Here is a 72,089-nt window from a genome sequence, read left to right as displayed (position 1 = left end):
ATTACCAAGTGATTGTCTTTTACTAAGTAATTATCTTCTTCCTGTGTATTTTTCCCCCTCACTCATTACCTTTACCACTGAAGGTAATAGGATCCTAAGTATTGTATTAATCATTCTTGGGATCCCCATACCTTTATTGTATTTATATGCATACTAAAATACAACATCATTTTTTTTCTGATCTTTATTAAAATGTATATTACTATATGTAGTTTTGGGCAATTGCTTTGCTCACTCACTGCTACTTTATCGCTTATATGCATTGTTTTGAATAGATACAGCTTTTTCATGTCTTTTTATTTCAGTAAAATATCCTATTTGTTTATACCACCATTTACCTGTCCACTCTTTGTGAATGTTTGTTCTGGTTGTTTTCAGATTTTTGGTATCACAAAAATTGCTATAGTGAACACTGAACATTATTTTATATATCTCCTGGATAAAACATGGAAAAAAGTTTAAGCAGATATTTGGTAATAAAAGTGCTTAAGCTAGGGATATGCAAACGTTCAGGTAATTGCAACTATTTTCCTAAAGTGGATGCATCAATTCACATTCTCTTAGAATGTATTAAAAATTTATTTAGTTTATATTTTCTCTACTATTTGATAATACTAGTTGATAATCTAGAGAAAATAAAATAATATATACTGTGGTTTAAACTTGCATTTCCCATTAAATTACATTGAGAATTTTTCCATACATTTATTGAGTATGTTTTCTTCTATGTAGCATCTATTCCTGTGATTTCCCCTATTTTTATGCTGCATTGTATTCTTGTATATGAACATTGTATCCTTTCCTAGTTTGTTGCCTTACGGAGAATGCTCTATCAGAATTTAGTTACATTTCAGCAAGAAGATCTCTCAGAACACCACGCTGGAAGCCAGTAGAAATAGTTTTGACTATTTATAAAGAACAATTGCCAAAGATATGCAAGCAGCCCAGGTGGATAAAACAACTATGAGAAATTTACATAATGGAATACTACTTAGCCATAGAAGAAGGAGAAGGAGAAGGAGAAGAAGGAGAAGGAGAAGGAGAAGGAGAAGGAGAAGGAGGAGAAGAAGAAGAAGAAGGAGAAAATTATACCCTTTGCAGCAGTATGGATGGACCTGGAGAACACTATGCAAAGTGAAATAAGCCAGTCAGAGAAAGACAAAAACCATGTGATTTCACTCATATGTGGAATCTAATGAACAGACTGAACTAACAAGGATAATGGGGACAGACTCATAGATGGAGAGCAGGATGACAGCTTGGGGGGATAGGGGATGGAGGGGCTTAGCAAAAATGAAAAAAGACTCGTGGACATGGACAACAGTGTGGCAGACTTTGGGAGAAGGGAGTATAAGGGGACTAAATGGTAATGGAAAAATACAATAAAGATTTAAAAATAGATTATAAATTCAGAATTATAGAGATTTTTCTACTTTAATGCCCAAACTTCACATAAAATATGTCAAATGCCAAGAAGGACAAAAAAATAATAGGACTGAAGGGTTAGTCGGGGCTGCTAAGAGATTTTACTTAAGAGGGGGATTATCATGACAAATAGCAAAAAACACCAAAAGTAGAAAATCAAGCTGAGTCAAATGCAAAAAGGGAATCCAAATTTCAGAAATTTGAAAGGGCTTCTAAAAATTATCAAATGGGAGAATCTAAGCAAATGTAAAAGTCAGTATACAGAACCTGTTAACAAGGACTAGTGCAAGGACACAAATATAAGTGTGAAGCAATCTCTGAGTAAATGGTAAGGTGCAGGGAAATTTCCTAGAAATCAATTTTCTTATCAGATATTTGCTCTTATGCTACTGCCAGAATAAGGTGGACAAATTGGACAGCTGAAGTTAAAGGGCCCAAGAAATGATCAGTATCACATTGTTATCTAAGTTTCCATGGCTTATTCAGAGCCAAGAGTGGAATCAAATCAACTCATTATAAATTCACCATTCTCTGGTTCACAAGGAAGACACAATGCAAATTTGGGGGAAAGGTGTGCCAGTTCCCAGGGGATTCAGCAAAAGCTTAAGTAGAGGTAAGGCAGGGACGTAAATGAAGTTTTCAGAACTCTTATCCAACACAAAGATGGCAATGACACTCAGGGAGAGAATCTGGGAAATTGAAGATAAGTGGAGAGAACATAGTTAAAAAGGAAATGAAGGTGGAAGCACAGAGGCAGCTGCTATCTCCACTGAAAAACAAGACATGACTCCAAGTCTGATCCACTTGGTGATATCACAAAAGGCAATTCATTTTAAATAATCTGTAATATTTAATCACATTGATATAAATAAGGAGAAATCCCTAGGTGCTCTATGATAACCATACTTGTCCTAGAAAAGAGCAAGCAAACTTGAGGTGCACCTTTTTCTATTTAGTGTGAATAAATAGAAAAGTGACCCTGGAAGCAAAGAGGCCAGGTTGGAAGCATGGTTTGTGCCCACAGAGTCCAGCTGGCCAAGAAAAGTAGAAGGCTGCATTGCCAAGGGATTTCGAGGCCCTACCTAGCATGGCTGGTGAGCAGAGAGCTGCACACAGAATAGAGGGTTTAGGTCTGAGCCTCCTAAAAGAGCAGTGAGCTAGGAGCTGGACAGGCAAGAACTGAGTGCCTGAGATTCTTGGCAGCCAGATAGAACCACTCATACCACAGACTACAAATGTCTGAGAAGGGGAAGGCATGCCCAACCCTCACCTGCAGGATTGCAAACTCCACAGAACAGTAAGGCCAGACTAAAAAACCTTCTGCCAAAGGATCCCTTTATGAACTTTTATCAGATGTTATGCTGGCTCTTCCTTAGGCCCTATTCCACTGAAAATAGCAGAGCAGAGAGACTAGAAATTGGCACAGCAAGAGGTACTCAGGGCCCCGCCCAGCCTTGGCTCTCACACAGAGCTGCCAACGGCACCAAGCGGGAAAGAGCTGGCCCTTTTACACAGATTGGCCACTCACATGAAACAGACAGCTAATCCATCAAAAACTACACGTTATTAGAAACAATCTGGGGCAGACCAAGACTTGTGGTGCAGGGGCAGGGGAATACACCCACCATCTTCCCTGAAGACAGAACAGCACCTCCCAGAAGACAACTAGAAATCACACCAAGCTGATAACAACCAAAACCCTCTCTAGAGTCAGGCAGAGGTGGTACATGCAGTGCTGTAGGACATTAGATGAACCACCCTGGGTGTTATGCTGATAAAAAGCCAGCAGGGTAGAATAGCAAGGAACAGCCAAGCCTGAAGGAGACAGCCACAGACTGTGGATCACTTATAGCCTTGAACAGGGGGCCTCAAGCTACACTGGGACACCAGCTGACGTCAGGGACCCTGAAGAAGACAGTAGGCAAACACTACACTCTGCTGAGACAAATTCTACCTTGTTCTTTTCCATTATTTGTGTCATTTTTTCTCCTGCATAGTTTTTTAACATTGTTTCTTTGATTTTGTTCCTATTATTTTAATACATTTTATTTATATATATTATTTTTTATTTTAGCTTTATTTCACATCTCACATTTTACTTTTCCCTTCTTTTACTCCATTCTGCCTTTATCCTTCTCTTTCTTATTTTTGATTTAAATCTTATTTTTCACATTCTACATCTTACTTCTATTCCTCACTCTTACTATTTCTGCTCCATCCATCCTCTCAAAACCATCTTCCTTTTCATGAGTCACCGCACATTCTTTTTCCTTTTCTTATAAAATCCTTATTCTCTTTCAACCTTTATTAATAGTTGCCTGGTTGTCATTGATATTGAGGTTGTTGTTGAATTTCTTCAATTTTACTCCTAGTTATTCAGTATTTTTTCTTAATTTAAGCCTCATATATTACTGTTCCTTTGTCCTCCTCCATTTCACCTTCCTCCTGTCCTGCCTTATTTTCCTTTTAAATTGTATTTTTCCCCTTCTTATCCTGGTTTCTAACCCTTAGGCTGATTATTTCTCCTCTCTTTTTCCTCTCAAAATCATTTTTCTTTCCTTTAGTCATCTCCTATTCTTTTTTCATTTCATATAATATTTTTATTCTTTTTCAAATAGAGAATCTTAAAGGCAGCAAGGGAGAAATAGCTAGTAACATACAAGGGAGCTCTGATAAGGCTATCACTGATTCCTCAACAGAAACACCAGAAGTCAGAAGGAAATGGCACAAAATGTTTCAAGTAATAAAAAGCAAAGGTCTGCAACCAAGACTATTCTACCCAGAAAGGCAAAATAAGGAGCTTTACAGGCAAACAAAATGTTAAAATAGTACATCTTCACCAAACCAGCATTGCAAGAGATGCTAAAGGGACTGCATTAAGAAGATGAAAAGAGGGGCAGGAAGAACACAGGCACAAATGGAAAAAAATGGCAATGAATAAATACCTATTAATAACAACTTTAAACATAAAAGGATTAAATGCTCCAATAAAAAGGCAGGACAGCTGAATAGATAAGAAAATATGATCTACATATATGCTGTCTACAAGAGACACACCTCAGAACAAAACATCTAAACAGGATGAAAGTGAAGGGATGAAAAAAAAAATGTTCCAAGCAAATGGACATGAAAAAAAAACTGGGGTAGTGATACTTATATCATACAAAATAGACTTCAGAATGAAGGCCAAAACAACAGACAAAGAAGGTCACTACATAAAACTTAAGGGAGTTTTCTGACAAGAGGATATAACCCTTGTAAACATATATTCACCAAACATAGGAGCATGTGAATATATAAGGAAAAGTTTGGAGGACTTTAAGAAGGAGATCTACAGCAATACAGTAATTATGGGGGATTTTAACATCCACTGTCAACAACCAATAGATCATCCAAGCAAAAAATCAACAATACATTGTGGCATTGAACGACACCCTAGATCAAATGGACTCAACTGATATTTACAGAGCTTTCAACTGCAAAGAAGCAAAATGTACATTCTTTTCCATATCCAAAGACAGACCACATGGTAGGAAACAAAACAATCTTCAACAAAACCAAGAAAATTGAAATCATCCCTGGCTGGTGTGGCTCAGTGGATTTAGCACTGACCTGTGAACCAAAGGGTCACTGATTTGATTCCCAGTCAGAGCACATGCCTGGGTTGCTGGCCAGTTCAGGTCTCCAGTAGGGAGCATGTGAGAGACAACCAGACATTGATGTCTCTCTCCCTCTCCTTCTCCCTCCCTTTTCCTCTTTCTGAAATAAGTAAATAAAATCTTTATAAAAATAAAGAAAATTCAAATCATATCAAGCATCTTCTAAGATCATAATGGCTTGAAACTAGAAACCAACCTCAAGGAAAAAAATCAAAATCTTTCAAATACATGGCAACTGAATAACATGTTATTAAATCATGAATGGGTTAATAAAAGATCAAGGAAGAAAGCAAAAAGTATATGGAAAGAAATGAAAATGAACACACAACAACCTAAAAGCTATGGGACACAGTGAAGGCAGTCCTGAGAGGGAATTTCATACCAATACAGGCCTACCTAAAGAAGATAGAAAAATCTCAAAAAATCAACCTAACACTACATCTAAAAGAACTAGATGAACAACAATAATCAAATCCCAGAGTGAAGAGAAGGAAGAAAATAATCAAGATCAGAGAAGAATTAAATGACATAGAGACAAAAACAAAAACAAAAAATATTCAAAGGATCAATGAATCCAGGAGCTGATTTTTCAAAAAGATAAATACAATTGACAAACCTTTAATCAGACTCATCAAGAGAAAAAGAAAGAGGACCCAGATAAACAAAATCAGAAATGAAAGAGAAATAACAACCATTACCACAAAAATACAAAGGATTATAAGAAATAACTGTGATCAACTATATGCCAAGAAACTGAACAACCAGAGAGAAATGAAAACATTTCTAGAAACATGCAATCTTCCAAAACAGAACAAAAAAGAAGCAGCAAGGCTGAATAAACCAATAACAACTAGTGAAAAAAAAATGCCATGCATGCAAAAGCCCTGGACTGATTGACTTCACAGGTTAATATTAACAAACATTCAAAGAAGGACTAATTCCTATTCTCAAGCCATTCCAAAAAAATTCAAGAAGAGGGTCAACTCCCAAACTCTATTCACGAGGTCAGTATTATCCTAATTACAAAACCAGGTAAATACACAACAAAGAATGTTACAGGCCAATATCTGATTAACATAGATTCTGAAATCCTCAACAAAATATTGGCAATCCAGATCCAGCAATACATTAAAAAGATCATACATCATGATCAAGTGGGATTCATCCCAGGGATGCAAGGATGGCACAATATTCACAAAGCAATAAACATAATACACCTCATAAACAAAATGAAGGACAAAAACCACATGATCATATCATTAGATGCTGAAAAAGCATCTGAAAAAATCCAGCACCCATTTATGGTAAAATATTCAGCAAAGTGGGAATAGAGGGAGCATATCTCAAAATAAAAAAGGCCGTATATGAGAAAACTACTGGCAACATCATACTCAATGATCAACAACTCAAAGCTTTCCCTTCCAATCAGGAACAAGGCAAGGATGTCCACTTTCATCATTCTTGTTCAATGTAGTACTGAAAGTTCTAGTCACAGTGACCAGACCACAAAAAGATATAAAAGGCATCCAAATTGAAAAGGAAGAAGTAAAACTGTCATCATTTACAGATGATGTGATGGTATATAGAAAACTCCATAGCCTCCACCAAAAAACTACTGACCTAATAAGTGAATTTGGTAAAGTAGTGGGATACAGTCAATATTCAGAAATCAATGACATTTTGGTACACCAACAATGAACTATCAGAAAGAGAACTAGAAAAAAACAACAACAACTCCTGTTTAGTGAAAAGAAAAATAAAGATCCCAGGATAAGTTTAACCAAGGAAGTGAAAGAGCTATGTAAAAAAAACAAACAAACAAACAAACAAACAAACAAAACTATAGAATTCTGAATAAAGAAATTGAGGAAGATACAAATAAATGGAAACATCTACTGTGTTCATTGATTGGAAGAATTAACATATTTAAAATGTCCATAATATCCAAAGCAATTCTTATTAAAATACCAAAGGCATATTTCACTGATATAGAACAAGTAATGGAAAAATTTATATGGAACCAAAAAAGACCCTGAATAGCCTCAGCAATCTTGAGAAAGAAAGATCAAGTTGGAGGGATCACAATACCTGACATAAAGCTATACTACTAGTCCACCATGATTAAAACAGCCCGGTACTGGCATAAGTACAGACACATAGACCAATGGAACAGAACAGAGAGTCCAGAAATAAGCCCATCTCTCTATTATCAATTAATATTTGACAAAGGGAGCACAAGCATACAATGGAGAAAATACAGTCTCTTTAATAAAGGGTATTGGGTGAATTGGACTGGTACATGCAAAAACAAAAAAAAAGAAGAAGAAAAAAAGAGACCACCAACTTACCATACACCAGAATAAACTCAAAATGGATGAAAGACCTAAATATAAGTTGTGACACCATAAAAGTCCTAGCAGAAAAGTTAGGCAATAAAATTTGAGATGTCCCACATAGTAATATTTTTATAGATATATCTTCTAAGGCAAGGGAAATAAAGGAAAAATGAACAAATGGGACTACATCAAATTAAAAAGCTTGTACACAGCGACTGTATGAGAGAACATATTTGCCAATGATACATCAGACAAGGGTTTAATGTCCAACACATATAAAGAACTCACATGACTCAACACCAGGAAGACAAAAAAATCCAATTAAAAAATGGGCAAAGGATGTGAATAGACACTTCTTGAAGGAGGACATATAGATGCCCCACAAACATGTGAAAAGATGGTCAGCATCACTAGCCATCAGAGAGATGCAAATTAAAACCACAATGATATATCACTTCACACTGGTCAGAATGGCCATCATAAACAAATTAGCAAACAACAAGTGTTGGAGAGGTTGTGGATACAAGTGTTGGAGAAGTTGGAGAGGGAGCTCTAGTGCACTGTTGGTGGGAATGCAGACTGGTGCAGCCACTATGGAAAACAGTATGGAAAGTCCTCAAAACATTAGAAATTGAACTAACTGCCTTTTGACCCAGCAGTTCCCCTGCTGGAAATATACCCTAAGAATCCTGAAATGACAATTCAAAAGAACTTGTGCACCCCTATGTTCATAGGAGTGCTAGTTACAGTAGTCAAGTGCTGGAAACAGCCTAAGTGCCCATCAGTAAATGAGTAGACCAAAACACAGTGGTATACTTACACAATGGAATGCTATGTAGCAGAAAGAAAGAAGGAACTCTAACCCTTCGTGACAGCAAGGATAGAAGTGGAGAATATTATGCTAAGTGAAATAAGCTAGGTGGTTAAAGACAAATACCATATGATCTCACTTATACCATATGATCTACCATAAGAGGAATCTAAAGAACAAAATAAATTGGAGCAAAATAGAACCAGAGACATGGAAACATAGAACAGACTGACAGCAGCCAGAGAAAAGGGAGGAGGGGAACGATGGAATGAAGGGGAAGGGACTAGTCAAAGAACATGTATGAATGATCCATGGACATGGACAATAGGGCAGGTATTGACTGTGGAAGCAGGGGATCAGTTGAAAGAAGGAGGGCAAAGGGAGGAAATTGTAACAAATAGAATAGAATAATAAAACTAAAATTAATTTCAATAAAAGCAAACAGTAAGAATGAACAAGAGATAAATTTACAGTAAAAAATGATGCTTATTATTATTGGCTATCAACCTTATATTTATGTTCAAATTTCTGAAACAATAAAAAGTGTTAAATAACAAATCTTTCTCTAAGGTTATCTTCATAATCTCACATTAGGTAATCATGCAAAATATAACATATATTTCTTCTTTACTAGACCACAACTTATTTCAGAATGTATTTTGAAACTATGAATATACGAGGTCTGTCCAGAAAAAGTACAACCAGTGTTAATATATTGAGAATGGTTTGTGCAACATGGATGTAACCTGGCAGCCAAGGAGAGTGGACTGGAATGTGCATGTGTGAACAATGATGACTTCACTGTACAAGTCAGTGGGGGTGATAGATGCAACTGAGTGAGTATGTGTACTGTGTGGTCACCTATTCAAAATGACTCAGCAAGTAGAACAATGAATCTGCATCGGATTTTGTGCTAAGCTTGAACATTCCCCTATGGAAACTATTTGGATGATTCAGAAGGCCACAGCCATGGGCAAATGGTGATTGGCAGCTTCATCAAGACAGCACTTGACTCATGTATCACCTCACATGTGAAATATCAAATTGCCCAGGTGACTCAGCCCTGCTACAGACAAGATTTGGTGCCCTGCAACTTCTGGCTTTTCTCAAAAATAAAATCACCTTTGAAAGGGCAGAGACTTCAGACCATCAGTGAGATTCAGGAAAATACGACGGCATTTGCCTGAAAAAATACGATGAGATAAAATGAGCTGATGGCAGTTGAGAGAACTGTGTGAGGTCCCAAGGCCAATACTTTCAAGGGAACTGAGAGGTCTTGTATCTTCTTCAGTAAATGTTTCCAGTTTCCATATTGCATGGCTGTATACCTTGTGGACCGACCTCTTATACATGCAACATAGTTTCTTGTTGAGGTAAAAATTCCATTTTAACCTTGCTGAGAGGGTCTGGATTGTTTTTCCATGTCTCTTTGCAACTCTACTTAACTTTTCAACTACTTTGAATTGACAACATATCCTGCACAGCAAAAACACTTATTTCTTCATTCTTGCCATTTATCTTCCCATAGAAATATCTACTAAAGTTGGACTCCTTTCTAGGATCTTTGCCTCTATTTCACCTTAGTATATTTAGAACCACAGTTCATTTTTGTTTGTTTGTTTGCATCATCCCCTTGCTTTGAAAAAGAAGAAAAAAAGGAAACAAAATAGTGGCAATAATCAATAAGAACTAGTATCTCCCTGAGAGCAAATGCAATTGCATTTACTACCACAGAAGGTAAACACATAATTATTTTTAATTATCAATGAACATTTTAAATGTTCTATTAGAATAAATTTTAACTAATTAGTTACAAAATGTTTATACAATGCACTTAAACATTTTCAATCACTTTTTACTAAGTAGTTGTATTTCAAATTTTAGTTATTTATTATAATCCAATTACACCAAATTATCAAGAATACATGTAAATACTTCAGTTACATCAAAGACTAATTTTTATTTCTATACAAAAATGTACATATCACTGTTTCCCTCATCTTAAAATGTCCATATACCCTTGTATAAAACAGAATTTGGAAAACCAAATACTCAGTTTCCAATTAACAACAACACCCATGCACACACTGAAAATATCAGTCTGAAAACAAAGCATTAAACTTCTAAAAATGACTGACAATCTAAGAACAGGGATTATGTTATACAATGAAATATAATATAAAGCAAAAATCTGTAATCAGAGCAGATACAGAATGAAAATACAAATCTTGAAAGCAAGGTTAGCAGATCCATTCTGGGTAAGGCAGATAACATTAATTATAGAGTATTTTGGTTAATGAATGAATTTGCAGTGTTTTTACTTTACATGAAGTTTATAAGTGTGTTAGAAAATGTGCAACATGGATTTTCAAAGCGTAATCTGTTCTTTGCAATCCATTCTCAGCAACTTTTACTTGTTTTTAACACTTATTTGCCATATCAGTGCTATTGTGGACAGCAGAAATATTTGTGAAAATTTAAAGTTAATTCTATTAAAATATTTTCAGATAAATAGTAAAAGTTCTTCTAATAGGATTAAATTAATGCTTTGTTTTTGAGGCTGTATATATAGTTTTTTAATTTTACATGCATTTTTTCCTGAACAAATTGATAAAGTTTTTATCAGTCCAATAAATGAAGCTTTACTGCAATGTATTGTTCTTTCCATATGAAGATTATACTACTGACTTGCTGAAAGGGTGATGGATTTGGACTGAGTCAGACATTTTAGCAAATATACCTCAGTGATATATATGGGCACAAGTATTTCATAGGGATGGATCACAAGGTAATTAGAAAATTACTCTAAACATTGAGTCAGACTTTTACCAGATAAACCTATGATCCTCAAGTTAGAGCCAAAAGTTATAGGAGAAAGCTCTCATGATTAAAAAGTAGCATTTGAAGATCTGATAAGATAACTTAGTTATCCAGAGATACCCAAGAATTACTGAATCAAATCTAATTAGTGCTGAAAATCACGTTGCTGACTCATTTCTTTACACTGAATTATGTTTGATATACCATGTAAATGTATTTATGAGCATGATTTTATTCCAACAGCATGCAGAGTAAGTACTGCTTTATTATCTACCATATGAGGTAACAGTGTTATATAAAACTGCGTATTTTTTATTAATACTCAGTTGAAGGTTTCCCCCTAATTTTATATTTTGCATGATATACAAGGATTGTGCCTACCTCCTCAGCCTCCTTGCCACTCCTCTATATTATACACACCTCCATTATGTTTTTCTCAGTGCTGTGTTCTGCTTTCTACTTCCACAAATTTCAATCGCATTCTTTATGGATGAGTTTCTAGTTTCTACTGGTGAGTGGCTCTATCATTGTTTCTCCTAAAGCTCCTTTCCTGGTGCTCAGTCATAACAGGTTACTTCTCTGTGGCATGGATTACCACCTAGTATTACAGTCTGTGTGTGCTCTGTTCCCACTGCCCCACAGTTGACTGAGCGTCTTGAAGGCTGGTACTGTGCCATTAACACTTATCCCAATGACTAGTATAATTTTAACTCAATAAAGATTTGAATGAATCATTAAATGAATGAACCCTGTTCATCTGTCTATAACTATACTATGAGTGCAGCACCTATCTCAAAGCAGTGAAAATATTATGGCATATTTAGATTTCAATAGCACATAGTATTCATGAGATAAAATCATTTTAACATAATCTATTCAGAATAGTGGTTTATAAATATAAAAGATTTTATATTAATACCTATTTAGATGTAGTTGGAAAGAATGAGATTGAATTTATGTCAAAGGGGCTTGTACATTAACAGCTCTGTTGCTTCGAAACATTGGAAAAGTTCATGAAGATCAGTGCAAAATTTCCTTCATATTTTACTTAATATATTGATTGTTATATTTTTAAGAAAGAGTCAACATCAAGAATAAGAGATAGTATTAACCCCAAGTGCTGCTCAAAATAAGGGCAAATTAAAATAAACATCAACAACAACAAAAAGATAGACAAAAATAAGAAAGCTTCTAAAAAGTAATTGGGTTACTAGAGTAGACCATCCATCAACATGAACTGCAAGTTAATGAAATGGCATTTTTAAAGTTTGGGGAAAATATTTTTAAAGGCTATTATGAAATTAATAGCAATTAAGGTGTGGATTTTGAAAGTATATTCCTTAATATGAAAGCATATTTTGACAACATAAGTTTAATTCCATTTCTACTCAAGCTTATTTAATTTTAGGCTGTATTTGTAAAAATGTGGTTAGAATCCTGGTTCTATCCTATATTAACTGTATTAAAGTCTTTATGCTACCTCTTTTTCATTTGTAATATATGGAAAGTAATAACATACAGAATATAATGTAAAATTAAGTGAGATAATCTAGGTGAACAACTAAGCACAGTGTCTAGCATATAGTAAGCATGTTACATGTGTTAATTATATGTTTAATTATAAATGTAAAACCTGGGCAATTCTTGCATCTATGACTTAAAATTTAAAATTAAAAAAAATCACTTTTTAAAACTGACCCACATTAGTTTAAGTACACATTGATATCACATAGGCCCACTTTTTCAACACTTTGAAGCAACTACTTCTTTAGTATTCTTCCCTTTCTTTTTTTTCTTAAAGATTTTATTTATTTATTTTTAGAGAAGGAAGGGTGTGTGGGGGCGGGGAGAGAGAGAGAGAGAGAGAGACATCAGTGTGTGGTTGCTGGGGGCCATGGCCTGCAACCTAGGCATATGCCCTGACTGGGAATTGAACCTGCAATGCCTGGTTTGCAGCCCAAGCTCAATCCACTGAGCTACTCCAGCCAGGGCATAGTATTCTTCCCTTTCTAACATTTGTTTGGCTTTATGCAGCCCTGACCCTACATCACTTTCTAAAATTGCACAGGGCTTATTTTCAGCAATTTTTCAAAGGAAAATTTTTAAGTGTTCTTTGTTGTGTTCAATCACATATTTACTAGAATATCTAATAAGAAAATAACTACATGACTTTCAAATACTATATGGATAATTAACATTTTTAGAAACAAATGTGGTTTTTTCAAAGTTCTACCATTTGTATTTACCATTTATAAAGTTACATAGCCATATATATATAGATATAAAGATATAGATAGATATAGACATGTATAGTCACAGAGATTTCTTATAAACTACTATTTTATAATGAAACCATTATAATGAAAGATAGAAGAATAAATTAAAGTCAGACCATAAAATTTTTAAATTCAGATTTAGCTATTCTTAAAGAGATATTGTTGAATATCACTATTTCTAAAGCCATCTCTAAGTTTCAGAATTAAATAGGTTCACATTAATTTTTAAATATACAATTATTGTATGCATTCCATTTCAAGTCTTGACAATTATTTCCCTGTTGATTCTGAATCAGGAAATAGATACCAGGAAGCTGAACTATTGTTATGCTTACAGCTGCAGCTGCACCATCTCAAAAATAGCTTTGAAAAAGGGGAAAAGAAAACACTATAGATGGTTTGAAAAAGGTATGGAAGTCATCTCAGATTTCTGAAAAAAAAACTCAGCCAAACCACTTGCACCTGGGTTCCCAAGAGGTACATTTTCTTCTAGATGACAACAGTGTAGGTGGAGATTTTTTTCCATGGGCACATAAGAACGTGTATAGCTATTTGATTTTTTTGTTGTTATTTCTATCTATTTTTACCCTTGGAGATAGTAAAACAATCACATATGCCTTTTATTTGTTTCTTTTTGGTTCAAAGTTTAAATGCATGTGTGTGTATTTTATAAAAACCATGGTTATTACAAAATCCATACCTTAATTGCTAGTAAATGAAATATCAATGCTTAAGCATGGTAGAAGGGAAAAAAAAGATAAGTTTTGCATATGCATTTAGAATTATGAGTCAATCGATCAAATAACTAACCATCTTATTTCAGATCAATGAAATACTTGCAATGCAATATCTTTTATATTCTGTTAGCAACAACAGTAGTGGTCATACAATTTCATGGCCAATACTATGGCTACTACACTGGTATTTCAGATTTAAGAAACAAGATCATTCGACATTAAGAAAATAATTAACCCATTTAAAAAAATGAACCACAGACCTTAACATATACCTCACTAAAGATGATATAGATAGCAAGAAGCCTATTAAAAAGATGTTCTATGTTGCATGTCATCAGGGAAATGCAAATTAAAACAGCAATTAGATACCACTAAAAACATAATAGAATGGCCAAAATCCAGACCACTGATATCACCATATGCTAATGAGGTTGTAGGGCAACAAGAATTCTGACACATTGCTGGTGGGAAAACAAAATAGACAATTTGGAAGATAGTTTGACAGCTTCTTATAAAACTTAGCATACTCGTACCACATAATCCAGCAATCACACTATTTGGTATCTACCCAAAGGAATTGAAAACTTAATATCTACACAAAAAGTTGCACACAAATGTCTATAGCCACTTCATTTGTTAACATCAAACCCAGGAAGCAACCAAAATGTCTCTTTTTTTTCTAATTTTATTTTAATCATTGTTCAAGTACAGTTTTCTGTCCTTCACCCTTATGCAAGCCCACCCACCCCTCCCTTCCCACCTCCTTCCCATTTCCACCCCCCCCAATTTTTGTCCATGTGGCCTTTATATTTGTTCTTGTAAACTCTTCCCATTCTCCCCTGAAATTACCCTGAAATTCACTCCCCTCTCCCCTTTATGCAGCATAAAGAAAGGAGTTCCTACCCCTTGAAACAGCTTGGATGGAGCTGGAAAGCATTATGCTAAGCGAAATAAGCCAGGCAGTGAAAGACAAATACTATATGATCTCACCTTTAACAGGAACCTAAACAACAAAACAAACAAATAAGCAAAATATAGCCAAAATGTCTCTTAACTACGTAAATGATTAAGTAAGCTATGGTCCACCCAGACAATAAAAATTTTAATTGATTGCCAAAAGGAAATAAGCTATCAAGCCATGAAAAGGCATGGAGGAGCCCTTCAATACATATTACTAACATAAAGAGGCCAATTTGAAAAGGCTATTTAATGTATGATTCCAACTATATGACATAATCAAAAAGACAAAACTATAAAGACAATATAAGAAGTCAGTGGTTTCCCATGGCTGATGGAAGAGGAATGAATAGAGCAAAGAGGATTTCTAGGGCAGTGGTAATACTCTGTGTGATATTATAGTAATATAATGCCATTATATATGCCATATATATGCCACTATATGTTTCTCCAAATCCACAGAATGTACAACATCAAGAGTTGAACTGGAATGGAAACTATAGACTTGGGATAAGTATGATGTGTAAGTGTAGGACAGATAAGTGTTACAGTAAGTATTTGTCCTTTATAAGTGCTCTATTATGTAAGTGACATGTAAGTGATGTAGACAATGGGAAAGGCTATGCATGGAGGTGGCCAGTGGGAAATCTGTACTTCCTTCTCAGTTTTGTTGGAAACCTAAACCTTCTCCAAAGGAAAGGTAAATAGTATTTTCTAAAAACAAAACAAAACAAAAAGAAAGTTCATTTTAACTTAATAAATTATGTGTGTAAATAATTTCTTATTCTAGTATTTTTATTCTGGAATCAAGTTTTCTATATCATTTTTGTAGCATTTTTTTCATTCTCCACTTCCATGATATTTTTGTCTAGGAGAAAGTGAAGTTCAAAGCTAAAATGTGTAACATGGGTCTTTTTTTCTTTACCATGCATTATATACTGGTTTATTTTTTATTTGTTTACTAATTCTACACCAACACAAAGGGAAAAATAAAACACAGATATAAAAAAATCAAAGTAAGTACTCAAACAGTTCTGTACATCTCAAATTCAAAGGTTTTTCGCATTTGGCTATACTCATACCCTCTTCAACTGCCTACAGTATAGGTGACTTTTAATGAGAATGGTGCTGTTTAAAAGTTTGTGAATGCCTTTCTTGATTCTCACAATTTAAAAAAAAATTCTACTATGTAGGTCACTGAAGACACTTCTGTACCTTGACAGGACTCTCTACCATGGTTACCTGGTAGCTTTCTGGGCTACAACAGGAGTGAGTGACAAAAGGCAGTTTGGTCACCCCCAGGCAGAGCAGTTTGGCAATGACAGAGGGGGCCTTTCATCCACTTTCTCTTCTCACTATCACTTCACTCTTCTCCACAACAGGCCATGTTCAATGTCCACCTTCTGTTCCAAGGAAGGGTTAGTCTTGGTTCCAGGCTTTTCCTAACAATATTCCTTCAATGTATTCCTAAGGATAACAGGAGCTTGAAAAACAAAAACGCTACAAAATAAATCACATTTGGAAAACACTGCGCTGAATGAAGACAAAACAAATTTCTTTATGGCAGGACTGTTCAATGCCTACATATGCTAATGAACATTATGGTTCTCTGAAAGGACAGTTAGTAGCTTTTCTCGAGCTTATCAGACTATGGAAATTTGACTTAGGTTAATACCTGATAATATTGTTTGGCAAATCCAGCTTGAGAAACAGCTTTAGCTAGTTATCGACTATTTACAATATAGTGTAAAAGAAAGAGAGATGAATAGGTTTTGAAAAGAGTAAAATTTACTCTTGAGTTGAGTTATTATTGAGTTTCCACATATAAATGCTATTTTGGAGGCAATTTTACCTAGGGCTCCTTCTGGAGCAGCTCATTGTACCAGACACAGCTGATGGGCAACATAGCAGAAGGAAACAGATTCTCTGCTTTTGCATAAATGTGTGCTATCAGCATTAGCACAATTGTTCGTTTTCACCACAAGATTCTAAGAACATCTACATAAATACTTTTGCCAACATAATCTGCAATGCAAGAGCAGAGTAATAGTTGTCTTTAGAGCAATAGACCACAAACACTTAATCAGGTAATAGAATAATCTTATCTAAATGTGCTAATAGTTTACAAGAAAAAAAAAGAAAAAAACAAACATATAAAACAGATCCAGTTGACCAAATTCTTATTGAACCAGTTTGCTTTCCTTGTCAAAGTCTCTTACGAAATCACTCCCTCTTAATAACGTGGGAGGTTAGGAAGTTTGTAAGCTGCGCTTGAGGAGTCTGCTTAATTACCCCAGTAGCACACATGTACTTGGTTTCTGTTTCAGTCAAGAGAGGTAATAGTGCTGAAACTTACTTCCCTGTGCACATGCCTTCTGTCCCCACCTGAGTGGTGAACTTATGGTGATGATGCCTCCTTCTCATTATTTTAAAACTTTTTCATTGTTACACTTTTTTTTTGTTTTGTTTTTGTTTTTTGTTTGTTTGTTTTACAATTTGGCTATTTGACATTTTTGGTGCACTTGATACTCAGGCAAATAAAACAGCTGTATTTAATGAACAGAATCTTATTAAACTGAAAAGGTTCAGGTGTCTTCTTATGTATCTCTTTGCATTCCTGTATTTACATAAATCATAAAGTGAGCCAAGAAATTACTTTTATTTTGTTCTTCACAAGAATAACTCATTGCCTTTTCCCATTGACATCACATTTCCTAAATAATTGCTCCAGTATGAAAACTCTAGGAGTGATAAAATATCTCCTCATATACAGAACCAGAGATTTTACCTGTGACACGGTGAGCTGTTCAAAACATTATTTATACTGTTTATTTTCTGTTAAGAGTTCTGTAATAGTTAGATGTCAATTTTCGTTGCAACATCACTAGTAGAATGAAGAATTATCTCAAAATAAGAAAAACCCAATTAACTGTTAATGTCTTTGAGATCTGTTCCTCCAACCAATGTGCAGCAAAGCAAGGCCACTGGTAACACATAGGGCAATTATCACTCAGAGAAGAAAAATTTTGTTTGTCTTTTACCTAGTACAAGACATACATTAATTTTACTTAATAAAGATCTAAGACACTTTTCTGAGTCTATGAAATCTAAAAATAGCTCCTCAAAGGGGTGGCCCCAGGAGCTGAGTGAGCTGCACTCTATTTACCCCAATCAGGCAGTCCACGCTTTTCCTTCTACTTCCCCATTAACAGTACTAATGGACTTTGAAAGATTTGCATTTCTTTGGCAGCATTATTCTGCCTCATTTTGTTAATGCTATCCTGTGGGTTTTGTCGTATTCCCCTTTTATCTACTTCTTCAGTCTAAATTAAACTCAAACAAGCGTACATCATTCTCTATGAATATAATAAAATGTACAAAGCAAACTCTTCCATGAGCATAGTAAATAATGCTTCTGAAGGTAACATTTATGTGTAATTTTAAGCAAAGTCATCCCACTTGGTAATGGAACTAGATAATTAAACAAAATAAACTGCCTAGGAGAATGTTTAAGAGGTTAGTTGCAAGAAAAATCTTCCAAGCAAAACAACTGAACTGTGTTTTCTTTGCTCCTCATTGGTTCAGGTGAAGTGACTACGTATGCTGTGTTGAGATTGCTCCTCCTCTCTCTCATAAAAAGGCTGTTTTGCCAGGTTTCTGACTAGTTGTCCCTGCCTTTGAGGTTGCTTAATAAGCAGGATGCTAAGGCATAAAAAACTCTTAAGGGTTGTAGAATGGGACTGTGACCTATTTCTAGTCAGTCCTTCTCCTCCCACCTGCCATTCAGTACCCATAGATTTCTGGTAAAAACGTGAAAAGTAGGCCTCAATGCTGCTGTTATTTCTGTGTACTACAGATGTTCCTCTCAAGAAAACTGGCTGCATATCAAAAGTCCATTTGGTAGGTATCTAGAACTAGAGCTAGTTCCCAAACAAGAGGATATTTGCCTTCCCGAAGGCATGGACACACTTGAATCCATTTGCCCTTTTTCCTAGATGAGAAAGAAGACCTATATAACCAAGGCACCTGACACAAAGTATGAAAAACACAGAATTTAGTGCTCACTGGACCAGCCTGTTGAGATAGCCAGCGTGGGACCTTGGCCTGCCTCAGAGGACTTAAGCAGGGGCACATTTGCTTTCTAACTTGACTTTGCTTCTTCTATCTATTTCTCACTTGTAAACAAACAAGACACTGTAGCTCATACTGGACATTCTTTACCCTTATCTCAAAAAATTAAAAGAAGCCATGGAAACAAATTTGTAAGTTTACCACCTATTCTTCAGAGACTCTGTGTTTTGGATCCTCTTTCCTAACTGCCTAAGAAAGGCAGGCCATTGTGTTACAAGAGGAATAGCTTGGGGCCACCTCATAACTACCAGAATCCAGGCTATTAGAAATAGGAAATACAAATATTTCAGGATCAGTATAATATTGCTTGCTATACTACACTGTGATTCATCTAATTAGTTCTTTTTTTTAAGATAGGTAGCCAGTTTTGTGCTTTCCTGTGTGATAGATATGCAGTGTTTATCATTTCAATAAAAAATGTAATAAGACTTATGAACTATGACTAATTACACACCAAACTGAGAGAACCATTGGTTCTTTATAGAACCATAGACTAGGGTAGTTATAAAGTCAACTATAAAGATAAAATTAGGAACCCCCAAATTTATTTGCTTCTGAACATCATCTCTTCTACATTAGATGCTTTTTTTGCCCCTGGCAGCCTGCACAGCCATCTTCTCTCCGGCACTTCCTCATCTTTGCAGCTCAGGGCAGGGTGACAAAGCCCCTCTCACAGCATTTCAACACCTTATCTCAGGTCTCTTTTTCTTCATTTTTGTGGAGCCCTCCTTGGACAAAGAGGTACTTGAAATGCCTTCTCAGAAAGCCCTTCAAGTGCATTGCTTGTATTTTTTTCTAACTCTTTATCTTGTATCCTCCTCTTAGGGGGAACCTTTATCTATTATAAGGAGAAGGAGGAAAATGAACAAATACCCCTCCAAATATTTTCTATCTTATATCTAGCTTAATGGTTTTGAGTTTTTCAATAACAGAATGCAGATTTGGTGGTTGAGCTTCCTCCTTCTACCAAGACAGTTACTTCTCCTGTAAAGCAAAGTTAAGTGTAAGTGAAGAATGTGGGAAGATAGTTATAATTTAGTAAACAACTGAAAAGTGGTTCTGTTGGTTGAAAATACTGGTTGATTGTGTGATAAAAAGGACTGAGGTAATACAAAATAGAAATGGACCATGGTTAGAAGCACAGAGAAGTCTCTGCTGACTATAGGAAAGTTCTTTATCTGAATATTCAGAATTGGTTTGAGGATTGACATATATAAGTCACTCAACACAGTACTTGACACAGAAAAAGATCCACAAATGGCTACTAGGGATTATTGTGACATTAAATACCAATTTCAAAATAAAGCATGACTTTTTTTTTATTGTAGTAAAAATGAATATATCTTGTCTATTAGAAAATGCAAACAATTAACACATGCTGTATTAATAGTTGTCCTCCTAAAACTTTCTCTGTGAGAGGGATTGATTCAGCTAGTTGGGTACTGATAATCTCATCACAGGAGATCCTCAGAAAAACATCCTGTGGCTAGACATTTCTATGAACCATTCATAGTATAAAATAATGTTTGGTTTTGAGCATGAGACGGAGAATATATACAGATTCCTCTTCATATTTTTAATATTCTCTGGCCTCCCATTATGTTTTGAGTAAAATTGTCAGCATTTTTCTAGCTAAGGAAAAACTGAGGGCAAATCATACTAGTCCTTTTCCTTAAATCTCAAGATTCCAGATTTGGAGGGAAGCAGGGTGAGAGAGTGAGGAAGGAGAGAGAGCCAAGAGAGAGAGAAGGAGAGAGAATGAATGAGAATGAGTCATCTAGCTAGTGTTTCCAAAAATGAATCAAGCCTGAAGCTAAAGCAATTAACTAATTGTATTCAGTTAACATCATCTAGGAGAGGTAAAGGAGAAAGGTCTACCTAATCTTATTATCCTAAGGACATAAGATATAAGGTACTGAACACAAGTCAATCTCTAATGCACTGGGCTTCTGAATCCAATGGGTTAGCAAGGAATACACCTCCTTAAGGTATATCATAAACATTTGGGTATGTCTTTTACCTATTAACCATATTGCTGAAAAATACAATTATTTGTCCTTGATTTGTATTTGTAAATTTTCTGCTTATTTTACTCTCATTTTTTCTTTAATTTACTATATATTTAAATATGTCTAAATATACACTTACATTTATTATCAACCAATATGCACTCACTAAAACATAAGCCAGTCGCAAGGACAATACTACATGATTCCACTTATATAAAACTCTAAAATAGTCAAACACATAGAAGCAGAGAATACAATGGTATCTGGCGAAAGGGGACAGTGAGGAGTTCCTATTCTATGGCTATAATATTTCTGTTCTGCAAGATGACTAAGTTCTAGGGATCTGCTGTACAATACCTCACCTATGATTAACAATATTATATTGTTAACCTAAAATTTTAAGAATGTAGATCCTGTGTTTAGTGTTATTAAAGCAACAAGAGAGAACAAAAATATATAAAACAGAAAAAAGGGGAAAAACCCCTATAATTCTTCTACCTGTCATTTATTTTCTCTATGCCTTTTAGAAATTACTTTGCAAACTATATTTCAAAGAAATGTAATAATAAAGCATGTGAATTTTTGTTTGGTGTTTTCCTGTTTCTTTATAGACATAATAACTGTGACTTGTTCTACTCAGTGTGTGTTTTGTCTCCTACTGAACAGTACATAATGGGTAAGGGGCTCTGTTTCTGGACCAGCTGGGCCAGAATTCTGATTCCCCATTTATTACCTGTGGAATCATGGGGAGGTTTTATATTTGCTAATGCCTTGGTGTCTTCATCTTTAAAAAAATAGATCTACCCACTTTCTAGGGCTTGTTGTGGTTATTAGAATGATTTACTAAATAATAATTACTCAGCACAGTGCTTAACACACAGTAAAGCTGCAACACATGTAAGATGCCATTATTTTTATCATTGGACATATATGTGGTATGAACATAATTGAATAGGCTAACATAGATTAAGTATTACCTTATATATTAGGTTATATACTGGGTATAAGTATTACCTTATATATTGAGGTTTTGCATCCAAATAATTATTTTTTAACTCTTGGAATAAGGGAGTTTTGGTAGATACCTACTATCTTCTAAAATGCACACAGTACCTCAAAACAGCTATTTTAGATTTTATGTAATAGAATCTTATCTTGTAAGGTTCCATTAGTATTTTAGTATAAATATAGTTTAAAAGTGACCCTCTATATTATAACAGCTCACCTACCCAGCAATCAGTAATTTTCTAAATATATCATATAGATATACAAAGTATGAAGGGACAAGAAAAGTTTTGAAGCATCATAACATTCATGTCACACAATATATGATATAATGCTCAAGCAATAAATGCACTCAGGTTCTCATTCATAACTATGGAAAATTGTTTCATATGAATTCTTAACAGCCTTTTCTGGATTGCCAGTAGAACAGAAGCAAAATAAAATAAGATTAAAAATGTAAAATAAATAAAACTAAATTGAATTAAGTAAATTAAATTGAAATACAGACTAACAGTTCCAGTGAGATCAGTAAAACATGCCAGCCTAAAGCCAGGGATCAGAGGAAAATACAAAAAAAATCTACAAAACGAGAACATGAGAACGACAGATACAACCCAGTGTGAGGACACTTAGCATAATGGCAAACAGCCTTACATAACTAGATATGCCCTGGGGGAATTGCTGTAGTAGATCACATTAAAATAATTTAAATTCTGACTAAATCATCAATGACAGTTTAAATGATTTTCAGTGTGCTCTCTTTATACATCCAAGAAGGTATACAATAAATTTCAAAACTATATTACAAAAATGGTTATGATTTTTTAAGTGCCTTTATTTTAAGAGCTAGAAAAAAATCATAAAACACATTATTCAAAATGACTCATTCACAGAAGGTTTGCATTTAGTCTCTGACTCAGCATGAGCTAGTGAAGTGCCGTGGCTATTTCCCTCTGTGGGTCCTCACAGACACACTGAGTGAGAGAAGCACAGGGAGGAAGGGAAGCCTGGACAGGGCAGTTGTTCCAATGAAGTAGGAGCCCTAGCAACCTGTTGTCTATACTCTCCTGGAATTGTGTACTGAAGAAATTCATCTCCATAAGTTATACATATTATATTTTCCATGTCCCATTATCTTACATTTTAGGATTAATGGTGTAGTTGATGTATTTCTTTCTGCCACTTATTTTAAATAAAAAATTTAACATGGTATTTTCTCAATTTGCATTATTTTTCCTTTTGTTTGTCTACTCTGGGGTGTCCCAATTTTATTAAGGGAAAACTGTTCTCTAAAGAGCTACCATTCTTGCAGACACCACAGGAGCTTAGTCAAGAACAGCCCAGAACTATTGGTTCTATATTCTGCTCCACTAAGCAAGGCAAAGATTAACATCATAATGAAACACTCAGCTGTATAATTTATTCAGTGAAAAGAATATTATGGTCACATTTATTCATTTCATCCACATTATGATTATAATTATCTGCCCCTTTCAATGTTTACATTAAAAAACTGTCTTTCATAGAATATATGTTAATATTTCTCATTCATGCCTTCTCTCCACATACAGTGAGTTGTTAAAAAATTTGAGTAAAACATAAATATAAAAGATTCCTCATGTTTATACATTTATATTGCATTCAATCAAAGCCAGATGCTAAAGACAATATATCAGTAATGCAATAATGATGTGAAACCACTTATTAATGTTAATCTATGTTTAACATGCTCAAGAAACCACAGAACACTGGACAAATTTTACCAATGGATATTTGTTTGATTTTTAAGATAGAGATTTGATTTCTTGTTTCCCCTTTAAATGTTATTTCTTAAATTGCATGAAAATACCACCCGATGAAAATGCTCTGGCTAATACTGTAATTTAGAAGACCATTGAAATGTGCCCTTAGCTAGGAAAGTCACAGGTTCTTGGTTCTCATGTTACTCATACAATAGGGAGTTTATAATGGAAATGACAACAGACCATTAACCATAGCACTGCTTGTGGGCATTGATATATCATTACAGATTAAAAAGCTTTGCAAGAATTTAGTCAAGTAGGATTAGCAAATAAACTATTAAAGTTGAAGATTAAATTGTGATAGACCAAATAAAGTAAATTTCCTGCTATATTCTCAATTTGATTTGTTTCCCAGAGTGGCAACAATTCTTCCTGGTTTGGAAAATTCCTCACAAGTGAATCCTGAGGCTAGAGAGTACAGCCAAGAGGTGTGGAAGAAAACCTAAAGTTAAGGTCAATGGTGAGGAGGTGGGAGAGGGAATTTTGGACTTGGTGTGTTTTAACCGTGACCCACAATCAGAGAAGCTAAAATTTCAGAGCCATTAATTGCTGTGTATACCCATAATCCTTAGCAATACAAACTGGATATTCTAATATTTTGTACTTCATGGCCTCATTAGAACTCATGGCAAATCTCCCAGGCTTTGAAATCTGTGATAGTGTGATTGTTTGTTTGTTTTAATCCTCACCCAAGGATATTTTTTATTATTGATTTGAGAGAAAGAGGAAAGGGGTAGGGAGAAAGAAAGGGACAGAGAGTCAGAAGGACAGAGAGAGGGTGAGAGAAACACCAATGTGAGAGAGAAACGTTGACTGGTTACCTCTCACACACGCCCTGACTGGGGATTGAACCCCACAGCCTTTTGGTGTATGGGTTGATGCTCACGCCAACTGAGCCATCTGGTGAGGGCTCCTCCCATAGTTTTAAGAAGCTCAAAATTACAAAGATTCTAATAGATATTTGCAAGTAGTACCTACTTGATATATGATAATATGGTTATGTAAGTGCATTGGGGTACGTGTGTGTGGAAAATGTGCATTTATGAATATGTATGTGTTTCCTCCTAGGAAATTTATGTTTTATCTCTGTTTGGCTTCCCCTCTTTGTTAATTTTGTTTTTTGAATGTCATGACCCATGTAAACTATACTTTCATCTTAATATTGACAGGTAAACATTAATCTGTATCCATGCAAACCCACATTTTTGTGATTTCAATGCATCAGAAACTCAACTGGCTTCTGTTTATATTCACACTTTGGTTTCCTGTGCTAAATTTTCACCAACTTACAAATTATGCTATGATATGGGTATCTCGGAACACATAAAATTATAGAGCATTATAAATTAATTATGTTAATATATACATTTATTTGTTAATTCTCCTGTCATTTACTTTATTCAGATGTTCAAAGTTTACACACTAGTTGAAAGAAAGTGCTGGGTCAGCCCTGCTTCCTTTGAAACAACACAGACTGGGAATCAGGAAGAAAGAATGGCACTAGTGCACTGAAACTGCGGGAGAACAAGCTGCTTCTCAGAGCCACACTGTCAGAGACGAAATGGAAAGCAATAGGATCTTGCATGGCAATGCCATATTGGGATATGAGATGAAAAAATAGATACACACACACACACACACTCAAAGCACTACTTGGTTTTACATTTTTTCTTTTTCTCAAAAAGATGTGAAAGGAAGTAAGGATTCTGAGATCAGTGTCTGTCACTAAAAGTCTAGAGTAGTGACAAAAAGCTGTAATAGAAAAGCTCAGAAAAGGAAAGGAAAGATAAATATCATGGTTAGGGAAAAAAAGTTGGTTTATGATGGTAAGGGCTAGCAGGACCAATGTGAACCAAGCAATAAACAAATCCAAACAAAAATTAATGCAAGAAATATGGTACCTAATGTCAGACCAGAACTGGTGGTAGAGACAAGAAAGCAAGAAGGTGGCTACACTGATAACAATGGGTCACACTAGGGCTCCACCTTCAGTAAGTAATGCCGAAAATTTAGGCTGTGAGCAGTGCAGCAAGAACATGGGAAGTTCTCCACCAGCACAAAAAACCATGGTTTCCATGCAAAGCAATAGCTGAAAGGAGGATGTGTTTTGATTTTATGTTGGGACAGAAGCTTTAAGGAAATTAAAGCTATTGCTCCTTTTCCTTATGACTAAAGGAGCATATTTTGGCTAATATAAACATTGCAGATTGTCAGAGACACATTCATTTGTTAGCTTTTGGAAGAGGCACTTTCATATGTCCATGACGGTCATATGAAAATGTAAGTATGTTTTATTAAGTAAAAAAAAATGATAGTGTTTGTTAGGAGCCAGGTATTGTTCTATGCATTTTACCAACTTTTTAACACATTTAATCTTATAATAATGATATGTGGTTGATCCTATTAATACCCTCAATTTACAGATGAAGAGCCTTAATCTAGGTAGCAGAGCTGGAATAAAACTCAGGCAATCCGATTCTGTGTACCTGGAAAGTCATTTGTGATGGCAAAAAAGGCATATTTGCAATATGTCCTCTATATTCCTAGAACACTAAGGAGTGGGTTAGGCATTTTGCAGAGCATTGGTGTGCCAGACCTAGGGGAATTTGGAATATATGTAATTGTCCTTTGCCTTTAACATATCACATATTTACTGATATAAGAAATGAAATGTACTATATGCTTTCAAGGCATATTCCATGTGCAGTAATAAGAGCTTATTTATATGGTAAAAAATAATAGTAATAGCACTTACTAGAAAATGATGGTACTACAATGGTCCTCATGTTTTCATAAAGTAAGCCTGGAAGCAATATACTGTACTCTTTTATTATACTGCACTGATTTATAACCTCTACTGTACCTTTTGTTATGTATATAAGTGTGGAAATGTACATAAAGAGGTATGAATAAGATAATTGCATGAAATTCATTTGTATGTATATGGGGTTAGTTCTATTTGTCTAGTTGCTTTGCTATTCATGTCATAAAATTATTATAAACATATACCCAAATATTTAATTTCTAGAATGTTTACAATATCATATTGATATAGAGTAAAACTTATTGAGACATTTAAAAAAATATCTAGCAAACCCATCTTTTAAAGAAAATCATTATATGAGGCTGGTTTAGCTCAGTGGATTGAGCGCAGGCTGCAAACCAAAGGGTTGCCTGTTCGACTCCCAATCAGGGCACAGGCCTGGGTTGCAGGCTGTGTCCCCAGTGTGGGCTATGTGAGAGGCAACCATACACTGAAGTTTCTCTCCCTTTCTCCCTCCTTTCCCCTCTCTCTAAAAATAAATAAATGTAATCTTTTTTAAAAAATAAAGAAAACCATATAATTAAAATCATCTATGAACAGAAAAGTTTACAGTCAAGCTATTACTGGGAGGGAGGCATTGCCAAATATTTGGAGAACATATTAGTGTATAATGCAGAATGAGGTAGGCCACCCAACTGTAAAAAAATTAGTCACAAAATATCATTAGTTTAATCCTATAAACATTTATTGTTTTTTCAAGTAAGATGCAGAGGCCTTCATTTATCTTATAGCTATGTCATCAGTGACACGCAGGCTTCTGACATTGCTGGAATGTGGGGTGGAGTGGTGATGAAAGCACACTGTTGCTTAATGCTCTCGCATTGTTTATGCTCTAAATCCATGGGCTAAAACTAGTTAAATCAATTTAATTTGAGACAAATTAAGACATCAACTTAATTTCAAAGATTATTGGGAATACTGGTAATCACATGATAATATTTGTGAAAATATTTTTTCTCTTTATGCCACAATATATTTTCAAATGGAATAAAAATTTGATATTGGAGAACTAGTGGGAAAATAAAATATATTTATTTATTCTTATACACATAGTACCTTATAATGATGCTAGTTGCTTATATATTTAATACAGGAATGTTAATGAAGGCTAATGTGCTAATGTATGTGTCAACCATACTTGGGCAAAAATAGGTGAAGTAAAATCACAGAGTCTGGGAATTAGAAAACAGTCGAACACAAAGGAGCATATACAAGGCAGGGTATGTGTGAATGTATAACACATGCTTTTTTGCCCAAATTTTGAGGGAAAAGTAAGGATGTGGATCATACCTGGGTACAATGATTACATACCATGGTTATAATAACCCCATGTATAATGTGCACAGAAACATGGGTGTGTATCATATGTGACAAGATTTGGTTAATAGATTAGTTCACTCAGGCACTATAGTTAGAATTATTCTTGTGACATCTGTTCAACTACCAACTAAGAATTCCCCTTTAACTTAGAAATTATTATTGATCAAGAAAAGTGAAGAGCTGAAGTTAGGTCAGTTGTAATTAACAAAAGTTGCAAAGCTAGAGGGTAAATATGTCCTACTTTCATAGCAAGGCCACATTACTCTTCTGGAAGTAATTCTATTTTCATAAAAAGCAAAAATTATTAAGATAAAATAAATGATCTCTTTTTAAAAAAACTTTTGAAAGTAGGCTGATGTTAATCAATAAATTGATGCATCACATCCTAGATGATTGAGTGTTGATTCTTACTACACAGTAGACAAACACTAGTGCTGGAAAGCATTCAGTACAAGGACATAGCGGGGCATATATTTTAGGTCTACCAATTAGATACATATACATGAGCATACCACTTAAACACTCTTACCTTAATTAAACTTACCTTTAAAATGAAGATAAATTATAGTCATTAAGTTTATTGTTGAAAATTTAAAAGATAATATAAATAAATGTCCTAGGAGAGTGCTTTTGAACAGAAGGTGTTAAAAATAGGATTTTTCTATACAGTAGGCATTAAGAAGTAAAATAAAAGGTAAAACTGAGAAGGAGTGCACATTGGGTGTGCATTCCAGTAACAAGGTCCTTCCAAACATCCCCCCTCCAGTTCTTACAAGTACACAGGCAAGTGTGACTGAATTGAATATTCCATAAAAATATTCCATTTTTAAGGCATACACATGATAGGATCATACATGATGAAATTGTTTCTGCAGAGCTCAAAGGAAAAAAAAATAAAAATAATTTTCTCTTTCTAGCCTGGAAAAATAGTTATCCCTCAAGGTGAAGCAGAGAAGCAAGATTGTTGATTATGTATTTAGTGACCATTGAGGGAATTAGCTAATCTTGGGGACTGAATCATGGGGGTTCAACAATGACAACATCCATTTCAGCTAAGAGATAGGAGAATGCATCTTACATTGCATACATCTTTTGTAATGTTTATAAAATGCCAATAATTGGTAGAAATAAACTGTAAGACATCAACAGTCCTGTATCATTCATAATTTCATTTGAAAATGAATTATTATGATATAAATTCATCACAACTGAAAATAACTTACTTAATGTCATTGGTTTTCCAAATTTGCTTATTAAATACATATTTTATATATTCATATAATTTATATGAATATATTTTATATATTCATATAAAATAAATTGTAGGAATTAATTTATAGCTAAAATGAAAATCTTAAGTTATAATATTAGGGAGTGACTTTAGAGTTTCCTGAGAATATAGTTTCTGTTTGTTTTTTGTTTTTTTACTTTTTAAAAAAAGATCATTAGAGTATAAGGGGATGGGGGAAGAGTCTATTCTCTGTAAAGTGCTGGAGACTTCTGGAGTGACCTAAAACACTCTAGTACTTCAGGTCTATTTCATCACTCTAAACTCTCCTGACCAGAATAATTTTTGGCAAAACATAAATGAATGCTTGGATTTCTGTGTCCTTCCCTGAAACTGAAATTTAATTTGTAGTAAACACCTTTGTTTATACTCAGATTCCATGGGGTAAATAGTAGATAACCAAATTTATTCTCTTCTTAAAACTAGCTTATGCTTCTTAAATTGGGAAGCTTGCCCTTCGGTCTTTGACATCATTAAACAAAAACTGGCAAAGAAAGTGCAATAGTTAATTTTATGTCGGCCTGGCTAGGCTGCTGTACTCAGCTGTTTAATCAAGCATTAACCTAGGTGTTATTGTGAAGGTATTTTGTAGATGCAGTCCACACCCACATCTCCTAAGTAAAGGAGATTGTTTTGGATGATGCTAGTGAGCCTCAACCAGTGAACTGAAGTGTTCAAGAGCAAACAGTGAGGTTTTCAGGGAAGAAGAAAAGAAGAAATTTGGCCTCAACATCATACAATCAACTCTTGAGTAAATTTCCAGTTTACCAGTCTTCCCTACAAATTTTAAAATTGCCAGCCCCAACAATCACATGAAATAATTCCTTAAATATCTCTCATCTGGATGAATGGATGGACGGATGGATAGATGATAGATAGATAGATAGATAGATAGATAGATAGATAGATAGATAGATGATAGATAGATAGAGAGATAGAGGGATAGGTACAGCTATAGCTGTAGACAAAAGTATAAATATAGAGACAGAGATGAAGAGATATCATATTCTACTGATTCTGTTTCTCTGGAGATCCGTAACCACTGATATTAGAAGTGACACTAGTAATTATTAAGTTAAAATGATGGGCCAGGGATTTTACTCCTTAAATTTATCTTACACCATTTTAAATGTAGCAGTTATATTTTACTTAAGAGCATTTTTTGTTCTGTTAATGTTAATTTTAAAAAAACGTCCTTGTTAATGTTTCATGTGTAGAATGTCTTCTTCTTCAGGTTATTCATTTTGTTCATTTAGTTTTTCTATTGGAAAAAAAATCCTTTTCCTCTGTGTTGCTGGTGGGGTGTGAGGACCAGAGGTGTTGATTTTTCAGTAAACTGACATTTGCTTCATGCACCTGCTTTCATAACTCTCCAGGATCTGTACCTCTCTCTCGTTATACCAAACTCCTCCGAATTCTGGATCTCACCATGATATTGTCTGTGAGGAAATCAAGATACTGAGAAGTTAAATTGCCACATATTTGCTCCCATGAGAAAAAAATTATTTAAGAAATCTTAAGCAGTACAAAACTTGGAAGCTCCACTTAGATAAAACGGACACCACAGTCTTTTCCATAACTCAAATGAGATTTAAGTTTGACAGCATAGTAATCCTTAAAGAAACAATCCTCAAATTTTGATATGGCCCTGTATATTTTTAAATAAGCAAGGCCACAATAAGCTATCAAATTTTGATTTTTTAAGAATATATTGATTGACAGAGGGCAATTACATGAAATGATCTGAACATAGGTGCCTATGAGTTTGAACAAAACACTTCACATAGGTAAAGTATTGATGCCATAACCAAACTATATGGCCCATAGTTTCATTAAGACAACTAGATTTTTGTCCTGGTTGGGTTGCCCAGTTGGTTGGACCATTGTCCCATACACCAAAAGGTTGTGGGTTTAATTCCTGGTCAGGGCATACACCTAGGTTGTGAGTTTGATGCCCAGTCAGGGCACATACAGGAGGCAACCAAATTGATGTTTCTCTCTCACACTGATGCTTTTTTTTCTCTTTCTCTTTCCCTCTTTCTTTAAAAATCAATGAACATATTTTTGAGTGAGGATAAAAAATAGATTCTCTAGAAGATAAACAGATGGTCTTTTCCAGCTTATAGTATTCAGAACTTATTGTTTAATTTCTACTAACATTTGTGGTATAACTAGTTACTGTAAGGTAAACACTATTGCCTAGAAAAGGACTGCCATGCTGTTAACATTAGAACCAGCAAAGAGAACTGGACATTAAAAATCTAGGTCAAGAATCTATTGGAGGGATCTCATTAGAAAACTGAGCTGTACAAGGACTTAAGAGGCTAAAAGCGTATTAAGGAAGCTGTGAGCTTTAAGATAGTAACATCTTTTCAGAGATCATAGCGTGTGAAAAATCCACTGACACTACATATTATGAACCCAGTAAAGAGCAGAAAAAAAGGGTCTTTTACCAAAATACAAAGGATAGTATGAAAATATTTCCAAAAAGGTTCATAATAAAGGAATATTTACAGGATGTTAAACTACTAATCTGCAGCCACAATGGGGCCCCTTCAAGTTCCCAAAACCTTTGCTTTCTTCTTCTTTCATTTATGTGCGTGTTCCTTCCATGGCCCCTCCCTGACCTGGAGACAAGGTTGTTGCAAGTTTTCCTGTGAAAGCTAATGATGTTTACATGCTCATTCAGATTCATTTTCTTCACATTGTCCTCATGGTTTCAGTTTGCTTTTGTGTGGCTCATAGTTGAGGGCACACCCCTGGTTTGAGATCACACTGGTTTCCTATGATGGGAGACTAGAGCCTGGGCTGCTTCAGCTGTCAGCTTAAATGGGTGATAACTGCACAGAACCCCACTTTGTGGTCTTTAACTGGTTTGTCCCAAGCCCAACCTGGCCTTTTGGTATACTCCTAGATATGATCACATGTGGAGACTTTTGGCTGGAGTCTTGGTAGGTGAATGCTTATACTCATTATTTTAATAGCAGCTGAAAACCTGACATCCATTTTAGTTGCTAAGGGAGTGAAGTGTTTCACTGGCTCCTTCACACAAGGTGCTCCTACCTGCATCACCCTGGATCCCACCTTGCAAATGCCCCTGGCTTGAGGGAATACAAGCCACAGGGAGTCTTCCTTGGAGACAAACTGGAGTTGCCACAGCTCCCTAATGACAGGCTGCTTCTTCGGTTCATTAAGTAAACTGTGCTGTTCAAAATGTTTCTTCTGTCTCTCAATATATTGATCAATGAACTCCATTTTCTTCAAACGAGCCTCATGAAGTTTCTTAAAGTTTGGAGTACTGCTTGTAGTTCTTTTACTTTTTTCCAGATTTGGAAAACCCATCTGTATACAAGGACTTCTTTCTTTCTGAAGATACTGTGAATTTTTGTTACTATTTATTTCACTTTTTACCTGAGGACATTGCATTCTCATCTCTTTGGTTCTTATCTGCTGGAAACAGAACTTCTACAGCAGTTCTGAGAAGCAGGTTTACTGGTTTTTCTTGATTCTGGAACTCAGTGGGATCATTTGTTTATTATCTCTGAATCATCCTGCTGAGACCAGGTTCCTATGGACAGTGCTGTGCCACCTTCTTGCTTTGGTAACATGGATAGCCCTCTCCATCTCAGCTTGTTCCTGGCTGCAGATCCATCTCTTTCTCTCATCACAAGAGGATGCAGAAGTTTGACTTTCATCCTGGCTCCTGTTTTCTTTTTCTTTCCTGTTTTAGGTGGTCTTTCAAGGCTTTTAACAGGTTGTCTGCCCTCAGATTAGCCCAGAAGCCCAGACTCTTGGCCAAGCTCTACAGGTCAGTGCACTTGAAGGAGTCCCCCAGGAAGAAGGTCATTGTGATCTGCAGTCCGGGCAACCATGCAGATTACCTGTCCTTGAGCTTCAGTAGTGTGTTCCTACCTGCCACTCAACATGTCCCATTTTCAAACCTAGTAATAGCAATTCAGATTTCTAATTCAAGATGGTAGACTGAGCATAATGAAATGAGAATAAGTATATGAAAGAGAGTAAGAATTTCAACAGTAGGGTCTAGTTACAGGAATTGATGTAATCTGTGACCAAATATATTGAATAATTTCACAAATAGCGAAAGCACAATGGGTTAAACTGAAAGATACACAAGAATAGAAGCTGTGACCCTGGCCAGGTAGCTCAGCTGGTTAGAGTGTTATCCTCATATGCCAAGGTTTGGGGTTCAATTCTTAGTCAGGGCACATACAAGGATTAACCAATGAATGCATACAGAAGTAACTGATGTTTCTCTCTCTCTGCTCCCTCCCTCTCTCTCACTCTCTAAAATCAATTTAATAAAAGAACGATGGTACAGAAGAGACCACATATAGCAGAAATCTGAAGTAAAAGTGGGAGTTTTTGATGACAAGTGGAAGGTATCAAGAGCAGAAACTGGCCAATGTTTGGTAGACAGAGGAATCAATTAGTAGCCCATTACAATAAAACAGGACTTCTCCCTTTTCCTCTGTCTCTTTGTCTCTCTCTCTCTTTATAGAACTTTTAGAATTTTCTCTTTAAACTTGATGTTGTAAAAATTTAGAGGTAACTAATACTCTCTTATATATCCTGCTCAACACTCTGTGGGCCCTTACAACACAAAAGGAACCACAGAGAAAAAAATGGAAAAATGTACCAAGAGAATTACTAAATAAAGGAAAAAAACACAATTCATTAATAACCTGAAAAGAAGACATTCCACACATATAATAACCATATATTTTACAAAAGTGGACAACAAAGAACAAGAAAGTGCTCTTAAATACAATATAATTGCTACATTTAAAAGAATGTAAAAAAAAAAATTACAGTGTTCTCCTAAATGTGGAACCAGGAAAAAAAAAGGACATGGTAAAAAAAGGAGAGGGATACGTTAAAATATTAGTCACAATCCAGGAACTTCAATGCCATGTTAATAAGTGTTCTGAATATTAAAAATAAAGAGTGAAGAACATTATCAAGGAATTAATACAAAAAAATTACAAAATTAAAAGGCATATGTCTAGGGAGTAGTACAATCAATAAAACTAATCCAACTAGGTATATCATCATAATATGGTTAATACCCAAGATTTAAAAAAAAAAAACTCTAAGTTTTCAGAAATACAATTAATATATAAAGGATTAACAATCACAATGGTACTGGAATTCTAATAACAATCTGAAAGGCTAGAATAACGGATAAATTACTTCAATATTTTAAGAGGAGATACTTTTCCACCTAGAATTCTATGTAGGCCATTAAGTAAGCCTTTAAACTAATCAATTAAGTATAAAGGAATATTTAAGTTACTTAAATGTGGGGGGGTTATAAATTTTTTTGCTAATTCACTCTAGTGTGGCAGTTCTTGAAGTGTTTTAAGTGACATGAGCATATGCCAAAATAGAAAAAGCCCAGCACTACCAAATAGTGGATTTAATACAGATAAGGAAACACAGCAGCTTTGGAGTAGACTTTGGGGACAAAGCAGACCAAGGCAGGAGAACTGAGGGGTGTAGGACTGAGGTCTCTGCAGAAAAAAAAAGGATGCTCAATAGAATATCTAGAAGAGGCACTTTTTGAAAAAAATATTAAGGATATGCAAATTTCAAAACATGCAATAAAAAAGGAAGAAAACAATATTTAAATAACCGAAGAAATATGATCATAATATATTAATGCACACTAAAATGGACTAAATTGATAAAATTGAAATGATGTAAATATTCATTATTAAACAAAATATAGTGAAAGGACTATAGTAAAAATTTAATGTACTTGATGTAAGTACACTAAAATTCACTAACATAACAGAATGTCAAGTGAATGCATTAAATTAATTAATTATACACACATGCACAGTAATATATATATTTAGTGTGTATATATGCACAAATACACTATGTACAAATCATATACATAAAATTATACATGCTAAAGTATATTATATACATATCTTTGATATCAAGTTAAATTCTACCTTATCTTAGTGTGACTTAGAAAATATTGGGTAAATTTCTAACCTTTAGTTTCTTCATTGTAAAGTGAAAATACATATGGAATCTTCTTCAGAATTGAAATAAGTTTGACATAATTAATAAAGCACATTTGCATACTGTCTAACATATGAATTTTAAACAAACATTAACTTCTAATTAGTAGCAGTTTTATGAAATTTTCCTTGATTATTTGTGTATTACAGCAATCCAAATACATTCATTTCTACCATAAAGATTTAGTCAAACTATCTGGTATACAGTTAGATACTTTTATTTTTGCTGCCCAGCATATTACAGTTTTACTCTTGTTGTTGCTTTCCTGTCAGCTCAATAGAGTCTTCACAGTAGGAGAGAAAATGATACACATTTAATGAGTTAATTGGAATCCCAGGCCACTTCTTCAAACAAATATATGTGTGTATGTGTATTTACATATAATATACATTATGTACACACACATATATAAACATATAAACACGCACAATACTACAGTTGTAAAGTTACACACAGTGGAATATGCCTAATAATAACAGTTACCATACTTAACCTTCTAATGTTTTCTGGAAACTCTGTTCAATATACCTCAATTAGTCTCTACAATGTTTCAAAAAGGTTATTATTACATTTTCACTTACACATAAGAAAACTGAAGTCAAATGAATTTGAAGTTGAGTAAATTTAAGTAATCACCTAGGACTATATAATTTGCCATTATTTAAGCCCATATTTGGACATATATTTATATCTGATTTTAAATTCAAAGTCTTTAATGTTACTTTAGGCATGCAAGAATATAATCACAAATCTTTTCTGAGCAAAGGGTTTTGTTTCAGACTAAAATGATCATAAATACATATGAGAATCAAATGAGGGCGAGAAATTAAGCCTTCTCAGAATTACTCTTTCAAGTGTAAATGCTGTGTTCTGAAGAAAGCATATACTTGAATATACATAATGAGGCTATATCTCTTTCAGTCCAGTGCTGAAAATATTCTAATACTCAATAAAACTCAGGGATTCCAAATTTTTCCCTAAAGCTTTTTCAATATGTCACAATCCCATGATTATCCAAAAACAGAGTGCCTAGTATAATCATTTTGAATAAAGTGTTTTTCTTTGCTTTCAGTTATTCTGAAATTTGTTTGGTAGTGGAGAAAATTAAATATTAAGAAATTATTGTCAGAAGCCTATGCTGCCCAATGCATTTCCACATCATTTGACTTTCAGTTAATAGGATATTTTATTTTTCAATACACAATGCTGCAGAAACAAACTATCAGTACAAACAAGAAAAATAATTTTGGTAAATTAAAGTTATTTTGATTCTTAGATTATGTTGCCATCCAATTTTGCATAGAGTGAAAATTTAAGTGAAACTAATAAATGCTCACTGAGATCAACTGTTTCCCGTTTGATCAAATCCTTTCATAAAACACTTGAGGAAATGTTTTTAATAAAAACAGTGTAAGGTGAAATCTCCAAAACTTTCCATTCAAGTTGCTGAAATCGTGTGATTTCATTATAAACTCACTATAGAAGAATGAGTCAAGAAACAGTTACTTATTCAAAGATACAAAATGCTGTAAAAAGTAATAACAAATTAAGTCTGGGCTGCACATATGCCAAAGTTCTGTCAGAAATCATGATAAGCATTCCTAGCAGGCAGATTATACAGCAATCCATCAAATCTCCCCAGCTCTCTTCTTGTATTCTGAATTCCCTTCCTTTCTCCTCCCCTGGATTTGCTGCCACCACTCAGATCTACTGAAACTGTATCCCTCCTTGAAGACCCAATTAAAATGCCACTGCCTACTCTGAATAAATCAGCCCAAAAAATGCTCTTCCTTCCTTTGAGCAGCTTTGTACTTCTTGTCATTATTACCTAGGACGTTTTACATTTTATGTCTTAGGTGGCTATTGCTTGTGTGTCTTATCTCTGGTTAAGGATCATACTCCTGGAAGACACAAGATCGGCCTGCCCATTGCTGCAGCATTCACCCACCCCCATATACCTACAAACAACACGTCGCACTTAATAATATTTTCAAAAAACATAATCTAATTACACTTTAAAAGATAAACTTTATATTTGTTGATAAACATGATGAATGTACGTAAGGACCAAGGAATATGAAGTGGGTTTTGAAGTTCTTTTACTTTTGAATTAAAATGATTTCTTCTTGGTCTAGTAGCAGTAAAAAATCCTTTCAATTCCTATTCCAATGTTCACTGTGTGTATGTGCTCATGTGTGTGTGGTGTGAGTTCTTAAAACTGAGAGTGTATGGACACAACAATTTAGTATATTCAAGGAATTTACTTCAGCTACATACAGAATGATACTGTGATATTCAGAACATTGTAGACATGCACTAATGCCTCCCTACCCTGTGGGGAGGAACAGAACCATGAGGAACAAGTGAAGTGGACTTAGCATCCCTTCACTTAGAGGCATGAGGACGCAAAGCACTGGTGCATCAAATCAAAAGTCCAAAGGAACATAGAGATTCATCAGCAACTCCAGCAAGAGAGTCAAATACAAGGGACTAAACTCGTTAGATTCTAAACTTGCAATTATTCCTGATTTATAATTTCAGACACAACCATAATAAGCAAAAAAGTAAAGGCACCGCTAACACTGCTTTTTAAGGATGGCCACTATGCCCTATAAAGAGTAGAAACAGTCACCTCCCAAAGCAAGAAAGCCATGACAAATACAATGCAGAGAAATCTGGGAGAGAAGGACAAACTTTCTGTTTAAGTTACACTGAACTTTCGCCAACTTACCTTTCTCCTCAAGCTACTGGATGAATGAAGCAGATAAGGAAATGATAGAAATTCTAACATTTGTCCTCTTCCTTTGTCTGAATCTGAAAAATATAAAGTATCTATTTCAAATATGAATATCAGGAGATAAAAATAAAATAAGCATCTTGGATAAAGCTCATAAACTATGTGAAAAAATTCTTTATTTTTAAAAGAAGAAACAACTCTGAAAGAAACTATGAAGTGTCACATAATAAACAACTTTTAGAAAATGTCTCATTCAAGTTCTCAACACAATTCAGTAAAAGCTATGCAAGATTAATGACATTCTGATTAGGAAATTTAAAAGCCTGTGTATGATTATATAACTGCTTAAACAAAAACCACAAAGGACATGAGATCATCAGATAGATCATTAAGTAATATGAAATTAATAAAATATATAATAGTCTTAAGAAATTATCACAGAAATCTGAGGTGGGAGGGAATGAAATACTGATTAAGATGCGTCAACACGGAAGGAGGGAACACAGCTAACTGGCTACACAATAATAGATTAATAATAATTTTTAAAATCCTCCTGGGCTACAGACGAATTTACATATAGAAAAAGTTCACAGAAGATCAGTCAAAATTAATTAAAAGTTACTAAAACTCAGACATACCTTTGTTTATGTTACACTTTTAAAGGATTTAAATAATTGTCTCTATAAATAGTTTTCAGTGAAACAAACAGCTAGTACCTACAAAAGGGAAAACTATCTGGCCTATTTCAAACTCTAAAAACAAGAATGCCAAAAAATATGGAATCTTGTGAAACAAGGTTTCCAAATATAGACAACCTCATTCCTTTAAAGATTTTATTTATTTATTTTTAGAGAGGAGAAGGGAGGGAGAAAGAGAGGGAGCGAAACACCAATGTGTGGTTGCTTCTCCAGTACCTCCCACTGGGGACCTGGCCTGCAACCCAGGCATGTGCCCTGGCTGGAAATCAAATCAACAACCCTTTGGTTCACAGACCGGCACTCAATTCACTGTGCCTCATCAGAGAGGGCTAGACAACCTGATTTTTATGTAGAGAAGGAAGAATTAACAATAAATTTAAAATGTTGTCCTTAAATAAATAAGTCTCATAAAATATGCACCCACATGTGTTTTTTTTTTTACAAAAAAATAAGTACTTGGTGAATATTCTTCAAATAATTGAGAGATTAATTAAATTCTAAAATCCTAAATTGGAATTTTGTATACTAAAAGAACTAGTAATATTCAATGTACCCCAAAAAACACAGAGAAATATAATTACTTTCATGTAATGTAAAACTTCATCCAAATATCCAAAATAATTATTATATGTTTTATTTGAGATAATGATATTAATATTGGTGATGATATCAAGTTAGAATTAAGTTTATATAAACAAAATCTGAGCAGAGAATAAAAGAGCACAAAACTGTTGTATCTGTAGCAAAACAAATATAAATGTGCCTAATATGTAACATTAAGCCATGATATAGATTATAAATTCAAATTACTGAAAGATATTTAAGTTGTAAAAACAATCAGATGAGTTAAAGGAAAAATGAATTTCTAAAATGGTACAAATACATAACAACCTAATACATGCACACACACGCACAAACACACATCAGTACTTAAAAATGTTAACAGCCATTCACTTTGAGTGGTAGGATTATTAGTGTTTAATTGTTTTATGCTTATGCATATTTTACAATTTCCAAAATGAATCCATATTCCTTTAATAAGCAGAAGTTTTAATTAAAAAAAACAAGTTTTTACATTAATACAGATAAAATCAAATCAGTTTAATATATATATTTTTCAGATTCTTTAAGGATAGAAATTATATTACTACTCTTTGTCTAATGAATGCAAATTTCCTATAAATGGCTTTGTAAAAGGTTTGTCTCAGCTGGGCCTAAGTGGTCATTGGCCTGATGGAGCCAAGTACCAAACACTGATGTGCATTTGCATTAGTGAATATGCTGGTGTGCTTTATGTTTGTTTGGTTGGTTTAGCTAAAAAATCAGAAGATTTCAATAAAAAATATCCAAATAAATGGAGAATAGAAGACAGTATGCTGGTTCCTGAAAGAAAGGGGTGTACACAGGACACTAGGCCTATTTTGAGGCTTGTGAAATTCACAATAACAATGATACCTGCAGAATCAAAGGACAAAATACATGACAGAAATAAAAGACTGCGCCTTTCCTAATTCTTCCACTGGTTCTGGAGTGGCTTTAGCACTGGAAGGCTTTGGGTCAACAGACAGAGAAATGTTGTAACAAGTGCAAACGAGGACAGATGGATGCTGTCTGCAGAAGGACATATGAGAATAGCAATATGGGATGCAGAAATACTGTCAGTAGCATCAGGCAGTTTGTTGTAAACAAATTAGAGTAGAAGAGGAAAACTCAGAACTTTTTGATAACTATCAGAATGGTTCATAAGACGTCCTCTGAGACTCTTAATGGTTCTCCATTACCTTTCCAATATGCTTAGAATAACTGCCTAGCATTGGTAGTGGCCAATATCTTTCTAACTAATATGGTATCTGCCCTCCACATCAATCTCCACTGTCATCTGGTGAACCCATACTTTATCCAATACAATTTTGCTTGGTCCATGGAAAGTTGTCTACTCTTACTGGAGTCATGTCTTTCTTTGTTTATATCATTGACTTTTGTCATTCAGGTCTGATGTCATCTCATGATAGGAAAATTTCCTAAAGATGTTCATAAAAACAAGCACTTCTATCCTGCACTAGTTGCCAGCAATAATCTTTATCAACCTGCCCTACTTTATTTAATTCACAGAATTCCTTTATATGTGCAAATTTATTATCATTTTTGTATTTGTGTGCCTTATTAGGATCTCAATATCCTACCAACCTAAAGTTAGTGACTTTGTCTAATTCACTGATGTGTGATAGCATCTTAAACAGGGAACTTGCTAGTATTTCAATAAATACACAAAGGTAGAGAGATAGAGATACAGATACAGATAGACACAGCAGGATAGGGCAATCTAAGATACGGTTTGAGAAGGAGGGAGGAATTGAGGAAAAAAGGGAAAAAAGCAATATATGAAGAAGTTTTATAGGGTACTGAAAGAGAAGATAGTGGTCAAAGTGGAGAAAATTCATTGATCACTGGTAGCATACTCTTCAAATGAAGCACAGGTGCATACGTGTCACAGAATCATGACTTAAAGGAGAATTAACAGTTATACAAAGGTTATTTGAATAGGCTTATTTAGTATTTATGGCTAAAATATCTTCCAGAAACCAGAATGTTATTGACCTTGCAAAATAAAATATAGGACTCTTTTCAGCTTTGGAAATAATATATTAGCCAGAATACAATGTTTTATACACTAGAAAAATGCTATGCTTTATTAGCAAACTTTCGCAATGCTATAAGTTAGCTGAGTAGCAAACACGATTATCATTTTAAAGGTATTTAAATAACTTGCTCAGTGTTATAAACTTAATAGATCTTGCCAAGATGTAGTACTCAGGAGGTTGTTTGCCAGCACGGTGCTCAGTCATGGTTACTTCTGAAAACAGACAAACAAAAAAGCCACTGTGTACCACTTTAAAAGTTTCTCTCAGTAGCATTTAAAGTCAAGTAGTTCCACTTTGTCATTATTATATATCCATAAAAAGCAAAAGTTGCTGTTGCAAAGATATATAATACCTGTGCACAATAAATGTGTTACATTCACTGATTAGATCTATTGATGTTCAAACATTTTATATTTCCTTTAGATTGTGTAATTCTTAGGCAGACTTTTCTTCTTCTTCAGAAACATGAAGTGCTTGGTTACATTATTACTTTAATTTAAACATATCAATTTTTGGCCAATCTGTGAACTTTGTTTAATTATTATAAAGTTAATAAATATGAGCTCAAACCACGTACCTAATATGGTGCCTACCTGATGTCTACTCATGCTGGGAAAACAGCCTGAGCACTCATGTGTTGTTTTCATCTTTATTTTTTGGTAAGAACAGGGTGGTAGAAATGACCTGTGCATGGAACATGTTTCTATAGGCTCCTATTCAAATTAAGTGAAATGTTTTCTAAGAAAAGCAACAGGTTCCTAAGACTGTATCTAAAAAAAAATCCATAGAAAATAAAGGAGATAGGAAGTAGTTGAAGGGTTTCACAGACCAAAAAGATACATCTATGGCCAAACAGCCTAAAGGCTTCTTAGAAAAGATGGTTCTAGTCTATTATTGTAACTCTCTGTTCTGCAGCAAAAAGAAAATGTCTTTAAGGGACACTTGATATCAAATGAGATGACCACTCTTATAAATATGAAACTTCAGAAACACAAATCAATTCTGTGGGAGATGATATTTAGTTCTGCATAATTATAGACAATAACTTCTGACACTCTGGTTTATAATCTTTGGGTACTTTTCTTTTTCATAAGTAAATTCAGAGATAATAAAATAAGAAAATTTTAGTCAACTTTTAACTTGATTGACTCATTTTATACTTTTTTTATGGGCTATTTAAAAAAAACATTTCAAAGCTATTGTGAAGTTTTTTTTTTTCTTTAACTTGGAGAGAATAGATGCATTGTAATTTATATGAGGAAATTTTCTTTCTCTATGAACAATCACATCCCATTGTTCATAACATTTATAATCATGAGAGTATGTATAAAAATCTTGAAAAATACTGCTTTGATTGTGTTATTTAAAGCTGCCAATTTGCCCAGGCTTATTAAAATCAAGGCTAAATAATTCCAGTGAGCAAAGTCTTAAAGTTTTAGTTGCACTGTCACAGGCCTAAGAATAAATTAAAATGTAAAACTTGAACTTTGGAGATATTTAAATGATCAAACTAAAGTGTTAATGCTGGATAAATCTAATCTTAGGAGTACAGGAATGAGACTTTACTAGCAAATCTCATTCACTGATTCTTTCAAGAATCAGTAAATGTTAGTGAAAAATATTATGTAATATGCACCCTGCCTAGTGTGGCTCAGTGGGTTGAGTGCCAGCCTGGGAACCAAAGGGTCGCCAGTTTGATTCCCAGTCTAGGCCACATGTGTGGGTTGCTGGCCAGGTCCTCAGTACAGGGCACAAGAGAGGCAACCACACATTGATATTTTTCTCCCTTTTTTTCTCCCTCCCTCCCCCTCTCTCTAAAAATAAATAAGTTTTTTTTTAATTAAGTAGTATGTTTAAGAGCCCAACTATTAATACACTTAACTTGGGTTTCTTAAAAGAAAATTTTTGATTACCTTGGATAGAAACAGCCTAAGGCATTAAAATGTAAATTCAGCATGTCTTCCAAGATATTTTTTTAACTACATAACCCATTAGTATCTGACTTGTTGTAAATTAGAACAAATCATTTCTTTTGTATATGTTACACTTTAAATATAAAAATATTAATACCATAAAATCTGGATAGATCATCCAGGGTTAAGCAAGCCCCATGTAATAATGTCCCTTGGTAAAAAAACAAACAAACTCATTATCAATAATTATTTTCATACTTTTCAGTTTTATAGTATTGGGACAAAACTAAAGATAAATCTTCTCTGTGACTTCTTTCATTTCATTTAAAAACAAAGAGACATAATATTAAACCATGGTGGTCAAATGACTAAAATGCACTATATACTTAAAAATGTTTTATTTTCATCTAGTTGTTTCTTGTATTCATTTAGGTTTTGAAAATTCTGTTCTATATGTGCTTTGACTTTCTATTAGAACTATTAGTACTTAAAATTCTGTGTAATTTAATTTTTATAAATGTTTCTTTTTGTACGTTATTATTTTTTACATGTTTTGCTGTGTCCTTTATTTCATTAAATTTTAATCTCCTCGATTTCAGAATGTCTTCCTTTTGCATGCACAAAAAGTATACCATATAGTCAATAAAGTTTACTCCAGGCTCTTGTACTGATGTATCAACTCTCCTTGACTTGCTAAGGTTATCTTTTTGCTACTTCGTTTTAATAAGCCTGCTATATATATTCAGTTTCATCTCTATGTTTGGTCATCTCACTGTGGTAACATTTTTATTTTGCTTAGTGGGCTTCAAATGCATACTTAGGACTTCGTTCTCATCCCATACTCATCCTGTGCTCTTTGTAGCTTCTACAATCTTTATAGTGAAGTTTTCTCTCTCAGCCTCAGGGCTTGATTATAACTCAGTCTAAGTTAATCCACTGCTTAGCCCCCTGGAGAGAGGAAATCAGAATTATTCACAATAGGTACTTTAATAAATACTGTTCAGTTGTTAATCTTTGCTTTTAAGGAAACATTTTTAAATGGTGGGAAAATTAAGAGAAAGACACACACTCACAACATACACACAGAGAATATTTCATATACACAGCTATTCCAGGACTTGATTGAAACATAATAACCTATATATCTCACCATGGGCTAGATAAGTCATATAGGTTATTTCTTATCATCAAGACTGGTAACAAGATTTATTGTTATCTGCATTAAAGAAATGGAGAAGACAAGTTAATTAGTTAAGGATTGTACATTATATTAATCAGATTATAAAGTGAAAAGTGAGGAATTCTACTAGAAATAAACTGACCAATGCAATATTACGTAAACCTATTCATTTTAAAAATGGATATTTCAGCAAGTACTTATTTAACACATATTTTGTGTTAAATACTATTGTAGCAATGAAAACAACAGAAAAATCCATGCTCTCATGAAGCTTATATTGTAGTAATGGGAGTTAAACTATGAAACAAAATATAAAACAATATATTAGCTGTTGATTTCATAAGTGCAGTAGAGAAAAGTAAAAAGGACAGAGAATGCTGTTGAGGAAAAAGACTTCAGTGAGAGAGAGTTGAGTAATGCCCTAAAGCACACAAGTGACTGAGCAATGAAGATACACAGAGGGATTTCTTTCTAGACAAAGGAAACTGCAAGGGCAAAAGCCTGTAAGAGAAATGTGTCTGCTGTGTTTAAGGCACAGAAAGATGGCTGCTGTGGCTGATATACAGCAAGTTAGGGGGAGAGTAGTAAGAGATGAAGACAGAGAAGAATGGCTGCCAGATTACATTGATTTCTGTATGCAATTTAAAGGAATTTATTTTTTACTCTTAGTGAATCAGAAAGCCAGTTGGGACTGAGCAGAGAAGTGGTATGATCTAATTTACATTTTAATAAGATCAGTTTGGCTGCTGTGTTTAGAAGAGTCCAAGGAGTATGCAGCATAGGCTGGAAAAGAAACGACAGTTTATAAGTGGTTTCACTAATTCCAGTTTGAAAATATAAGCTTGCACAATAGTCCTGGTAGTAACAGCAGAGTAAGTTTGCAAGATTTTGTATCTATTTAGATGATGGAGCAGATAAGATTTTCAGATATACAGGGTGGGGCAAAAGTAGGTTTATAATCATGGCTATGTAAAACACAAGAGTTTATTCTTGTATTATTATTTATTAATTATTGTATTATTTTCCATATGAACAACTATAAACCCACTTTTGCAAAAACACAGTACTTATAAAGAAAAGAAGTCAAGAATGATTCCAATATTTTTAGACTAAGTAAATAAATAGATGGAAAAAGTATGAGAGGAAAGGTTTGAAGAAGATAAGTATAGTTCAGTATTGAGTGTCAGGCTTCAGGTGTCTATTAGACATTTCAGGAGAAACATCAAGTAGGTAATTAATATAGATGTTGGGGATTAAAGGGAAGGACTGATATAGGTAATGCATGAGGGAATTGTCAGAAAATAGAGAATATGTGAAGCTATGAGGCTAGATGAAATCACTGCAGGAATGAGGGTAAGTTAAAATTAAAAAAATAAATACTTCCTTTCACTGAGCCCTAAAGTGTTGAGAAATTTAGTTCAAATGCGGAGACTGATAATGTCACACACACACCAATGTATGAAAATGTTTATTACTTACATAAGGCTTTCTGGGGCAAGCAGAGAAGTCCTCCCAAGTTGGTCCAAAATGGCATGAGAAAGCCAGGAAGGGAGACTGACTTGGGATTTTTACTCTGGTTAAGGGCAGGGTTGGAGTAAGTGTTCCTTTGCATAGCCAAGGCCTTGCATGTTTTAAATCTCCTGCTTTCACCAAAAGAGGGATCACCTGAGCTTTCTTACTGATTTGCTCTGTTGTGGAGCTGAAGGGAAAGAGGAAGGGGTGAAGCGGAAAATGTTAGTCAAATGTCACAAGATGGACTCAGACTCTATTTTAGAAAACCAGAAGAATTTACCTTTGAGTTAGGAGTTATGTCAGAAGAGTAGTAGAAAAATGTTTTGAGCAGAACTGGGTCAAAAATTGATGATAAGTAATACTAGTGATATGAATAACCACCAGGTTTTGTACTCTGCAGGTCTTGATAACCTTAGAATAGCTTCAGTAGAGTGTGAGGAGAAAGACCTACTTAGAGTAATTTCAAGTAACAGTGAGAGAGGAGAAACTGGAGTCTATGAATTAGACTTTTCTTTATCCACTTTTGTCACAAAAAGAGAAATGAGAAGAGTTGGACAAGCAGTTGGGATCAAGTGAAGTCAAGTGAAGCTTATACTTTTAAGTGAATTTGATACGAATTTTGACATCTTCCCATGAACCTCAAATTCCCCCAAATAGTCATCCCTAATTAAAAGCACTTAATTAAAGCTTCCAATTCAATATTGAAAGCTTAACATATTTTTAGCTATATCACCTCCCCAAATCTAATTTAAATATTATAAATCTATTACTGTTCTGAGAATGAGAGGGCAGCAATTTCTCTTTCAGTATCAGATGGTGTTTTTTGAAGGGATGAGCAAGACTGGGGGAGACCCAGACCAGGGCGTGCTCATTAGAATGCAGAATGGCAGGATGTCTCCCAACAAAATGAACACCGAGAATAGCAATAGTCTCTGAGTCAATAATCGGGGTCAGATGATTAAAAGACACATTCACAAAGGTGAGAACCTCCTACATATCTGCCCCTCAAATATTACAATATGGCAAGCTGTTATGTTGCTCCTTACCCACCCACGTCCACATAGATCAAGAATATTTATAATTCTTATTCTAAAAAAAATTTCAGTAAATCTGGGAAGGAGTTAGGTACCTGATATGGCTGTTGGGTTCAAAAAGCAAAGATATTTTTAATTGGTATGAAACCCAGAATGTACAACTGTTTCTCATTGTTATACCTTAAAGTGAGCCTTGGTCAGGAAGAACCTTCGCAATACTCAGTTCACGTAAGTCAACCTTCCAAAACTGAAGAAAGAGGCCTGTTGTGGAAATATAATGCCATGTACACTAGCTACCTCTTTTAATTCTAGCCCTAAATTCACCATTTGCATAAGGCTTGCTTGGAATTTGAAGAAATTCAATAGTGTGAAGATTCAAGAAGTGTGAAGAAGAAAGGGCACTTATTCCAAAGGAAGCAAAACCTTTACAATATTCATTGTAATTAATATTTCTATAGTTATCCAAAATGAAAAAGTAAAGAACAAATTTTTCTAGACAAATAAAAATTAAGTGTGGGTCTCAAAAATAATGAATAATAGTTTAAAAAATAAAGTTAAGCAGAAATCTGGAAGAAAAATAATAAAATATACAATAGAAGAAAAATATTGTGAATTAAATTTATACATGTGTTCAGATTTAAGAGCTGAATAAGATATATGCAAACGTCTCCATTCTGACATGTGGCTTGTGAAATTTTATAGCATCAGAGAAAAGTAGAAGCTGCAAACACATTGAGAGGGATGGAATCAGCTTTTCCTATAAAAGTATGAAAATCAAACTATCCTCAGGCTTCATCAGCCACACTGAAAGGTAAAGAAGTGAGCAATGGTTTCACTGCCCACTGAACACTGATTCTACCTAAATACCAACACTGTAAAATTATCGAGTGTAAAGGCTTTTTTAATTGTTCAAAAATTCAAGAATTACTTTCCATTTACTTTTCTAAGTTGGAATAAGAAAATATAAAAAGGGACTATTTTAAAGGAAAAAGCTAAGTACCCATACCAAACCTGATAATTATCAAGAGGGATGAAATACTGGAGTGACGGAGGCCTCGACTTCAGTGCTCTGCTGCCTGCTGTACCTCTTACCAGTTCAGTGATCTTCGTCAAGTAGGTTCACCTCTTGGAGCCTCAGTTTCATCTCTTTTATAATGGATAGTAATTGGATCTACCTTTGAGGGTTGTGATGATTAAGTGATTTAATATGTGTGCATTTAATACGTGTAACAACTGCACTTTGGATATAAATAAGTACTATACTTCCCATAAATAAAAAAATATATATTGGCCATCAAAAATGAAGTAAATGGCCCTGTCCAGGTTTCCCAGTTTGTTGGAGTGTCATCTCATACCCCAAAAGGCTGGGGATTTGATTCCTGGTCAGAGTGCATACCTAAGTTGTAGATTCAAACCCAGGTCTGGTAAGTGACCAATGTTTCTCTTCATTAATGTTTCTCTCTCTCTTTCTTCTCTCTATCCCTCCTCCCTCCTCTCCCTTTCATTTCCCTTTCCTCTCTCTCTCTCATATCAATAAAAACATATCACTGGGTGAGGATTTAAAAAATTGAAGGAAATGCAGTTAGAATGTTAAGTGTATAAAGAAATATGTCAGGGAATGGATAAGAGGAGAAGGAATCAAAACTGGAAGACTGGTAAAAACTCATAAGATTTAATTACACAATGAAACAGAAATATTCTTCATGTATGTAATCCTTCTCTAATATGCAGAATATGTGGATGGAAATAGGGGGATTGGACTAATGGTGTAATTGACTGATTAGAAACTATACATTAAGTACAAACTTGTGTCAAGATATGTACTATACAAGTCCAGGCAATTTCTCAATTTCTCACTGGTAAAATGTGTCCAATGGACACATTATAGGCTGAAGGCAGATGAATTTCCTTCATGGTTACAGCAGGCTCTGGCTTCAACCTACTCTATCTGCTAACACAGCTGTCTAAGAGAAAACAGTTGCTGACTATAGTAGAATTCACTCTGTGCTGAGGAATTCTGAGTTAGGCACTCAGCTGGGAGTTTCTGTCTGTAGGAGCTACTACAAAGTCAGTAAGCCCAGAGTGCGTGGACCTAGCTCTCCTCAGACTCTAAGGAGCTGATGTCAAAGATAGCAAAGCAAATAATGGGAAGCTTCCTCATAGCTAAAGTTTAAGCCAGACAATCAAAAATTTTTAATCATAATATATTGAACATTACTAGTTTTTATTTGACATTTCATAGAAAATTTATATTTTCAGAAATAAATACATTTTGTAATCAGAATTGTAAATATAACAAATTTTACTAGCATCAAAATACAAAAGTCATGATATAAAAGAAATATTGGACAGATAAAAAGACAACAAAAATAGAAAAAACAAGAATGAAATTTTCATCTTACCCAATGGGCTAACAACACATAATATTTGATCTTGGTATGTAAAGAAATAGCAAGTTATATATATGTAACTTTTAAATTAAGAAATGGAAGATTTACTAATGAAAGTATAAGTAAAAAATTAGAACAGGGGATAAAGAGGGTTAATGTCAGTTAATTTCTTATTCTTCATAGAAAACTGCCATCAGTAACCAGTGTGGAGAAGAGAGGAAGAAAGCAGGTGAGACCCTTATTTCAGCCAACTGGAATTACACTTTAAGAATCTGCATTGTTTGGTATTTACTCAGGTAGAGCAAGCCAACTATACAGCAGAAACTACTACCCGAATTACTTAACCATTTTCACCTTATGAATGTCAGGGAAAGACAAGATATGAACAATGAAAATAAAACATTAAGCATCTAAACTATCATTGTTAGCTAAAACACTGAATTCTCTCAGTTGACTCTCAAGAAACCAACCACACTCAAAAAGTATATTTATAACTTGCACCATATATATGTGTATATATATATATATATAGAACTTGTACTATATATATTCTGTATATATAGAGAACAATATATATACAGTGTGTGTGTGTGTATATACACACACACTGATCAAAAGAAAAAACCATAAGGAATCAAATGCTCAAGATGGTCTTGAGGTAAAATTGCTAGTTAACGAGCTGTGTTGAATAGTTTCTTCAGCCACATTTATAAACTGTCTCAGGCATACTGGCTGTTTCAAATGAGCCACACAATGGTGAAATGAAGATGGAAAAAGTCACTTCTGAACCGCATTTGGAGGACTGTGTTAATGTGCTAAATAACATTATGCAGTTTTCTTGATGAGACCATTTGAACATTCGCTAATTTCGACTGCAATTTAACAGTCACAGCAGACCTACTTTCACTGAAATCTGTTGTGAGGTTAGTAATGAATTAATTCTACCTGTAGTAGATAGAGGATTAAAGATCTAATTTTGACTTAAAATAGCTGCCAATCCTATTATATTAACTATCAACATTTTGGCTCCCCAAGAAACCTTGTAAACTATTTTAACCTCTCCCCACCTGAGGGGAGGATTACATTTAAAGTCAAAGAACACAATTGACTATCTCTGAACACATTAAGTATATTTGTGTATATAAATTTTATATTTTATGTACCACTCCTAAGGGTAATATCTACCAATTTATTAATATTTTAATTTATTCCCATGCCATTTGTACTAAAGTACTAAAGTAGTTGTAACTTTAATGTTGCACTAAAATGTTTCATAATTTAAATAATTCTAGATAAAAAAATATTAGTATCTCTATCTTACAGTATATTACTTAATATTTTTAAAAATGTATTTTTAATAACAAATGCTGAAATACATGCATGGGCCCTTTAAATTCTCATTTTGATAATTTTTGAAAATCAGAAATGTAACATGAAGTGTATATAGATGAAGTTGTCATTTGTTACAAATTTGTCATTCTATAATGTCCCCTTATATTTGCGCTTTAGTCTGCACAGATATTCTACCTATTACTTTATAAAACTAGATCATGGCACCTATATAATGCAGTTGCTGTAAATTTAAAACCAGTGTTTCTCAAACATTGTGACCAACCCCCAACAATCTGAGATTAAACAGTTGTACTTGTAACTTCATGTTAAAAAAAACTAATTTTAAAGAAAGTATCAAAGGGCACCCTGCAATGTTAAATGTAATGTTATTAATATTGCTTAATAAGTTATATTTGATGTATATTTTATTTTATATCTTATCAATTTTATAGTTGGGAGTCATATAATAACTCCATAACTGGCACAGTACTCAATGAATAATACCCTATCCTCAGTATTTTATGTAATTTCATGTGATCTTGTCTATAGTTTACACTATTTTTGACTGATCCAATGAATATAGAAAATATCATGTTATTAGGCATATATATAAATATATAATATCCAAGTATTTGCCTGCTTCTTTTTACTTCCAAGAAACATTTATAATGTAAATGTTAAGTTCTCTATATTTTATTTCATTAGGCATTTTATATTTTATGTTGCCATATAAAACTAATTCCATTTTATTTTAAAATAAATATTTTTTAAAAATATTAACCATGTCTTAATTGAATTTCTTGGTAGATTTTTTTTTCATTTCAAATGATTTAAATTTTTTCATTACAGTTTACATTCAATGTTATTTTGAGTTCTGTGTCAGCAAAAAACCCCAAAATTTTCTTGTGTGTTTTCTGTACAGCACAGCAGTTAGACAGTCATATACTTTACAAAGTTACTCCCCCCAGGATTTCTGGTACTCCCCTGGCACTATCCATATTTACTACAGTGTTATGGGCTATCTTACCTATGCTGTACATCCCCAGGACTATCTGGTGACTGTGGATTTGTACTTCTTAATCCCTCCACCTTCAGTCCCCCAACCTCCCTCTCCTCTGACAAGCATCAATCTGGTCTCTGTATCTATGAGTGTGTTTCTATTTTTATTTTGTTCATTTATTTTGTCCTTTAGATTCCACATGTAAGTGAAATCATATGGTGTTTGTCTTTCTCTGTCTGACTTATTTCACTTTGTATAATATCTTGGAAGATATTTTTTGAGAACATGATCACTTCTACAAACACTTCCAAGACAATGGTTATAAGAATCCCCTTGGATTCTTATAACCATATAAGAATTTTCCCATCCTCTTTGTGGGTAATGCACATAGTTTAATTTATCATTATTTAGCACATGTTGCCAGAGTTCCCAAGACAGCTGAGAGGACTTAGTACAAGGCTGCTCAGATTGAATCCTTGCTTCATTCTTTCCTAGTTCTGTAACCCAGGAAAGTCATTCAATGTCTCTGCCACTTAGTTCCTCATCTGTAAAAGAATATGAGAAGAAAATGACTTAGTATACACGAAATATTAAAAGATCTTGGTGATTTACATACCTATTGTATAGGATGCTACAATTATACAGTTGCAAATACAGAATCATAGAATGTTAGATATAAACTCATGCACAAGGAAGTCATCATTTTTATCATTTAAAATTGAAAATGTATCTATAAATGCATTTTTACTCTTTTTTTTATTCTTTTATTTTATTTATTTTATTTTATTTTTTTATTAATCATTGTTCATATACAGTTTTCTCCTTTTTACTCCCAATCCAGTTCCCCCTCCCACCCTCCCCCCTTCCCTCCCATTACCACCCTCCCCTTAGTCTATGACCATGTGTCCTTTAAGTTTGGTTCCTGTGAACCCTTCCCACTGTCCCCTTAAATTCCCTCTTCTCTCCCCTCCGGTCACCATCAGCCTGTCCTCTATTTCAGTGTCTTTGGTTACATTTTGCTTGTTTCTTTGTTTTGTTATTTAGGTTCCTGTTAAAGGTGAGATCATATGGTATTTGTCTTTCACTGCCTGGCTTGTTTTGCTTAGCATAATGTTTTCCAGCTCCATCCACGCTGTTGCAAAGGGTAGGAGCTCCTTCTTTCCTTCTGCTGCATAGAATTCCATAGTGTAAATGTACCATAGTTTTTTGATCCATTCATTTACTGATGGGCATCTTGGTTGCTTCCAGCATCTAGCTATTGTAAATTGTGCTGCTGTGAACATTGGGATGCATAGGTTCTTTTTGAATTGGTGTTTTAGTATTCTTAGGATAGAGTCCCAGCAGTGGAATTGCAGGGTCAAAAGGCAGATCCATTTTTTAGTTTTCTGAGGAAGTTCCATATTGCTTTCCATAGTGGTTGTACCAGTCTGCAGTCCCACCAACAGTGCACTAGGGTCCCCTTTTCTCCACAACCTCTCCAACACTTGTTGTTTGTTGCTTTGTTTATGATGGCCATTCTGTCTGGTGTGAAGTGGTATCTCATTGTGGTTTTAATTTGCATCTCTCTGATAGCTAGCGATACTGAACATCGTTTCATGTGTCTTTGGATTTTCTGTATGTCCTCCTTGGAGAAGTGTCTGTTCAAGTCCTTTGCCCACTTTTTAATTGGATTCCTTGCCTTCTTAGAGTACAGTCGTGTAAGTTCTCTATATATTTTGGAGATTAGACCCTTGTCTGAGGTGTCATTGGCAAATATGTTTTCCCATACGGTTGGTTCTCTTTTAATTTTCATACTGTTTTCTTTAGCTGTGCAGAAGCTTTTAATTTTGATGAGGTCCCATTTGTTTATTCTTTCCTTTATGTCCCTTGCTCTAGGGGATACGTCATTAAAAAAGTCTCTTCGTGAAATATCTGAGGTTTTCCTACCTACGTTCTCCTCTAGGACTTTAATGGTGTCATGTTTTATATTTAAGTCTTTTATCCACCTTGAATTTATTTTTGTATATGGTGTAAGTTGGTGCTCAAGTTTCATTTTTTTTGCACGTGGCTGTCCAGTTCTCCCAACACCATTTGTTGAAGAGGCTATTTTTATTCCATTTTATGTTGCTGCCTCCTTTGTCAAATATTAATTGACCATAGAGACTTGGGCTTATTTCTGGGCTCTCTGTTCTGTTCCATTGGTCTATGTGCCTGCTTTTATGCCAGTACCAGGCTGTTTTGATTACAGTAGCCTTGTAATATAGTTTAGTGTCGGGTATTGTGATCCCTCCTACTTTACTCTTCTTTCTCAATATTGCAGCAGCTATTCGGGGTCGTTTATAATTCCATATAAATTTTTTGAAGTGTTTGTTCTATGTCTGTGAAATATGCCATTGGTACTTTAATAGGAATTGCATTGAATGTGTAAATTGCTTTGGGTAGTATGGACATTTTGATGATATTAATTCTTCCAATCCATGAACACGGTATATGTTTCCATTTGTTTGTGTCTTCCTTGATTTCTTTCTTCAGTGTTGTGTAGTTTTCTGAATACAGGTCTTTTACCTCTTTGGTTAGGTTTATTCCTAGATATTTTATTTTTCTTTATGCTATTTCAAATGGGATTTTTTTCCTTGATCTCTGCTTCTGCTGTTTCATTGTTGGTGTACAGAAATGCCTTTGATTTCTGGATATTGACTTTGTATCCCGCTGTTTTGCCAAATTCATTTATTAGGTCAAGCAGTTTTTTGGTAGAGTCAATAGGATTTTCTATGTATACTATCATGTCGTCTGCAAACAGTGATAGTTTTGTTTCCTCCTTTCCGATTTGGATGCCTTTTATTTCTTTTTCTTGTCTGATTGCTGTGGCTAAAACTTCCAGTACTATATTGAATAGAAGTGGTGAAAGTGGACAGCCTTGTCTTGTTCCTGATCTTAATGGAAAAGGTTTTAATTTTTTGCCCATTGAGAATGATGTTGGCTGAAGGTCTCTCATATATGGCCTTTATTATGTTGAGGAATGCTCCCTCTATTCCCACTTTGCCGAGTGTTTTTATCATGAATGGGTGCTGTACCTTATCAAATGCTTTTTTCTGCATCAATTGATATGATCATGTGGTTTTTGTCTTTGCTTTTGTTTATGTGATGTATTACATTTACTGACTTGCGAATATTGAACCATCCTTGCATCCCTGGAATGAATCCCACTTGGTCATGGTGTATAATCTTTTTAATGTATTGTTGGATGCGGTTTGCCAGTATTTTGTTGAGGATTTTAGCGTCAATGTTCATCAGTGATATTGGCCTGAAGTTTTCTTTCTTTGTTGTGTCTTTATTTGGTTTTGGAATTAGGATGATGTTGGCCTCATAAAAAGAGTTTGGGAGACTCCCATCTTTTTGGATTTTTTGGAATAGTCTGTGAAGGATAGGGGTTAGCTCTTCCTTAAATGCTTTGTAGAATTCTCCTGTGAAACCATCTGGTCCCGGGCTTTTGTGTGTTGGGAGTTTTTTTGATTACTGCTTCAATTTCTTTTTGTTGTTATTGGTCTGTTCAGACTTTCTGCTTCTTTTTTCATTGAGTTTTGGAAGATTATATTTTTCTAGAAAGTTGTCCATTTCATCTAGGTTTTCAAATTTTTTGGCATACAGTTCTTCGTAGTAATTTCTTACAATCCTTTGTATTTCTGTGGTATCTGTTGTAATCTCTCCTCTTTCATTTCTGATTGTGTTTATTTGGGTCTTCTCTTTTTTTTCTTGATGAGTCTGCTTAAAGGCTTGTCTATTTTGTTTATCTTTTCAAAGAACCAGCTCTTGGATTCATTGATCCTTAGAATTGTGCTTTTAGTCTCTATATCATTTAATTCTGCTCTGATCTTGGTTATTTCCTTCCTTCTGCTTGCTCTGGGCTGTCTTTGTTGTTGTTCCTCGAGTTCTTGTAGACGTAGGGTTAGGTTGTTTGTTTGGAAAGTTTCTAACCTTTTTAGGTGGGCCTGTATCGCTATGAACTTCCCTCTCAGGACTGCCTTGGCTGTGTCCCATAAGTTTTGGGTTGTAGTGAGTTCGTTTTCATTTGTTTCCAGAAACCTTTTGATTTCTTCCCTAATATCATTCTTGACCCATTCATTGTTTAATAGCATGCTATTTAATCTCCATGATTTTGAGTGTTTTTGGTTTTTTTTCCTTCGGGTTGGTTTCTAGCTTCAGTCCCTTGTGGTCTGAGAAAATGCTTAGTATGATTTCAATTTTCTTGAAATTCTTGAGGCTTGTTTTGTGTCCTATCATGTGGTCTATCTTTGAGAATGTTCCATGCACATTTGAAAAGAATGTATATTTAGCTTCTTTTGGATGGAGGGCTCGGTATATATCAGTAAAGTCCATTTCATCCAGGGTATTGTTCAATGCCACACTATCTTTGTTGATATTTTGTTTAGAAGATCTGTCCATTTTTGATAGTGGGGTGTTAAAATCTCCCACTATAATTGTGTTGCTGTCCATATCTTTCTTGAAGTCCTCTAAGATTTTCTTTATGTATTTGGGTGCTCCTATGTTGGGTGCATATATATTTACAATATTTATGTCTTCTTGATGGATTCTTCCCTTGAGTATTATGAAGTAACCTTCTGGGTCTCTCTTTATGGACCTTTTTTGGAAGTCTATTTTGTCTGATATGAGTATTGCTACCCCCAGCTTTTTTTTTCCTGACCATTTGCTTGGAAGATTTGTTTCCAGCCCTTCACTTTCAGCCTGTGTAGGTCTTTTATCCTGAGGTGGGTCTCTTGTAGACAGCAGATATGTGGGTCATTTTTTTCTTATCCAATCAGCTATTCTATGTCTTTTGATTGGAGCATTTAATCCATTTACGTTTAAGGTTATTATTGATAGGTACTTATTCATTGTCTTTTATGTACGTGTGTTCCTCTCTCTCTCTCTCTCTCTCTCTCTCTCTCTCTCTCTTTCTTCTCTCCTCCTTAAAGCAGTCCTTTTAGAATCTCTTGCAGAGCTGGTTTGGTCGAGGTGTATTCTTTTAGACTTCTTTTGGTCTGGGAAGCTTCTTATTTGGCCTTCAATCTTGATCGAGAGCCTTGCTGGATATAGTAGCCTTGGTTGCAGACCTCTGGTTCTCATTACCTGAAGTATTTCTTGCCATTCTCTTCTGGCTTGAAGTGTTTCCATTGAGAAGTCAGCTGTTAGCCTTATTGGGGCTCCCTTGTATGTTACTTCCTTCTTCTCCCTTGCTGCCTTTAAGATTCTCTCTTTGTCTTGAAATTTTGTCATTTTAATTATGATGTGCCTTGGGGGTGGGTCTCTTTCGGTTCCTCTTGATTGGGACTCTCTGTGTTTCCTGGATTTGTGTGACTTTTTCTCTCATCAAATTAGGGAAGTTCTCCTTCATTACTTGTTCAACTAGGTTTTCGATCCCTTGCTCTTCTTCTTCACCTTCTGGTATCCCTATTATATGGATATTATTACGTTTCATATTGTCTTGCATTTCTCTTAATCCCTCCTCATTCTTTCTGAGCCTCTTTTCCTTTTCTTGCTCTTTCTGGATGCTGTTTTCTACTTTGTCCTCCAGCTCGCTAATCCGATCTTCTGCTTCATCGATCCTGCTTTTCATTCCTTCTACTGTGTTCTTCAGTTCAGAAATTGTATTCTTCATTTCCTCTTGACCTTTGTTGAGAGTTTCTATTTCCTTTTTCATGTTTATATAGTTTGCAGTGAGATTGATGTAGTTTCCCTCTAATTTCTGAAAGCTCATTGTGAGTTCATTGAACTTCCTGGTAATCATTGTTTTGAACTCACTATCTGATAGTTGGGTTGCCTCTATTTCATTTAGCATTTTTCCTGAGGCTTCCTCGTTTCCCTTCAGTTGGGGGTTGTTTCTTTGTTTTCTCATTGTTCGTGGGTTTCTTCTTTGTTCTTCTTGTTTGTTAATTTGAACTGTTCTGGTTCCCTGTATTTATGGTGTGAACTTCTGTGGTAGAATTTTTTGTGTGTTTCAGTGGTGCAATCTCCTTCGTGTATCCTGGTGGTCACAGCTTCCCCCTACTCTTTTTTGGGATCAGTTGGAGGAGTAAGGCAAAATGGTTTAAAACAGCAAGATAGTATACTATGATATTTACTTTAGCAGCCAGTAGAGAAGAGATGGGTTATCCTTTGGCTCCTTATAGTGTAGCCGTGATCCTCCACCCCCACTATCCACGTTTTAGAAAGGATGGAAAGAAGGTAAGACTCTTATTGGGGACGAGAGGATTGTTAGTTGGATCTAGAAAGCTGTGAGGCTGTGGGAGGTCAGCTTCTAAGGTAGGGTTGGACTAAAGATTAGTATATAGGAGTAGTGAGTAAAAGAATAGAGACAACCCCCCACAATAGTATAGTTCAGAAAATTGCAAAGTGGGCTGAGATCAGGTAGGGGGTATTGAGAAGCATTTACAATTGTATAGACTAGGTCTTACTAGCAGTAATAGTAAAGTGACAGTCTTGTGGCAGAATCGATGAGGTCTAGATAACAAGAATAAAGAGTATAGAACCTTGAGAAGTGTATTAATGGAACGCAGATGAAGGATAGTAACTTATCAACACCTTGTGACTGAGATACCAGGGGGAACCTATCAAATGACAGTATAACCAGCCAAGCAAAGAAGATTATACAGAAAGAAAAAAGAGTACCAAAAATATTATTAAAATAAAAAATGTCATAAAAGTGAGAAAAAGATAATACAAATTTACAGTAACTTGCAAGATTAAAACAGAAGGAAAGAAAAGCAGAAGATGTGGTGCAGGAGAGCTAAATTTGGAGTGGAAAGAATAATATTAGGTTGAATGGAAGAGAAACATAAGGGATTGCGAGATAAAAATAATGAGAATTGAAAAAAAAGTCACATAAAACACAAGATAAAATCAGTCAACCAACAACAGCCAGAGAAACCAATAAAAACCAAACAAAACCAAAAAACAAACAAACAAACAAACAACAAATAAACAAAAAACCTCTTGTTGGTTTCTAACTGGCCAGACCAGTTTTTCTGATCTTGCTAGCTTCAGCTGGCTGAGGGGCCTTTGAAATGCTTCTGTCTCTCACAACCAGAACTCAGCAAGTCTGTCAGGTACCCGGGGCGCTCCAAGACACACTGGTGCGAGAGAGTGTCTTCCCGATGAAGGTGCGGGAGCCCAGCCGTTTCCAGCTCCGTGTTCCCCGTGGAACAGCTCTCCGAGGAACAGCTCTCCGAGGGAATGTTGGCGCCTTTCCCGGCTCTCCCGGTCGGGCTAGCTGGAAATCTCTGAGCCACCACTGAAGGAACCCACCCAGCCCCTCGTCCCTCCTGGGATCGCAGCGAGAGATTCCGGGATCGCAGCGCGCGATTCCTGCCTCCCTACGGGGCGCGAGCCGAGCGCGGCCGGCTTGTGCACACTACCGCTCTGCACTTCCACCAGGCTAGAGATGCCCCTGGTCCTGTTTGCTAGAGGCTCTCACTTCTCGGCCTCTGGGCGGGATTTCATATTCCCTGGGCGATTTTTTCTCAGTCCAACTGGCCAATCTGTTCCTTCTAGCAACCCGTTCTCCCCTGGAGTTGCTCACCCCCGTATTCGGGGGAGGAAGGGAGCAGCAACTTCCCTCTCCTGGGATCCCTGGGGCAGAGCCCGGAGCACCGGGCGGGCCTGGGGTCTGCGCACCCCAGACCCCGCGCTGTTTCTTGGGCCCTTTTGTCCTGTATCCGTCTTCTTACCGTCTGGTTTTCCAGTGATTGCAATAATTTCTGATGTCCTGCTTTCAAAAGTGATTCGGCAACCCAGCCCACTTGCTCTGCCTCTCCACCGATCCGAGAGTTTCCCCCCTCTTCACAGAAGCCGAGAGAAACGCTGCCTACAGTAAGGCCGCCATCTTCCTCCCCCATTTTTACTCTTATTTAAGCAGTAGTGCCTAAACATTTTTTAGATTTATAAATCAAAAACCATATCAAAAGCATATATTTTAGTGTAACTTCTATTTATGATCTCAAAGGCCAATTATAGGTCAGGAAACATTGTCAGCCATTCTTACTTTTAGCATCTCAAAAACAGGAAAAAGATAAAAATTTATCAGCACATGAGAATTTTGAGAATAAGTTGGAAGATGTGGCCTTTACATTTCAATAAAGCACCTACTGGTGAGAAAAGATAGAAAAACATGTAATATTTGGGAGATGCCCTCCTAGAACTATCCCATCCTAAATGAAAATTTCATTCTAAAGTAAAGATGTAGAATATCCCCAAACCCAATCAAGATGACTAAGAGTATACTAACTAGGAAAAGATGATTATTAAACATAAAATTTAACTTAATGACTGTTTGTTATCCCTCAAGAAACCTTCTAATTAGAATTCAGTCCCATGCAGACTTACACCAGGCTCGGATGCCAAGAAGGATGAACATCAGTGTTCCAGTCTCTCAAGAACAGCATAGTAAATGTAATAAATTGCCTGCTGACTTATTCCTAAATCTCCCATGTTCTTGACATTAAGAATATCAGTCCATGAGTCTGATTGATTAAATATATAATTAATTTGAAAATGAGAGAAACCAAGTAAACTCTCCTATTTTATAATAGATATATGGGGTAAACCTAAAACAAATCATTGGGATTGTAAATTAATATATTAACATTAAATTTTATGTATATTTGTTTAGGAGGATGCAATTTTCTAAATAGGTTTACATGAGCCATACACAATATTAAAATATATCTTGCTAGTCCTGATACCAATAAACAAAGCATCCCAAGAAGGGAGATCTTCTTTTAAGAGACTCAGAAGTCAATTTCTGAGAATTGAGGGCTTTAGTAATATTGATGACAATTTTGATGAGTTATGGACAGCATGAAAGATGTTATTTATGAACTATTATGTCAGCAGAGTTTTGAAAGAGGAGTAAGGTTATAACATTAAAAAAATTCTGTCTTCCACTGTATCCTGTAAAAAGATGCTATCTAAAAGGGTATGTTCTGTGGTTTCTAAAAAAAGTTATTTAAAAAAAACTAGTAATAATGGACAATTTATTATAATAAGTCCTGGAAATAATAGATATGGCAGGTAAAACAGTTAAAGTTTTGGAAGGTTTGAATAATGTATTGAATAGTTTATGAACTGTTCTAATAGAAATATCTATAACACTGTTCTGCTCCCCAAAAGACATGGAAAATACATATTTTTTTCTTTTAATTTAAATATACATATATACACACATGCACGAGTATATATTTAAGGTGTACAGTGTGATATATGTACACAGAGCTCATGATCACTGTAGTCAAGCTTATTCACACAACCATCTCTTCACATAGTTACCACCTGAGACTAGGGAGTGGGAAGCCCCTCCAGTTCCTAAGACAGGTAGCTAGAAGCCAGTCTCCAGAGTAGCAGCTGCTAGATGTGTGTCCAATTCCTTCCCTTCTGAGGGAGAACCTGGGAGCTGGAGTTTATTGCCCACTCACTCTGCACTATGCTGGGGGGGAACACTCTCATTCAGAACACACGCACTTCCCCACCAGTTTTGCTGTCACTCCCAGAGGACAAGCCACTCCCAGGCCCCATCAGCTCTCAGAGATCCGTAAGTGGGCTAGAGGCTTGTTTCCATCTCTGGAGTAAGTACTCACCTGCTATTTCAAATTCCCAGAGGACCAGTGATTCCTGCTTCTCAGCTCCCATATTCCCACAGACAAGCTGGTTAGAAGAAGCGACCTTGGGGACACATTTGGAAAAGGTGGGGCACGAGATGTGTGGTTTAACCCTTCCAGGGGAAAGTGGGAGGCTGGGCTTTACTGCAGGAGCTTACCCATGAAGGGAGTCCCAGGAGAGCCTTGTAGAGTCAGTGAAAGTGCCCTATGTTCACTGTAAACCCAGAGGCGCTAGTAAATGCTAGGCCCACCCAGACACCTGCTAATCAGAAGCCAGACCCTCAGGCAGCAGCTGGAAGTCAGTCTAACTCCTCGGGTAAAACCTAGAGTCATATGTTAAATATTTCCCCGAAAGGGGAAAGGGGCGGAGGGGACCCCACCAACACCACCCAATTTAGCCTCACCCTTCAGCTGCTCCCACCGTCTATCGCAAACCTGCTGTGGGTGGCGACGTACTTACTCTGGCCTCACCATAAAGGTGTGCAAGTCCCACAGGACCCAGTCAGCAGCGAAAGGTAGGAGAGTTAAATGTGCAGTTCAGCCCTTCCAAGGAGAAGCGGAGGCTGGGCCTTGCTGTGCGGCACTCTGGCTCCACGCTGAGCAGCAGTTCTTGCTGCCACACCTGCGTGTCCTTCCGCTGATTTAAACAGGCCTCTTTGTTCTCGGTGGTCCCAGAGACTACTGAACGTGGGCTCTGGCAGCTGCCAGAAATAGGTGAGGTAGGGCTCAGTCCTTCAAGTAGCAACAGTAAAAGTTGATGCCTTTAATGTGCAGTCCATTGTCTTTATGCCCCAGGGAAAAGCTGGGGATTGGAGGTTCCTTCTAGATTATAGAGCGCTGGGCCAGGGCTGCGGCTTTTGATGAAAGTGTATCTCAGCTTTTCCTACATATTTCATGGGAGTATTTCTCAGTTGCTCGTGGTGGAGGAGAGTATCAACCAGTTCCCTTCCCTTCCCTCCCCTCCCCTCCCCTCCCCTCCCCTCCCCTCCCCTCCCCTTACCCTTCCCTCACCCTTACCCTTCCCTCATCCTCACCCTTCCCTTCTTCTTCTCTTCTCTTCCCTTCCCTTCCCTTCCCTTCCCCTTCCCCTTCCCTTCTTCTTCTCTTCCCTCCCTTCTTCTCTCTCAGAGATAATTGATTCTGGTGTAGCTCTTGAGCCTGTGCAGATCTCTTTGGAAGGAGGAAGAGTTAGGAAACTCCTGTTTTGCTGTCTTGTTGATGTCTCTCCCCACAAACTTTTCAGAGACACATGTAGCATTTACAAAAATATATTGATTCTAGGTTGCAAGATAGTTTCATCAAATTATAGAGTATCAACTCCACATGGAGAAACATTCCTTGACTGCAGTATGACATTAGCAATTCAATAACAAACATGTTCCACCTGAAACCTATATAATTTTATTGACCAAGGTCACCCCAATTAATTCAATTTAAAAGAATCAGAAAAAATAGATGTTCTTAAATCTATAGATCTGGAACACAAAAATGGATTTATGAATAGTGAATGTAAAATATTTTATAAACTAAAATTAATTATGATTAAATAGCAGCATGATTGTAAAATTTAATGAAGTTAAATAAGAACTTGGAGGGGAATTTATGTCCTTAAATTTGTTTTATAAAATAAAAAATATTAAATATTAATGAGAGTTTTGCTAAACATGGGAAAATGTCATCAATAAAATAAATTGTAGAAAAGAAATCAATAAAAATAAAAAAGTGAAAGTTTAATTAACTGCCCATAGAGTTAATCAACAAAACAAGAAACTATTTTTAAAGACTAATAAAAAAGATTTAGTATAAGAAAATTAAAAGCAATGGAAGAAATCACAAAAGATGCTTCACAAGCTTGGTTTATCCTACAATTGGAAATCTTGCGATTGAAGAGATTATAAAATTTAAATACATTTAAAGATATGGAAAAATATTTGGCACAAATGAAAAAGATAAAAAATAATTCTTATGCAAACCATACAATTCTCAGAAAAATTAATGGCATAAAGTGTTCATAAAAGAGAAATATAGTTAAAATTAAAATTAAAAATCTAACTGTCATATGATCCACAAGTTGCATTTCTGGGTTTATGTGGGAAGGACATGAAATGTATGTCTCCAAATTCTCTGCACTCCTGTGTTTACAGCAGCATTCATCAGGAGGACAGTCAAGATGTGACAGTCAAGCCTGTTCCCCTTTATGCATGAATGGATAACAAAAATGTAGTGTATACATATGCAATGAAATAGTATTCAGCAAAAAATAAAAGATGGAAATCTTACCATTTGCAACAACATGGATGAACCTGGAGGGCATTGTGCTAAGTGAAATAAGAGAAAGACAGAGAAATACTATTTGATTTCACTCACATGTGCAAGCTGAAAAAGATGAACCCATAGAAAAGAGAGTAGATGGCGTTGTGAAGGGGTTGGAGGTGGGGGAAATGGGTTGCTAACTTTCAGTTACAAGATTAGTAGGTTCTGTGGATCTAGTGTACAGCATGGGGACCACAGTTAATGTATACATGAGATTTGCTCGGAGTAAATGTTAAGTGTGCTCATCACACACAAACAAAATGTGGTAACTATGTGAAGTGCTGATGTGTTAATTAACTTGATTGTGGTATTCATTTCACTATATATGTATATTTATAAAATCATAATGTCATGCACCTTAAATATATATAATTTCATTTATCAATTACATTTCACTAAAGCTGGAGAAAGAAAGCCCTCAGTTATTCTGATGTGTGCACTCAAGGTTGAGAACCACTGTCAGACATTTTAATTTACATTTGTTTAAATAATACTTTACACTTTTGAAATTTGTATAAAATATTTTGTGATTTACATGTAAAATCCATATTTGAAAACTAAAACTACTTGTTTAAATAAAAGAAATTGAAGTCAATACACAAGATAATTTTTGCATATGCTATTAAGCAAAATCTATATGATGATGAAAATTAATGATAATGATGGTAACTATACTTTCAATGAGCATTGTTATACATGGGACAGAATTTGTGGTTGAAAAAAATGTTATAAAATCAATTTAGCAAATTATGTTAACGGTTAAAAGAAAATTTGATAAGATTTATAACATTAATTCTCAGTAATCTACTAAAAAGAAAAAAAAACTCTTACAATGATTTATCTATAAAGTAGTTAATAAGACATTGCTTGTGATAATAATAGAATAGAAACAGTCTAGATATCCTCAAATGGAGGAATAGTTAAATAAATTATATACATGGATATTAGAGTGGACATTTGTGAGGGACTACCCATCATTCATTATTTCTTTTTCCTCTGTAAAAGAATTATTGATTGTTTTTTAGAAAGAGAGGGGAAAGGTGGGAGAGAAAGAAATGTCAATTTCTCATACTACTTATTTGTGCATGCATTAGCTGACTCTTACATGTGCCATGACTGGAGATAAAGCCCTCAACCCTGGAGCATCAGGATGATGCTCTAATCAACTGGGCTACCTGGCCAGGGTCTCTTTTTCCCTTTTTAACATGACCTGGATTTCCCCCTTTTAATAACATCTATATGGTTTTTTGATGTGGGCACTGATTGGCCTAGATTTTCAAATATCCATTCATATATCTAAATGGACAGAAATCAGACACAAGCCAATCAGTTCCACCATTTTCTGTGAATACAATGATTGGTTCAGTGTCAATGTGTCAGGTATTGTGTTTAGCTAGGGGGAACTGGAAAAATAGTGTCACAATTAAATATGTACCATGCAAATAAGACCAGAGCCAGGCAGGCTGGGGCTGTTGCAATGGCACCAACATCCATCACAATAGTACCTTCCTTCTTTCTTTTCTCAGCATCTTTAGTAGAAACTAAGTTTCATACTTTTCTTCATAGTATGAAGGAAGTTCCAAATTTGCAATGTCACAAGCAGCACCATCCCAACCTTTATCCAGGATGAGTGTAAAAGGGCAAAGGGCAAAATATGCATTCCATTGAGTCTTCCACACAAAAACCTTCATTTGAAGCCACCCAACAACTGCTGCTTATAACTCATAGGTCATGTGCCCAGGAAGTCTAAGAAACACTATTTTTAGCTATTTGATGTACTGTTCATAAACAAAAGGCAGAAACCAAGTAAGGCAGTGGTTTCTCACAAAAGAAGGTATCAAAAATGAGTTGGTCCTGACAGAGTTCAGGTGGAAAGGTTTGCTTTATGTTTTTAAAGATACTTTAAATATCATTTTTGTATAAGTCAAATAATGCTTGATTAGTATATATCATTAGTGCTCAATCATATTCTTAACTGTTTTCACTGATAGAGAATAAGAATATAAAATTTAATATTTTATAAAATAGTTGTGTCATTATACAAATAAGCTATAAGCTATATAAAATTGTCACTTAAATGACAATCCATACAAATTATTTTTTATTCTAGGATTTGTTTACCTTCCATATATGTGTATAAATTATTTTAGAGAGTCAAATATGCCTTGGGTATAAATAATTGATCATCCTCACTCTTAGGATGAGGTGCAGTCATAAGAAGTTAAGAATTTGTAAAAGGGGTTTGGAGTTTGAGTTCAAACCCCATATTTACTAATTTTGGGCTACTATTAAATAGCTAACAATTCTTTTAAATTTATAAAATAAAAGTAATTATGAATATTCTCAGAGAACTCATCAAATATTAAACAAAAACTATCTGAGAAACATTTTATAAACTATCCACTTCTGCACATATGTTTTGAAATATTGCTCTTTCAGTATTTTTTTTATTTTCCCCTCTATTCACCTCTAAAACACAATGTTGACTTAATTAATGTAATATCATATAATCTCAGTTTCATTTGGCATTCTACTGAAATGAAATTTTATTTCACTTATACTTGAAAAACACTCTGGTGTCATTTCTGGGGCAGGAACAATGGGAAATGTCAGCCCTAGGCATGGGTCTAACAGGCTGGGCTCTCCCCAAGCATATGGCAGGCAGTGCTTCAGTGCAGATATCAAAGCACAGTGGATGGCCTTTCTTTGGATGACTTCCCCAGATGCTTAAGGTTCTTAAAAAGCTGTTTCAATACAGGCATGGAGGGTCTCCCAAATTGTGAATTCTTCAAATTGTGGATTCTTTGCAATGTCCTCAATGGATTTTTTCACCATACAAACTAGCCTATGGATTAGGCATGACAGTTAGGATTAGTCTATAGATTTAGAGAAAGAAAGAAATTAATCTGGAACTAAAAGAAAACATGCAGTGCACTAGTAAAACATATGCTATAAATTAAGTCAGAAGATTCTAAATGATGGAGCTAGAAGGGACCTTCGAGACTGCATAGCCCATTGTCCTCATTTTACAGATGAGGAATCTGATGATGTTGTATTTTGTTAAGCTTCTCATGTCCTTATTTCTAAAATTGCCAAAAATATGGTTGGTGAGGAACAAAGAGAATTTTACAGACACATTTTGAGTATGGCTATATTTCAACTCTATCTTTGAGTATAAAGCAAAGTATAATACCTTTATTAAAAACTCAGTGAAAATTTTTATAATCTATAGAATAATACTCCCATATTTAAAAATATTATATATTTTTTCTTTTATGACTATTTTGACTCCAGTATGGTTTTTATTAATATTTTAAATATTTTAAGTGCAGACACTTGCTTGAGTTCTGGCCAAATCTTATTTTCAATGCAAATCCACCATATCAAAGTAAAAATACTCTATTAAATATTCATTTATTCTTTACTTCTCATTTATTCATTTATGAATTAATAAAGATCCAGTGTATATTTACAATATGTCTATTACTGCTCTTGTATTGTACTAGACAGTGAAGCTACAGAAACAGAGAAATGGCTCTTAATGTCCTAAGGAGAGAGTATAGTATAGGGGTTAAGAAAACTAGCTCTGGAAGTACTTTGTCTTATATTTAGTTTAAATGTTGTCTTCACTACTGTTTATCTAAGGGGTATTCAGCAAGTTACTTAATTTCTGTTGTGACCCTTAATGTCCTCATCTGTGAAATTCTCATAACATTATCAACTGCACAGAAGTTCACAATGATTAAATGAGGTAATACATACATAGTTTTTGCTTACTCCCTGGCAACTACTAATCAGGGCACTGAAAACTCCTTATCTGGTGAGAGATACATATAATTATACCACTACCATAATATGATAAAATAAGATCTGAGAAGGTATGCCCTTTCATATGTCCCTGAAAAATGTATCTCTGCTCTTATGAGACATGACACCAGATCTATGGTTGAAGGGGAAGGCTTCTATTCCCTGAGAAGTTACTGTTGGAGTGCTTTTCCTGTAGATTTTTTTGTAGTTACTTGATGGTGATTTAGGAGAAACTTAACATACAGAGTACATATTTCAGGTAGAATTATGCCTTTGGATTTGGAATGATTGCTTTAGCAATCAAGATAGCTTGACCTTATCCTGAAGGCCAATGTCATAAGGTATCCTGTTAGTGTAATGAAGCTAAGAAATTATATACAAAAGAGTGTAAAAAATAATATTTGAGAAACATTTAGAAGATGGAATTAATTACATTTAGTTGCCGATTATACATGGAAAGTAGGGGAGAGGAAGGATTTGGGTAAACTCTTCTGTTTCCTCAATTTTAAAATAAGTGGCTGAGGATGAAAACATTTACTGCAATGAGAAATCAGGAAAAGGACTGGACTTGATAAAATGATGAGGCCATGAATCCACCTGTGTTTCACATGAGTCAAATTTTCCAAACAATCTGTAGTTCACTAGAAAAAAAGATAACAAAGCTGGATATGAATATAAAGATATCTTCATTGTGAAGTGGTTACTAGTCATGGGTGGATGAAGTTATTTAATGAGAAGACAAAAAATACTTTGGTCAAGTCCAAGATTAAAAGTTTTGAACTGGGAGAACTGAAGAGATTAATCAATTAGTGAAGCTGCCATGTACATTTCAGACTTGGTAAGCTAAAGGAAGGAAGTAGTACCTAAGATATCTAACATTTAATAAACATGTACCACAACCTGAACTGTTTAGATGCTAAAATATTTAATTCTCAAAAAAGCCTGTGAGATAGTTATTGCCATTTCAAAAATGAGAATGCGGAGGCTCTGCCTAAACAATATTTTCAAAATCACACAGCTCTTACAGGGTGGGACTGAGATAACACCAACTTGACATCAAAGCCTCATGTTTTAATCCCTTATTTTACAACCAGGAAAGTAGTAAAAATACAAAACAGAGTGACAACACGTGAACCACAAAAGGAGTAAGTGCCTTTCCCCATTTTTTTATTCTGAACAGGTTCTTACATCTTCTAGTTTAATACTTCTACATTCAGCAATTCTGCTTTTTAATCTACCCATTTGCTTCATCTTTATAGCATTTTTCATTTCTATGTATTTTATTTGGTTTGTAAATCTTCCTCATTATTTGTTTGTTTGTTTCTAGCTGTAAATTTCAAACATGTATACTCTTTCTTAAACCATCTGTTGGAATAGTGCTCTACCATGGGCCCTTAAAATTCTTGCCTAGTGTTCTAAAAACTGAAGTCTCTGAATACTTTTAATTGGACCATTTCTTAGGTTGCATTTGTAGTTAGCAATCATCAGGGATGATGCAATATCTCTCTCCAAACAAAAATCAGGCATCCTTTTGTTAATTATAAAAGTGGTAAATCTAGCAAGCTCTCCATTAACACAACCCTCTGTATATGCTAGCATTCACCAAAAGCACTGATCCATTTTTGTGGAACTTGTGGGATAGGCAGAAGCATTGTGAACATTATGCTGACTACATTCTTGCAGTTGTGTTTGCACTAAATAAACCATTTTGCCTCTGACCCAAAAATCCATATAATGTCTTCTCCTATGGTAATAAACTAGCTTTATATCTTGTCTATATATGTCTAACATCTACTAAGGCAAACAAAATACATAATACGCCTCTGAATAGTCTTGCAACAAAGTGAATGCTGAACACATATTTTATGCTCTTGTATTAAAAAAGAGATTGGTAGTGTCATAAGGCAAATATATAACAAAGTTCTGTAATTAAATGTAACTTAATTATTTTATTTTAAATAATCCTGTATCTGTTTATATTAATTATTTTCCCCAAACTGTAGAACTACTCTGCAAATTTAGGATTTTCTGCAGTAAATATTATTGGATTTTTAACCACTTTTGTCTGAAAATTTAGTTTGTCTTAGAGCTGGTACAAGATAGAGTTAACTGCAATGAAATTATTATAAATACTGAATATAGACAGGTTAGATTAAAATAGTTTGTTATCTCATAGAAAAATAAATGAAAGCTGTGCTTATATGTGCATAATTTCTAGAGAAGGTGATTTATTTGGAAATAAAGTAAGTTTAATTTGATTACATATTGAAATAATAAGGTGTCATTTTAAAAAGCCTGATGCATAATACTTTAACATAAACTTATTAAAAAATTTGCATTCACATAGTGTATGGGCCCTGATAATGAATAAATTGAGTTAAATGAACAAACTGAAGCAAAGCCCTAGTTGTAATTTATGCAAGTTAAAATATAATATTTGTTGTCAATTTATATATTTTTAAATCTAATAAAAATTCATTCAACACATAAAATTTGGAAGACAAAAAAATCAGTTAATCACTTTTCTTTTTATAGAAACAGGTCAACTTTATCCCATTGTAAATTCCTTTGTACCTAGCATAGATCTTTGCACATATTAAATATTATTTTTGAAAGAAAATAATTCTGTTTTCATGGGTAATTAACAATAAGCAGGTTCACATTATGCCCTAATACTATGTAGGTATATATGTCTTTAAAATAAAATACCAATCTGATTTGCACTGATTATTTTTTTATCCTTTGATACTTTACCTGGTGCTCTATAAAGTCTGAAAGCCTCAAAGGTTTGGTTTGAATGGTGTCCAAACATAAAGCAGAAAGCAGTGAGTTTGATCTGAAATCCACAAAATCAAAAGTTCCCCTGGCTAGAAATCCTACATTTTACTGTCTAACTGTGGAATGCAATGGGAAGTTCCTAAAATATTGCTTTTATTCCTTTCTTCTAACATTTTGAAGGGCATTTGAGGACTTGATTTATGGCTTTGAGGAGGTGAATCTGGATGTTAACAAGCAAAGACGAATTTAAACATCTAATCACAAATGTTCCTTCAAAGACATACCCTTGGTACCTGCTGTACTTGTTGAACCCTTTTATTAAGTGCCTAGATTATATGATCAATAGAGGAGAATTCTTCCAAGTCTAGGTTTTTCATTGATGTGGCTTTATCAGAATTGCTCTATGATCTATCACTCATGTATCACATAAACTTTTTATAATAAATACAGGGTAGATTGAAGTTATAGTTATATAACTCCAAAATTGTGATTAGGCATCTAAAATGCTCATGAGATGGAGCTAATGTATAAAAATGTATAAATACCAAGTCTTTTTTATAAGAAGCCAAATCATTTTGGAAATATGGAATGGAAGATAGAATTTCATTGGGTAAACCAGGTAGCTAGTTTAGAAATAATCTCACAGTTGAGATAGGAACAGCAGGCCATACTTTGACTTACTAAACTCCTGCACTAACATACTTAATTGTTGAAAAGCAGTTTTGTAAATATTCCTTTGAAAATAGCTACAGAAATCTCTTGCCAGTCAGACCAAAGCATTAGAAACATATTCTAATATCCATTGGCACTCTTTCCTATTACTTCATCTGTTTTTCTGCCTTCATTCAGTTAAATTGATTCCTTTTCTCCTGAAATTAAAAAAAAAAAGCTGGGAACAGAGCCAAGAAAAAGTACACATTGTCCTGGTAAATAAATATGCGAGATAGAGTAAGAATTAAGGGGCCAAACTGTAGATTAGTTGGGTAAGGGATATATATACAAGTTGTCAGAAGTTGAATCTTAGTATAGAGCTAAGTGCCTGTGTCTGGTTTTTCTGAATAGTAATTTTTCAAACTTCCACACAACTTTAAAGGAAAGTCCCTTACTTTCCTCTGTTTTGTAGGAAGATATTTGCAAGTTGTTTGCAATGTGAATTAATGTTAAGTATTCAATATGAAAAGCAGTGTGACATTTATTTTTAAATTTCATGCTTCATGTCACTTCACCTCTCTCCTTACTAAATTACATTTGGTCACACTTTACCCATGTACGATGATGCAGCAGTGTTATATATACAAGAGGAGCAAGTCAGTGGCAAGGCACAAAGGTGTAGTGCAAAAACATTCAACATTTGTTTAAAAGTATCCAGTAAAAAATTGTAAATCTATGGCCCAAAGACCAAAATATATTTAAGGATAATGAAGGTGATTCTTATAATCATATATATATATACACACACACACATAGATACATATATTTATATTTATGGTGAGGATTAATTCGTTTTAATTCATCCATATGTGGTCATTAAAATATTTCATATACCACTTTTGCTGTAATCATTTAGGAGACTTATGCATTAAAAGGTGATAATAATTACATTATCATTACTTTATACAAAACAAAATGCTGTTAATATTCTGCAAGGTCCTGAAGAGATAACCCCCCTA

General features: G+C 34.8%; 1 pseudogene; it reads right to left on the bottom strand.

The window, feature by feature from the left end:
* Positions 1–31,928: 31,928 nt before the first annotated feature.
* LOC123821826 lies at positions 31,929–61,552 on the bottom strand (annotated as a pseudogene).
* Positions 61,553–72,089: the final 10,537 nt, after the last annotated feature.

Source organism: Phyllostomus hastatus, unplaced genomic scaffold (assembly GCF_019186645.2).
Source record: "Phyllostomus hastatus isolate PE091 unplaced genomic scaffold, TTU_PhHast_1.1 phas_contig_40, whole genome shotgun sequence".
In the NCBI taxonomy this organism is placed as follows: Eukaryota; Metazoa; Chordata; class Mammalia; order Chiroptera; family Phyllostomidae; genus Phyllostomus; species Phyllostomus hastatus.
Note: the sequence above shows the minus strand (reverse complement) of the source record. Positions and strands in the feature narration are given on the sequence as shown.